Here is a 72,089-nt window from a genome sequence, read left to right on the forward strand (position 1 = left end):
ACTAATTTATTTCTATATTACATATGTGTAATTTCTGCCGTAAACAGAGGCAATCATTTTGAGAAATCAAATGTACTATAAACTAGACTTTTTGATGCTTTGTTGCATTCTGTGTCGCATGTTTCAGTCCTCTCCTTACAGAGAAATAGTGGAACATTACTGTTTGTTCACACTATGCTGTGATGCAAATTGTAATTCTGCCAGAAAGCATTGCCTTTTTTAGCAGAACAACTTTCGGCTAAAATAAAAATAAATATATAAAGACCTATAAAAAGTTTAACACTGTTTTTTTAAGATTTTTTTTTTTCCCCTTCTGGAAAAAATAGCCTCAGCAGCCACTGTCCCGACCACAAGGTCACTCATCTTTTGCAGCAGGATTAATCACTCGGAGACAAATAAACAAAGTTCAGTCTTAAAGCTATTGTGGTTTTATGGAGCAAATGTGGTTCCCCACGAGAACAAATCCATTTTTCGAGAGCAAGATCCAGTGGTGGTTTGTGTAATCTATGAGAGTTCCAAACATGATTCTAAGCCACAAGAGGGTAAATCGACCCCATTTACAATGATTGTGTATTCAGTAAAATATAAAGGCATAGGTTATCCTGCTCAGACTGTCCAGATTGCATCCAAACTACAACAAATAACATTGCATTTTATTATAGTTACAAAAGACGCCCCAAGCTGCTTTAAATGAGTGGTCCCGGCGCTGGAACTGGGGAGGTTAGTGTTCAATGGCTCAATTTCCACCCCTTCTCCGACCATACCCTAAGAAATAACCACCCCTCCTGAAGTACCCCTTTAAGTGCATTTGATTAGCAGCACCTGGCTACTACTTACCCTCTTAATTTCTAGAGGACACAGTGTAAGGCTTGGTTCACACTATGCGCAAAAATGGCTGTTAAGAAATACGGCCTTTGTTTTTACAAACAGCAAATTATTTATCAAATAACGGCCGTTGTTTTTACATAGTTTGAACCTAGCCTCATGTGGTGTTCTTTTGAGGTTGAAGACATAAAATTTTTTATGTCCTGATACTTGAAAACTACCCCCTCTGTGGAATTCTGTGGTTTTCTCTTGACTAATCCATGAGTAAAAAACAATATATATGTATTTATAATTTTTATATGGAAAATCAAATGTTTTATTTTGGATTAAAAAAAAGAGACAGATTTCTAAACAAGAAGATCTTTATTGACCGTTTTATAAACAATGTGCAAGATCTTTAGAAACATTCTAGCAGCAGTGTTTTAAACCATTGTTTAGAATCACCATTGTTTTTGATTTGAGATACAGAATGCTTTTACCAGTAGAAAACAATACAGATCTATCCATACGTAATACAATCTGAAATGACCATAAGAGGGTGCAGTATGGCCCAATAGACTTCTATTAGTTCAACTTGGAGGTTGCGAAAAGCCATAATACTCCCAAGGGCATGAAGCCTTATCCATACTGTAGGGTTGGGCTTCTCTATAAAAGTAAACATTTTTAGAAATGATAAAAAATTTATATATAGGCCATTCTGATTAGTTATTGTAATTCCTTCATACCTGTATATGAAAAGAATTTACATGGTTACATATGAATAATTTACATGGTTCAAATTCCAGAATACAGAATCAAAAATAGTAATGATCTAAAAACCTGAGTATAAAAGTGTCATACAGTTACAGATAATACTGGATATGAGGAAACAAGGATTATCTGCATATCCTGACCCCCACGCTGAAATGACAGAAATGATGACCCTGTCCTTGCTATATGAATAGTATAAGAGTTGATAAAATATAATATTCACACAACATCCTTTCTGTTTTTAGGGAAAGTTATTGGGGCAAAGAATAACCGATGATGAAGTATTTAGGAGGCAGTCTGTGAAACAGAACTCTGGAATGGTAAGTGTTGTATTTAAAGGGGTTATTCTATCATTAAAACCTTTCAGCGTATCAACCATCCTCTTGCACTAGACATAGAACATTACCCAGATGTACTATCTGATGTGGCTGAATTTTGGTGTACGAAAATTGAGACCCATTTATTATGCAAAAAAAACAAACAAAAATTGACAACAAGGCGTGGCTTTATTAAAAAGGAGGTGGCATTTAAGGGAAAGTAGGTGGCTTGTTTGGCAAGGGTTCATGGTCAAGAGGTTTTAAATTAGTTATTCAGTGTCTGAAATTTGGAGAGGAGGGGAACAGGTTAAAAAGTTATTTCAAATCAGGATCAGTATGAACATAAATGCTATGTAAAAATTCTTAAAGGGAAGCTTTATATCAAGCTGAGATCTGCAGACATTGGCAGATAGAAAGATAAAACAAATGATAACTCTCTTAGCTGTTGACTATGATTAAAAATTATACTAGCATGTTTTCCTTCTAAGCTCAGTAGTTGTAGAGCTGAGCTGCAGTATACATCCTTTCTCTCTCTCTCTCTCTCTATATATATATATCATGCAGGGCAATAAAAGGTGGGGAGGGAGGAGGAGCAGCTCAGCCAAACCTCCATGACTCTTAAGCTTAGAAGGGAAACATGATTTTATAAGCCATCATCTTAGAGACCGTTATCATTTGTTTTCATCTTGTTCTATCTTCTCATGTCTGCAACTCTAAGCAAGATGTAAAGCTGATGGATAACACAGCAGATATAATATTGTAAGGGACAAAATTCTACATGTGAACATGTACACCATCCTTCATTGTATAATGCAGGTCACTAGTCTCCAGCCCTAGAAGATTCTACATACTCATTTGGATACTGTCCAGTGATTTAAATACTTGCAGGAATTTCTATTCATCAGGACTTCCTTCACACTCCTTGCATACCTTTCTTTTCAGGTAGACTTGCTTGGCTGGGGTCAGGGATGGCATTTGAGTGCATAGGCATGGGCAAGAGGAGAGAAGGGACAAGTTGTGCCAGACACCTTTCAGCAAATGCCTGTCCTTTTCTATAAGGAGGATATCAAGAATAATGTTTGGCATGTAGCTGCTGATTTAAGACGTCTTTAGGAGTCCAGCTCTGGTACAGACCATACAATATTATGCTTTTTCTCTGCAGTTGGTTTGCTGTAGAGATTATTCCCTTTATTAAGTGTTCCTTCCCTTTTTGGACACTTCAGATGAATAGCGACTCTGTAAACTCCTCTCTCAGGATGACAACAATCTTAGAAGTAGCTTATGAGACTATAAACGGTTTGGTAATGGTGCGGACGGATTTGAAAGACAAAACCAACAAGCAAATCACTATTAGGTTTGGAATTAGGATTACAAAATCAGCTAAGTGTTTAGGAATAGGGTTACCTAACAGTGTGAAGGTCTCGGACAGCCTGACAGATGGGTGGACATGCTTCAGAACAAACTGTGCTAAGGCAAAGGAGACAAACATACATTGGCAGGCTACAGTGATGCTGAGCTGGAGGAATCCCTTCTGTTAGGGGAGTTTCACACATGTTGTTTTAGCAGCTAAAACTGGTAGTAAATTAAAAAAAAAAAAATTGACTGGAGAAGCAGGATTTTAATTTTCCTATAAAGCTTCCCTCCCTTTAAAGTGTAACCCGAAATAAAAGCAAAAACTCCATGGCAGTGCTCATCTGCACGCTTCACCCAGCTCTGTATAGCAATCTGTGGGGGTCTAAATACCCAGTTTGTATGACCTGTAAAAAGTTTTAAAATCATTGTAACAGGAGAACTAACAGCAGGTTAAAATAATCCAACCTGCTGTTATGTTCCCATAGGGAAGAAGATGTTGAGGGAGAACGTAGTTTTATTACCATTATCCTCAGTGCCACTTAAATGCAATCCTCCAATTTACTAATATGTTAATTTGGTGATTTGGTGCACTAAAGGCGGGGCTACAACCCTTGGTGAACCTATCCGCCCCACCTACCCCTACTTATAAATATTTATCTGTTGCTCATCACTTCAAAGTAATAGATAAATATTCATAAGGAGGGACGGGCAGGAAAGTGGATTAGTGCACCAAGGGCATCCCCATTGTGTAAGTGGGTACCCACTGTAAATGATACAGAGATTTATACCACTATATCTTATGAGGCTATGGTGGTGTGCCTGTGCAGAATAGCATTCCTTTATGTCTCCAAGTATTCTAACACACTCACATGTATCTGTAGTCTAATACAAACAACCACTACAATATCAGATTCACTATAATGATGATGGAGGGGGCCACTCTCCACCTCTTTTCCCTTTATAACTAGTGTGTAAACATATAATCAACATAAAAAAAAACCTTCAACTTATTTTTTCACTATACACATATATATATATGACTTTGCTTTACTATAGTGGTTTGCAATCTGCATCTGTTGAGCAACTACAACTCCCAGCGTGCCTTGGCAGGAGCTGGCAGAGCATGCTGGGAGTTACAGATCTGCAGTATCTGGAGTCACAGATTACAAAGTCCTTCTATAAAACCATCTATTTAAAATGGAGCCATATAATTTATGTCAGTAATGACAGAGATGAGCAGGTACTGTATAGTAGGCTTTTGTCATATAACAATATTCCCCACCTAAAACTCCGCCTTTAGCCCCCCCCTCCCCCGGTAATAATCAGAATTACCACTCCTTCATATTTTAGGCTATGACAAGTTCATTTTCCCAGAAGACCCATAGGGTGGATGAGTGTCGTGCTTTCAACATAAACTGTTTCTCAACCAATTTCCCCCTGAGGGTACAAACCCACACACCGTATACACAGCAGATACGCAACAAAAACGCAGCAGATTTGAAGCAGATTTGATGCTGTGTCCAGTTATTTAGATCTAATCTGCTGCGTATTTGTTGCGTGTTTGTTGCGTATTTGCTGCGTATCGCAGCAGTAAATAAGCTGCGTATACGGTGTGTGGGTTTGTACCCTGAAACTGGATATCCTTGGCTGTAAATCGTTGCACATTCTGTTCGTATGTAAACTCCGGCGTGATTCTCTCATTCATTGTAAGCCCAGTTCACGGTAATTAGTGTTAAACTGCAGGCACCAATACAAATCCCGAGAACAAGCAGCCCACAGGCCTGGGAACACCAGAGAAAACAAACACAAATTACTACTTGTGGAAGGAATCAATTTTCACTGTGTGAGAACAGCCGATCATTCAGATGATTTCCCCATTGTTGGTTTGGGAAAACAGGTTGATGACGGCTATTATTATAAGCAATTGTTCGTGACATTTTTTTTTTTTTTGCAGACTAACAATGTAAAAGCAGGTTTGTGCAGGTTGTTGTGAAAAAGTGTAAAAATTTTTACACAGGTGACCAAAACATGTGAAGTATTCACAGAAAAGCATGGGGAATGTCCAATAGGAGACCAGGTATTTGTTACATTCTGAACCTAAAACGGTACTGTCACTTTAAGGGGTATACCCATCTGGGACACTCATGGTATATCCACAGCATAAGTGTTTCCTAGAGGTGTGTTCTGCATCTACCTTTACATTGAGGGCTCTCTGGCCCCTTCTAGCCTATTTGCAGTTAAAGCAAAGCCAGTTATGCATTTTGCGCAACTCCTATTTAATGGGGGTGAAAATGGCATAGTACCCTGGGCTTTGCTGTGTGCGTAACTCAATAATCCATGGGCTTGGAAGTTAGGTGGGAGCCCTCATATGCCATAAGTGGCCCAGATGGGTAAACCTCTTTAAGAGAAAAACTGACATATCAAACAGACAATAACATTTATTTTATCTTTCAGGGTCTCAGTGCTCAAAACCCCACAAATCACTAGATATAGCTGGGAAAAGCACACAGCTATGTACTTCACCCCCTGGCTTGCTGCTCAATTTGACTTGTTGCAGGAGACTGGTTCCATTATGGAGCCAGTCTCCTGTAACAATTTGGATCAAGCAGAAAGCCAGGAGTTGAAGCACCTAGTTGGGTGCTTCTCCCAGCTATATCTAGGGATTGGTAAACCTCTTAACACCCAGACCCCTACTGATGAAAAAAAAAAAGAATTTTATATGTCAAGTTTTGAAATGACAGTAACGATTTAAAGGGCTTAGCCGGCTAATATGGATAGGCCAACAATTAATAAGGGTCCAACTTCTGGCTCACCAGAGCAGCTGCTGGAGGGGCCGTGGTGATTGTGTGAGTGCCACAGCCTCCTTAATGTTTACCGGTGCTCATACCTGGATCGTCTTACTTTATTATTTGATAATCCCCTTGTGTTGTGTAAAGGCCCTGTTACACAAAAGGATTATCGGCTATTACGGCTGATAATCGTCTTGTGTAATAGAAGGCAACTATCAGCCGACATGAACAATGTCGGCTGATCGTTGCTGCCTAATGACTAATACAGCAGCGATCTGCTGCTGCCGCTCTGTGGAATAGGAGCAGCGGCAGCAGAGCCGCCTGGACGATTAAGCGATCACCCGCGCAGCCCCCCCTGCAGCCCTCCCTGTACTCACCCGCTCGCTGCCCATGCGTGCAATAGCACCGGCAGCGAGCGGGGAAAGAGTCGGCCTTTGTAATAGGGGCTGAGGAACAACTCTGTCTGCAGAAAACCAGACTAATTTTTAATCTCTATTTAAAAAAATAATAATAATAATAATGGCGGCTATCTGTGCAGTACTGATACCAGTCATAGATCATGGTGTAATGTACACCACCTTAGCTGTGCACTCACTTATGAAGTGACACAATGGAGACACACATGACACTGCACACAAGTCCACCATGACACCCATCTCCCCAGTCATATCGCTATAAGACATATAGGGATGGGGGCCAGTAAATACCTCAAAACTCTCAGATAGAACTCATTTGCTGTAGGGTATAATTTAGGTTAAAGGCTTCTTAGCTAGGCAAAACAAAATTTCCCATCTACTAGGACCAATAAAGGGGTCTGCCGCAACGGCAAAGCTGAGAAAATTAGAGACCAGAAGCCTTCAGCCTATATTAGTGGAGAGAGTTCTCAGGGAGCTGGGGCGCCCTGCAGGATGCTACATAAACACGCAGCTTGGGAATATGGCCACAAGTCACAGCAATCTGGAATCGCGGTTATAAAGAGCACAAAAGTGCCTACAGGAAAAAAAAAATTCACATACCCCCAGTTTCTGGCAGGATAAGAAGTCTTCAAAGCTAAGCTTCAAGTAAAATATTCCAGGGAACACAAATAGCAGACATGTTGAGGTGGTAGATCCTACACAGGCAAGGAAAATAGGTTCTCATAGGAGTTTTTTCCAAAATGCAAGATTTCACATATCTGTATAATTCAGCTTATGAGTATCAGAAAAGCACCTCTCTGTCTAGGCTGTGTGTGCTCAGAGGCAACGATAAAGTCAAGTCAATGCATATACATCTATTGTGATGATCTACCTGCAGGTATCTGTGTCCACTAGCTAATACCCCGCTGGGCGGACTTACAATAGAAACTGCAGGGGGTGCAAAGTTGGAAAATGAATTTTGAGCCTTTTTAGAATAAGGGAAAAAATTTAAGTGACAATGTCACTCTGTTTTTGCATTATGACTTCACAGGTGTAAAAGGGAAAATTTAGCAGTTTTCATACCTTATTTTATTTAATAAATCATGGTGCTTGTTCCAGTAAAAAGTGATCTTTTATCATTCGCTTATTGTGCTGCCTGGGCGGGGCTTCACTTAGCCCTGCCCACAGCACCACCGGTGGCCCCGCCCCTGTGGCGTCATTGATGCATAGGCATTGGTATGGGCCGATCTAGACTTTTAGGCTGGCCTGTTCCAATGGGCATCGAGGAGGGGGGCCTATGCGCTAATGACGTCACTGGGGCGAGGCCAATGGTGGCGCTGTGGGCGGGGCTAAGTGGCGCTTCAGCTGTGAAGCCCCTCCCAGATAGCACAATCCGCAGATGATAAAAGATCACTTTTTACTGGAACAAGCACCATGACGTGATATAAAATAAGGTATGAAAACTGCTAAATTACCCATTACACCTGTGTAGAGAAGTCAGAATGCACAAAGGGGCTGACAGTGTCACTTTAAAGTGTTTCATTTGGATTCTGCAAAGATTTTAGTTAATAATTTAAACTTTTAATAAGTGTATCAGTCTTATCCTCTACTTAATGCCTTAAAGGGGAACTCCGGATAAGAAAAACTTGTTTTCTATTAAAAGTACATTAAAAGTTATATAGATGTGTCTATACAATGTATTACCGTATCTGTGCGGTTCTGTCACACTGGTAGCTGATAGAAATCCAGGACGTGAAAAGAAATGGCCTATGTGCCAATTCAAATTGTCTCTGCTGCTATCCCCCCTAGGAGACAAATCTTCCATGCCTCTGTCTCACATTGTGTGTGTTTGCTGATGATACAGACAGGTGGCAGGGCTTGATGTCACAGGAGGCTTGGCTGGATAACCCAATCCCCTGACTGATTCATCATCTCAGACCAGCCAGAAGCAGCTGCTGCACTAATTTTACTGATTGTAATGGGTGGAGGCTGTGATAATCACATGAGGGAAAGCATTGCATTCTGGGAAATGCCAAATCAGGAAAGACAGAAACACAATACAGAGCAAAAAAACCCCAAACAAATGGATTTTTGGTACTTTCAAAACTGGAATAGACAAGTAAGTAATGCGTTATGCTTCTGCAGAAGTTTCATTTTTTTAACCTCTACCTCGGGTTCCCCATTTAAACAAATAGAGAAAGAGAAGGACTTTTTTTCCATACACTTACCAACCACACCAAATACATTTCTTATGTCTGGAGCATATATAGCAAGAAGTACGATGATTAAATTAAGCCCCAATGTTACCACTATATGACGGAGGTAGGAGAATTGATGGTTGGAGAAGAACATCATCATGAAAGCTTTTCTTGCCTAAAAAGAAATAAAATGGAATATATAAACCTTCTACAATAGGTTCCCAATATAAATATTATATACTGTACTAGATACTTACAGGGAAATGAATGAGCGGCACTGTCAGGAGCACAGCGAGTAGGATGAAAAGCCTGACTGTTATAATCATGGTATCACCTGGCAGGAACCTGCTGTAACCTTGTAGTAGTTCAGACTCCACCTTGTCTGCAGTAAAGTAAGTGCATAATGTTATTGCTGCTGCCCATGTTCACCAGTACACGACTATTTCAATAGACAACTCATGTCTCGTGCATGGCAGCCATGGCATCAGTTGGTTTTGAGGTATATTGAAATTCAATCCAATAAATAGTCATGACAATAATAGTAGATCGAGACAGGAAATTACGTAGAGAAAACAGACCACCAACAAGAAAATTTTCACTTATATGTAGTTTGAATTCATGTTTAGATTTTTTATGTTTCCATTATCTTATATGAGGTTTATAGAGCTTCTTAAAGTGTCCCTCTCATTTATTAAAAGTTTTGACACATGAGACAGACATAGCGGAAGTTTAGATAGCTCAGGGTCTGAGAGTAAAGACCCCAACCAATCTCTAGATACTGTCAAAAGAAGCACAAAGCAATGTTCTTCAATCCCCGGCTGGCTCCGATCTCCATTCTGGATTTGATTATACAGTAGGTCTATGGAACCCATTCAATGCAACTGGACGGTGACCATGGCTTCTCCTGGTGATATGTAGAGATCAGTCAGAATCTGAACACTCACACCCCAGGCAATCAACACTTTTGACATTTGACCTTTAAATGCCATGCCTACAAAAGTACATACCGTAAAAGGTAAGGTAACCAAACAATGCAGAAATAAAATAGATGAGGAAGCTTAGTGATATCCCAAGGTTAGCGACATTCTGCATCCGGCTCTTGGACGCGCTGGTGGAAAAAAAAAAAAGACAAAACAAAAATTAACCTGAAATGGTAATTCCAATTTATGGATATCTAGAAACACGATGTGTTATACAGTGGTCAGGTCATATATAACATGTAGCCCTTGGCTGTCCCTGTTTCTTTCCCTACTTCACGTGTAAATTTCACAAAAATACATTAATAAAGAGGCAAGTCCCTGCTCAACTGTGGGTCTCATAACCCGAACCGACCACATCACAGATCACCATAATTCTTCTGGTTTGGGTCTCTGGAGTCACAGTGAGACTGTGACTAAAGCCTGTAAGACGGATTCAAAGACATGGCTGTATTAAACACAGCATATACTATTAGCGTCCATTTCCACAGTAAGATTATCTGACAGATTATCTGCCAAAGATTTGAAGCCAAAGCCAGGAATGGATTTGAAAAGAGGAGAAATCTCAGGCTTTCCTTTATGACCTGATCTCTGTTTATAGTCTGTTTCTGGCTTTGGCTTCAAATCTTTGGCAGATAATCTGTCAAAAAAATCTTTCTGTGGAAATGGACCCTTACATTATGCCATTCCTCTCTTATCCCTCCTGGAAATGTATAACTAAATTGACAACTGGGAGCTACCATTCACCAGCTGGGTGTCTCCTGACATTGCCAGCACTGTTTAGACAGTGTCGGTATGTAGGCTCATACCCCATTACTGAGGGAATGGTAAAAGCCAAATTTACAAAATAGCAACACAGTTTTCTCTCCTTTAAAATCCTCCCCGCTAACTATTCTCATGGTCTTTCTTTAAGATGCTACAGCAATCAAGTGTTGTCCTAACATGTCACTGTGGCAGTAGGTAACTGCCCGCAGCGGCGACAAGTCAGGTTACTGCTGTCACCGCCACGTCATTGCTGTAAACAATGCCAGCCGCGACCAATGAAGTGTTTGGCGTGGGAGCCCCAAGAGGGATTTAAAGGCAAGTAAACAATTTTCAGCTATTTTAACACACACACCGTATCCGATGTGTCGAGTGATGGCTTCTCCCACAGAAAGAACCATGATAAAATAGCAATGTATGGACAGCTCTCAAGGAGACCTGTCTCTGAGTAAACTAGCAGTAGTTCACTAACTCACCTTTTGAGCTCACAGTAAATGGGTAAGACGGATGTATGGCAGAGGAATGAGAAAGCCATGGTGGGCAGTGCAAATGAGCTCTAAAGGGGCAAAACAAATGACAAAAAGAAGAACAAAAATAGGTTCGTATGAAATGAGAAACATTGTGGTGAGATCGTCTTACAGGGTGAAGACAGTGTGTTGTTTTATGGGATGAGTGACATGTATTTAGGTCCCAAAGACTCACAGGATGACGGTATAGCTTATGGTAATGGTTATACACATGTAACATATATACATATGGAAATTGTATTGTAATGCTGAGCATTACATGGGTTGGATATAAATACAGGACAATGAGCAACACTGATGTACAGTGCTTGGCTTCCAGCACCGAGCCCTGTACATCAATTAGTCAAAGCAGGGAAGGAGGAGATGTTGCGGCTCAGCACCACCTTCTTGACACTTAGATTCTGCACATGATATATAGTTGACAGATTCCCTTTAGACAGGTCATACACATGCAATACGTTTTGGGCAACCAATCTTCTACCTAGGCTCAGACTCCTCCAGACTGTCAAGTTTTAAAGGGGGTTGTCCAGGCATAGATAAACAGCACCAGTCCGGTCTCCAATAAAACTGAGCTGCAAACCCCACCTTAATTGAAGTGAGTGGAGCTGAACTGTAATACTAAACACAACCTGAGGACAGGGTGGTGCTGTTTTTACAAGAAAATAGCTGGGTTTTTTTCCTAATCCTAAATCTAGTACTTTAGCAGCCTGCAGCAAATAGAGTTCTCTGAAAAGGAAGAATGTATCTTATGAGCCATTACCCTTGCTTCCTAGTAAATCAGGTTTTGACTAGAGAATAAAGACCTGTAGAGGTTTAATAGCGGCGACCAAGCCTCCGTTGTGTTGTAGTATATAACGTAAGGGTCACATGGTGCATTACGATTGTTACTTTGTTTTGACTGAGGCCAAACCAAATGAACCAACAATATATTTTAGGGCTTTGATACAAAAAATAACACAAGAAAAAGAGGTCAACTTGGCCTCAATAAATTGTCACTTGCCTTTCACACCATAAAAAGGGAAAATGGCATGTAAAATACCACTAGGAAAGAAAAACAAACTATTTCACACTTGGCCTATCTCCATGTGACACAATCTGTGCAGTCACCACGCACAGGTAGCTGTATCCCAGATAATAACCAAGGACAGGACACTTAACTCTGTTGTGTTTGTAACCCAATACTGCTATAAAAGCCAATGGTTAAATCAAGCCTGACAAGAACAAGCATCCTTGGATTACATCCTTAAAGGTCCCCAACATTTTAAATCCCCCCCATCGGTCATCCCCGGTGTAACCCAACTCCCCCGTGGGGCCTATTATCCCGTTGAATGGTGCCAGCTTTTGAAGTTCAGAAGATCAGAGGGTCTCTGATCCGTGTGACTCCATATCAGTCCATCATTATTGTTATGCCAAGAGCCTCTTAAAATGATCTATTAGAGAGAAATAGAGTGATTAAGCATCTACATTCACCAGGACTCTTACTAGATCTCCGTTATACATGAGTAACATAGGACATACAAAATTGACGCTTATTTTCTGGAATTAAAAAAACAAACAAAATTCAGATGTATAAAATAAAAAATTAAAAAAGGTTAAGTGGCGCAGTTTACCATTGGCATGGGTAAAGGTTGTCATACACCTTTAATAACCGTCATCGATAGTAAATAGAGATGAGCGAACTGGGTTCGGATCGACTCAAACCCGAACCCGATTCGGTATTTGATTAGCTGGGGCTGCTGAACTTGGATAAAGCTCTAAGGTTGTCTGAAAAACATGGATACAGCCAATGACTATATCCATGATTTCCACATAGCCTTAGGGCTTTATCCAACTTCAGCAGCCACCGCTAATCAAATGCCAAAAGTTCGGATCGACTCGAGCATGCTCGAGGTTCGCTCATCTCTAATAGTAATATCTCCCCTCCTCCCCATAAACAATATTCAGCATGGCCAAACATTTATGTGTTCCCTATGGGGAGGTGTATGCTGCAACCAGACAGCCCTGACACAAGCTTATTCCTCCCACAAACAATAGGGTGGGTGCTGAAAATCCATCATGGCTGACCCAATTCTCCACTGACATCAGCTGTTGTGGAGAGTTTGGAGTCCCCCATACACCTTATCCCATCTCCTCCTCACTGGACAAGACCATCATACTTTTTTTTTCCCTGCATTATACATAATAAAAGTACATCTATTGCCGTAGTAGATTTGAAGGAAGTTCTTACATGTAAATACCTTGAATACACAATATATAACTCACCTCTTTAGAAAATTCAAAAAGTTTTGGTTTACATTCAGAACCGTTTGAAATCTATAAAAAATAAAAAAAATATAAAAATAATTAAATTTAATTATAATAATAATCTATAGACAACAGCATGGATGGACAAATGGATGTATAGTTGGACAGAGGTCAGTGGCATAACTGTCTGTATGTCATCTCTCTCATCATACTACAATGTCTGACAGATGATCTGGAATTTCAGAACAAGTGACATGAGTGGGAGGACATATGGTGCAAGCTTGAGTCAAGCTTGGAGCAAGACAATTAAAATTTTTACTTGTTGCATTTATTTTTTTAACCCCTTGTTTATTTAAATCTCAGCTTGAAAAAAGCTCGGCTTATATCAATATTTTATTGTAGTTTATCAGATTGCAACTAGATGCACTGAAGTATTGTACAGTGAAGAACGTAGTAGGAATTGTCCCATCAGGGTTGTGAGGCTGCTACCTTATTGAGCAATAAAATAGCTTTAAAAGGGGTACTCTGGAGAAAAATGTTCTCTTACAAATCAACTGGTGTCATCTGCTGCATGTCCTACAGGAAGTCGGATACTTTGCTCTCTGCTGCCACCTCAGTCTGTGACAGGAACTGTACAAAGCAGTAGTTCTAAAAGGATTTGCTACTACTTTGGACTGTTCCTGTCATAGACAAACTTGGAAGCAGAGAGCACTGTGTAAAACTGGAAATAAAAATCCACTTCCTGTAGGACATACAGCAGCTGATGAGTACTGGAAGACTTGAGATTTTTAAGTAGAAGTAATTTTTTGATTGATTTTTTTTCACCCAGGGTAGCTACAGCTCAGGAACCACATCAAGGTCCTGTCACTCTCCCATCATGACTCTCCTATTACATGACAAAAACTGTGCAAAATGACAGTGAAGTCAAAGATTGCTGGTACACCATGAGACAGGGCCCTATGGACTCCACTCGCCTGACTGTGCAATAAGGGATTTTCTGCTAAGCTATTCTATACAAAGCTGCTGAATAGCTGTTTAGCTGTAGATTTCTATGTGCAGGTATAAGCTAATATAACATATTTTAGGGGACAGTGTCAGCCATGTTTACATGGATATCACTGCAGCAGTAAGCACTTTAAAGGGCATTATGCAAACTCTCTTACCTCCATGTACATCATGGTATAATTCATAGGAAGAGGGCATGGAATGTACCATTTTTTAATCACAACCTGAAAACAAAGAAATATTAGGATAGATTTAGAAAATGCGCTTAAGAAGAATATGTATATAAACATGGGGAGAATGTGCAAATACAAAGTAGATTCTGATCAGGTCTGAGATGATCCCAACACCGCTAACCTGCGAGCAACTGTGCAGGCCAATATGCAGTGCAGCTAGCTGTGGCCGGACACACACACACGTCTGATCAGATAATTTACATCCACTCCTGGGGTAGATCCTGTTATAAAGGGGTTGTCCAGGATTCAAAAACCATGGCTGCTTTCTTCCACAGATGGCACCACTCTTGACCTCTGTTTAAATGTGGTATTGTGGCTTCGTTCCATTTATGTAAATAGAGGCAAGCTGTAATACCACAATCAACCCGAGGGCAGAGGTGGTGCTGTTTTTGGAAGAAACCGTGTTTTTGACCTTGGGCAACCACTTTAATATAGCAGCAGATATTTTTAGTGTTAAAAGGAATATAATATGTGCTTGGAAAGTTGTTCATTGTTTTTCTGTATATGCTTAAAAGGGGTCTGTGGAGCCTTAGTTACGAGTCTAAAAACATGGGAATAGCCAGATATCTCTCCAGGGAAGGAAACACAACACTAAGGGGTGCCTCCTAGTGGGGGGGATTACAAACCACCCAGATATGTAGCCCCTTAAGTGAGTATTAGGACACAAATAGGGAAATACCAGGATGGCCCCTTTTGCGTCAGAGTGTAACTTAGTTGCAAGTATTGCAACATGACAAGGGTTTACCAAAGCCAGACATCCATCCACAAAAAGCTGTTTTGGAGTATTTGCCCCTTGTCAGTGTGGATCAGGATTCTGGCTAATGGGGGCAATGTCAAATCAACCAACAAAACACAACAATCACTGAGCTTAGAGAGATCAGCAAAAAAATTCAATCGAGTACTCAAATGAAGAGTCTCCATTGATACATTGCCCCGTAAAGAATTTAAATATGCTTAAAAAGGGTCCTTGGAGCCTCAGTCATGAGTCTCAAAACATGGGAATAGCCAGATATCCCTTCAGGGAGGGAAAACCTATTGCCAATGGAGACTCTTGAACATTGTGGTTTGCTTGGTACTCTGTATACGTCACAAAATCACCTTGAAATTGACTTCAGTCAGTGTATGTTTAGCAGGGTACCATATCCACGTCTCAGGGCTGCTGATTTCTATACACTGAGGATGGTCAGTAATTTACAGCTTATGGCTGGGTTCACACTATGTATATTTGAGGCTGTATTTGGTCCTCATGTCAGGTCCTCATAGCAACCAAAACCAGGAGTGGATTGAAAACACAGAAAGGATCTGTTCACACAATGTTGAAATTGAGTGGATGGCCGCCATATAACAGTAAATAACTGCCATTATTTCAATACCACAGCCGTTGTTTTAAAATAACAGCAAATATTTGCCATTAAATGACGGCCATCCACTCAATTACAACATTATGTGAACAGAGCCTTTCTGTGTTTTCAATCCACTCCTGGTTTTGGTTGCTATACAGCCTCACAAATACAGCCTCAAATATACATAGTGTGAAACCAGCCTAATATAGTAACAAAAAGGAAACCACTATATATACCTAATTACAAAAATCACTAGGGTTATAGAAAAAAAATCCATCCAGTTTATCAATTGGCCAAACATACAGTAGTAAAATAGCAGAACAATTAAGATGTTCAGATTTTTTTCCCCTGTAGTAGAAATGAATGTAATTTAATTTAAATTTAATCTGTGTCGCTGAGGGAAAAAATGACATATGAGAAGTGTTGATCTGACAGGATCTGGGTGTTCAGACCCCACCAATGGCTGGATAGAGCAAGAAGAAGTGCTCATCTGTGCTCTTCGCTTCCTTACTTGCTGTGATCTCTGTCTCAATGCAGAAGACATGCTCTATATTCTTATAATGAAGATGGTCTCCTGTGGTGAGATGGAAAAGTGCTACTCCCAGCTCTAACATTTGGTGAGGGTTTGAAAACTCAGACCCCCAAACCAAATATTTTGACATGCCTAGCAAATATCAAGCATGGGCTAATCCCAGAGGGATGTGACCGCCGGGGCCCCCTGCAATCTCAAAAATGTGGAGCCCAGAACCCAAGCAGAGTGGAGTTGCAGGTTTTGTGTGCACCGCAGCTCCAATCCACTCTTCAGCAGCTCCATAAAGAATGAGTGGAGCTGTGGCATGCTGCGCCACCTTTGCCTCATTTCTGCTGGGATTTTGGGGTACCCTTTCTTGAGAATATGGGGTGCCCCATCTATCCATCTATGTGTATACTTTTGTATGGTACTACACCTCTTCAATGGAACAGAGCTGCAATACCACACAGACTGAAGACAAGAATGGATCTGTTTGTGGAAAGAAAGTGGCCATGTTTTTCTCATTCTGGAGAACCCCTTTAAGGCTCTATGAAATAAAACATTTGATAGCGAGCCAACAGCAGACAGAAACTTGTACAACTCTAAGGCGCCTTATGAATAAATAGTAATCAAATGCAAATCATCACATAGCGCTACAAACCACCAAAATACACAAAGGACACAATTATTCCAATTTAAAAATCAGACGTCAATATTTAGAGCCAGTAAAGAAGTCTATCCCTATAGCAGAAACAGGAGGAACAGGCAAGATGAATGCAGCAACCATTATTGTACATCATGGTGGTCCGGCCCATTTCTCTGGGGTCATGGATATACCAGATTTTTGGCACATCCATAATAATGTTCGAGTGATCCACACAACAGTTCACTGATTGATTGCTCGGTAAATACTAAAAATCCAAAAAATTTGGCCTTTGTCATGTTCCCCGAGGTGTGGGCTGAACAACGCAAGCAAAAATTCATCCTGGCAATGTTAACATGGTTCCTTCAAGGTCTTGAACAACGTCCATCCACATACACAGTGTACAGATGTAAACACTTGCCTTCTAGCAGCACAAACACTGAGGCTTTGCTTATACTTGTGCTCATTACCACAGGAGAAGGAGCCCCCCTTGATGTAGAGGAGGGGGTCGGGTGGTTTTGTAAAACATCAAAATTCTACATTTGATTATTATTTTTTTTACTTTTCTCTTTGTATTCGGCTCTATAACATACGAGGATACTGAGATTGATGGGTATATTCACCCCAGGAGGTGATGAAGACAGAGAAAATATGCTTAAAACCGGGCTTTTCTCTGGAGGCTCATTCCATATGGCCATGGGCTACCAGTAAAGACTCCATTGACAAAAAGAAAGCCTGATCTGCACAACAGGCTGCCAAATGTCATGTCTGAACCCAAGCTATGTTACAGTTATTCAACCAGAGTGACATGTGAAGGTTCCCATAATATCTGCGCAGAGGCTAATATCTGCTTCACATGTCATTGAGTCAGCCATCTAATCTGGCTGGGAAGCAGACATGGCACTATGCCCTACTGTGTCCAGTTCTATTCTGGGGAACCACACAGCAGGGAAGGTGGCCCAGTTCTCCAGATGTGGAAGAGCACTTGTGTCTCATAGGACTTCCTATACTATAAAAAATATATATATATCGTCTACCTAACAAGTCAAAAGGATTGCACCAAAAATAACATAGTATGAGACACATCACATACCCTTCATGTGGTGACTGGTACGTTCACACAGGCAAAAACCACTCTGAAACTGATTTGTGGAATTTCCATGTAATATTTGAGGCCATGGTTAACCATCCAGTAACTGGACTAAACATAGAATGTTGGCCATTACAACTGATATAGACTAGGGTTGAAAGCCATATAGAGTGTCTGTTTTTTAGGCCACAGTCACACTACGTATATTTTCAATAAATAACGGCTGTTGTTGCAGACTGCTTAAGATTAGATTCTACAGACCACCAACCGTGGTGTATACACGCTGTATACACTAAGGGCGGTGTTCTACGCGGCCGCACAAAAAACTGACATCTATTTTAAGCGACTGCTATTTAGTGAACAGGGGTCGCACCAAGTAGGCCATACAATGTGTACTATGGCTAATTAGAGTGCGGGCACACCCAAATGTGTCCGCATTCCAATTAAAATAAAGTGATGTTCACACGGCCAAGTGAACATCACAGACAGCGGCCGTGTCAAACAGCCACTGTTTTGCCATGTGTGAACACAGGATACAATGGTAGACCATACTTCCATTGATTGACAGCAGTAAGGGGTGACAATGCCCCTCTGATGCCACCGATGTTTGTGCTAGAAACAAGCAGTGTCCCTCAAAGTACTGTATTTAAGAATATACAGTATACAGGGGTATTGGGGACAGGATCGGACTCTACTGCCCAGGTCTGCTGAACCCGAACACTCTGCATTTGATTACCGGTGACTAAGGGTCCATTTACAAAGAAAGATTATCTGACAGATTATCTGTTAAAGATTTGAAGCCAAAGCCAGAAACAGACTATAAACAGAGATCATGTCATAAAGGAAAGAATGGACTTCTCCTCTTTTCAAATCCATTCCTGGCTTTGGCTTCAAATCTTTAGCAGATAATCTGTCGGATAATCTTTCTCTGTAAAAGGACCCTAAAGAATTTGGCTGCTTGGAAAATTAAGACTCTCTAAGGCTGCATCCAACTACTTCAGCCACCAGTAATTAAATGCCGCAAGCTCTGTCCTGCTCATCTCTAGTCGCCATGACTAGCCTCTGATAACATGCTGGAAGCCTGTATGTTAAAACCAATGAACATTTCACTTCAACATTAGACTGTTTGCAGGTCCTCCTTGAAATAGTCTATTCTTGACAAAAAAAAAAAAAGTGTATAGACAAGACCAAAATACATATAATAATATTATATATATATATATATATATATATATATATATATATATATATATATATATATACACACACATATACACACACACACTGTATGTACATTTCTTGTATTTATTTATAGACATAACTTGAACAAACGTAACGTGAAATCACATCCGCATCGTCTCCCCATACAACTTCACACCTCGCATCATAGAATTCAGGCAAACAACTGGGTGCTACACACTCGCTTTAAAAGGTGACACAATTGGGCGCAACCCAAATTAGAACTTTCCCGTTCTCTTTATACAGGGAGTGAAATAATATTTGTCCTCTCCGGGTATATTAAAGTCTAAAGACTTCCTAAAACTCTATTATGAAAATTTATTTGTGCATTTTTATTTCTCTTCTCAAACCACCGAGCCCTAAAACTCCATCCGAGAGGTGTAGGCGATAAAAGTACATTAGGAGAAAAGGGGGGGAAAAAAAGAGGAAAAAAAAAAATCCATTCAACACGGACTCATTAAAGAAGTGAAAAGGGAGTAAGTCATTTCGGCCACTTAAGCCCCCCGAAAAGAGTTATTTTAAGGACTTACCACAATGGCAAAGTAGACCATAAAGAAAAATGACAAACTACTTGTGTAGCCAAGAAAGCCTGTAAAATAACAGTAAAATAAAAAGCAATTTATATGGAACCTGATCTTAATGCAGAGCTAAGGTTTTACATTTCTGCTATGTTTTATTTTACAGTGCGTGGTATCTGGAGCTTAAAGCTCCGAATAACAGCCTTTCCCAGTGCCTGTCACAGATCATTCATGTCATTTTGTAGGGCTGAATTAGGACGGGCTTTACCGCTAATGGAATGCCATAAGTAAAAGCTGCCCTTTAATGTTCTCCTGTAAAGATTTTATTTTTGTATAACAGACAACATACTACTGCAACCTAAGTAATGGCTTAACAAGCCAGGCCCCTTGGCTGAAACAAATTAAAATATCCCAAATAAAAAAAAAAGGTCTCTTTACCTTCTACCAGGGCCCCTTTGCCATCCCTTGCCAGCCCATTAATAGGGGATTTTATCCCCTCAAACATACATTTTTTTTTTCTTACCTATTTTGGGGAGCAGCGCCAATGGGAGCACAATGCACACTGCTGTAATTATTAGCAGCAATCTACCATCGAGATACCAGGCCCTGGAACACAGATTATTGTATTTTACTGCCGGATTCTGGATATTTTCAAAAGAATGCAGTCCATATATGCTTTACAATTAAGAAGTCAAACAGACAAGACTGAGAGCCGTAAGGCCGGCTTCACGCAGTTATTTTACTGGGCATATGTCCGTATTATAGCCACAAGGCCAGGCCCGACTTTGGGTCTGTGATTCGGATTGACAGCTGTCATTTTGGGTCATTAAAGCTGCCATCAGGCAAGACTTGCCGCTATAACATGGGCACAAAATGCAACTGTATTAGTGAAACAAGTGTAAATTTACATGGGAAGGAAAAAGTCATTTATTTTGTTATTAATGACCCTTAAAGACATTTTCTAGAAAATAACTTTGGCATGGTGCCAGCATCCTGCACCCCCACTAATCAGCCCCTCAGTGCCCACACTGCAGAGAGAATAGCTCTGGAAACAATAGGAGCAAAAGCTGACTTTTTATTATTTTACAACATTCTGAACTGTATCACTTCCATGCTGCATGAAACCACAAGCTCCCCACCCCATTAGCCAGCATCTCCCAAATAAAAGATATATACAGTGGTGCCTTGGATTAGAAGTATAATTCGTTCCGTGGCAGTGCTTGTAATCCAAAACCACTCTTAAACCAAAGCAAATTATTCAATAAGAAAACACTGATATGCAGACAATTGGTTCCACACCCCCAAAATAGCAAATTTTTATTCTGAACAACATGTAAAACAAATGAAACAAACATTTAGAAACTGCTGAATATGTCATATTATAAGATACTGTACAGTATAACAATCAGCATGTGGTGTATAATGTATAGTATAGTAAGGGCATAAACCTGATAACACAGCAGCAGTTTGTAGATACAGGATGCAGCTGTAGTAGCACAACAGGCTAGGATAGAAAAGCAGGGCTGCTGTCAGAGGTCTGTGTGGTCACATGACAGCAATGGGGAAAGGGGTGTGTTCAACATGTGCCAATCAGGAAGTGAGAATCACAGAGCTGTGCAGGAGGACAGTGACAGAAACCTTTCTATACAGCAGTGTAAATAGCTGAGTGTAAGTGCAGGCACATTATAGCAGCAGTGTGTATAGCGGAGTGTAAGTGCAGGCACATATAGCAAGAATGGAGAGGATGGAAAACACAAGGGCTGACAGAGACTGCAGGGAGCAGGAAGGAATAAGCAGGACAGATGTGGGCGCATACATGCAGCACTCTGTTTTTGGAGAGAGGGGTTACAGCTATGAGATTATATCCAAGGTCCTGTCCTGTGGATCTGCTATGACTTTAAAGGTGAGGGAGACTTCCTGGGTCAAAGCACAGTGCTGTAGACCACCCTATGCAGAATATGCCCCTCCCCCACGCGCCGGCTCAAGGCTGGTGGGGCAGGAAGAAGTCACCAGGGACTATCTTGATGACTTTTGGTTCGGACAGTATGAAAGTGATGACTACTTTCCTTTTGTTGGCCTGTAACACCATTACACAAACCAACCAGAAACACTCACCCACTGTGGTCACCGGCTAGGAACCCGGCAACAGCGGCTGGTAACTCCGATTTGATAACGAACATATAGGATGACATTGCTACAATAGATAAAAAAAAGTAGGTTAAAGTGTAGTCAACTAACACATGAATACACAGAGACACAAGCAGGGCTGTGGAGTCGATAAGCCGTAGTTCCGACTCCAACTCCTGAATTTTATCAGGAACGACTTCAACTCCGGCCCCCTTATAAATGGCCAGTCATATACCAGGGGAGTTATCACACTGGCTCAGCAGCTTCTCCCTAATGTCCTACATGATCCTGGGGCGACTTCTGAGTGAATAAAGTAATACTGTATATAAAGCAGATTCTCCTGTGCAGTGGATGCAGCCAGTCTCCAGCCTCCATGTCCTGAACTACTCAGAACTAGACTAGATTGAGCAGGTGGTCTTTTCCTGCTGACAGTCTTCTGTTTCTAACTAAATATTCACCATACTTAAAGAAACACTGCTAACAATGCCAGATACCTGTAATAAAGAGGTCAGCCATACAGGGGGCCACACATAGTGATATAGAGAGGGGTCACACATAGTGATAGAGAAGGGTCACACAGTAATATAGAAGGTCACTGTGGGGGCACGCAATAGGACACACACACACACACACACACACACACACACAGCCTGCTGCAGCCATAGCACACATACCCACACAGCTTGCTGCAGCCATACACTCACCACCACTATTCCTGGGTCATGTGATCAGCAGGGTCATGTGATCAGCAGTCAGAACACCCCAAAATTACATGGGCTTCTATGTCTCATAAGTGGTCTGTCCTAAGTCAGCTGACTTCCTGTGAACTACATAACTGTCTACCAGATGCCTCCTGGCAGCCCCCAGATCCCTCCACCCACCCAGATCTGTATGCTCTTGCAACCTCTACGAGACCAGGATATATACAGTGGTACCTTGGTTCTCAAAGTTTGCTTAGGATCTCCAACTCTAGCTCTGTTCTCAAACACTTTTCCCAGTCTTGAAGTACAGTAATACCGCGGTATTCAAACAATAATTTACCTGGAAGTAACGTTCAGAATTTAAACTATGCTCGGTATCTGAACTTTTTTGCGAGAATGGATGGTGGGTTGTATCTGGCGAGTTTAGCACCTGTGAGACTTCACATAAAGTACAGTACGGTATAAAGCCCCTATTACACAGGGCAACATAAAGCGCTGTCAACGCTCGTTGGCTCCTCGTTCCCCGCTCGCTGCCACCACTACTACATGTGGCAGCAGGTGAGTGTGGGGGGGCCATGGGGAGCTGTGGGGGGCCTGCACAGGTGATTGCTAGATTGTCCAGGCAGCCCATAGCAGCAGATCGTTGCTATGTTAGTTTTTTGTCTTTCAACATGTTGACAGACAAACAACTGCAACGATCAGCCGATATCGTTCATGTCGGCTGATTGTTGCGATGGGGGGACACTATACAGTAAAGGATGAGTGAGGAGTTAGTGACTGCTGTACTATAATCACTGGTTCTGTTGAATGTTTCTTGTTTAAAATGTCATGTACAGTATATAGTGCTGTTCTGTAATGTCCTGTATATAGTGCTGCTCTGTAATGCCTATACAGTATATAGTGCTGTTCTGTAATGTCCTGTACAGTATATAGTGCTGTTCTGTAATGTCCTGTACAGTATATAGTGCTGCTCTGTAATGTTCTGTATATAGTGCTGCTCTGTAATGTCCTGTACAGTATATAGTGCTGCTCTGTAATGTCCTGCATATAGTGCTGCTCTGTAATGTGCTGCTCTGTAATGTCCTGTATAAAGTGCTGCTCTGTAATGTCCTGTATAAAGTGCCGCTCTGTAATGTCCTGTATAAAGTGCCGCTCTGTAATGTCCTGTATATAGTGCTGCTCTGTAATGTCCTATACAGTATATAGTGCTGCTCTGTAATGTCCTGTACAGTATATAGTGCTGCTCTGTAATGTCCTGTATATAGTGCTGCTCTGTAATGTCCTGTACAGTATATAGTGCTGTTCTGTAATGTCCTGTACAGTATATAGTGCTGTTCTGTAATGTCCTGTACACAGGGGCGGAGCTGCTACGGGGCCCCTAACATCAGGGGGCCCGTGGCCTTCACCCCCTGAAGATGACCGCCTGCGGCACCCGGCGGCCTCCCGGGTGTTCAGTGTTTTGACTGACAGCGCGAGAAGCCATAGGCTTCCCGCCCTGTCAATCATTCTTGTGACCGCAAGCAAGCGTTCTGCTTGCGATCACAAGAGTGTCCCGCCCGATGAGCAGCTCTTTGGTGAAGTCCTGGCAGCGTCATCGCTGAGCACTCAGTGTGCGCCGCCGCGGCTGGGACTTCCGGTTTGTGTTCTTAGTACCGGAAGTCCCAGCCGCCACCGCGCACACTGAGTGCTCAGCGATGACGCTGCCAGGACTTCACCAAAGAGCTGCTCATCGGGAGGAGGCAGAGAGAAGAGGAGACTGGAGACCGACGGGGGAGCATGTGGTTAGGTGAGTTATGTGTTTGTTTGTTTGTTTTTTTTAATCAAAGGGGCAACACAATACTGGGGGCTATGTGGGGACTAGGGGTGCACAATACTGGGGGCTATGTGGGGACTGGGGATGCACAATACTGGGGGCTATGTGGGGACTAGGGGTGCACAATACTGGGGGCTATGTGGGGAAGGGGATGCACAATACTGGGGGCTATATGGGGGCTAAGGATGGACAACACGGGGGGGGCAATATGGGGGCTAAGGATGCACAATACTGGGGACTATATGGGGGATGCACAATACTGGGGGCTATATGGGGGGATGGGGATGCACAACACTGGGGGCTACCCATAGGGGAGATGCACAACACTGGGGGCTACCTATATGGGGGATGGACAACACTGGGGGCTACCTATATGGGGGATGGACAACACTGGGGGCTACCTATATGGGGGGCGGACAACACTGGGGGCTACCTATATGCGGGGGCGGACAACATTGGGGGCTACCTATATGCGGGGCGGGGATGGACAACACTGGGGGCTACCTATATGCGGGGCGGGGATGGACAACACTGGGGGCTACCTATATGCGGGGCGGGGATGGACAACACTGGGGGCTACCTATATGCAGGACGGGGATGAACAACACTGGGGGCTACCTTTATGGGGAATGTGGGCCATCTAAAAGGGGAACTACACAGAGGGGCCATCTATGAAGGGACTAGGGGGAATCTATAAGGGAAACTACACTGGGGGTGGACTACACAGAGGGGTCATCTAAGAGGACTACACAGAGGGGACCATATACTGTAGGGCAGGGATAGGGAACCTTGGCTCTCCAGCTATTGCAAAACTACAGCTTTATTTTTGACTGTCCACACATGATGGGAGTTGTAGTTTTGCAGAAGCTGGAGAGCCGAGATTCCGTACCCCTGATATAGGTGATGCACAGAGGGTGTCATCTATTTTAAATGGATTACAGAGGGGGATCTCTACTATAATAGATGCACATGGGGCCATCTATATGGAGGACTGAACAAGGGGCAATCTATAAGCTGTCTAAAGAGAGCCTAATTTGTCTGTCTGGCAGATTCTGTGGATTCGTGGCTTGGAGAAGTTCTTATAATGGCCCAGGGCATAAGGAGAAGAAAATGAAAAGGAAACAACTCTGAGAGAAGACGTCCCCTGTAAGTCACTTAATAGAATTGCAGTGTAATTTATATGGTGTACAGAACCTGTGTAGAGCTGTACAGTATATAGCGCTGCTCTGTAATGTATTGTACAGTATATAGCGCTGCTCTGTAATGTCCTGTACAGTATATAGTGCTACTCTGTAATGTCCTGTACAGTATATAGTGCTGCTCTGTAATGTATTGTACAGTATATAGTGCTGTTCTGTAATGTACTGTACAGTATATAGTGCTGCTCTGTAATGTCCTGTACAGTATATAGTGCTGCTCTGTAATGTCCTGTACAGTATAGTGCTGTACTGTATTCTGTACAGTATATAGTGCTGCTCTAATGTACTGTACAGTGTACACTCACCGACCACTTTATTAGGTACACCATGCTAGTTACGGGTTGGACTCCCTTTTGCCTTCAGAACTACCTCAATTCTTCGTGGCATAGATACAACAAGGTGCTGGAAGCATTCCTCAGAGATTTTGGTCCATATTGACATGATGGCATCACACAGTTGCCGCAGATTTGTCGGCTGCACATCCATGATGCGAATCTCCCGTTCCACCACATCCCAAAGATGCTCTATTGGATTGAGATCTGGTGACTGTGGAGGCCATTTAAGTACAGCGAACTCATTGTCATGTTCAAGAAACCAGTCTGAGATGATTCTAGCTGTATGACATGGCGCATTATCCTGCTGAAAGTAGCCATCAGATGTTGGGTACATTGTGGTCATAAAGGGATGGACATGGTCAGCAACAATACTCAGGTAGGCTGTGGCGTTGCAACGATGCTCAATTGGTACCAAGGGGCCCAAAGAGTGCCAAGAAAATATTCCACACACCATGACACCACCACCAGCCTGAACCGTTGATACAAGGCAGGATGGATCCATGCTTTCATGTTGTTGACGCCAAATTCTGACCCTACCATCCGAATGTCGCAGCAGAAATCGAGACTCATCAGACCAGGCAACGTTTTTCCAATCTTCTACTGTCCAATTTCGATGAGCTTGTGCAAATTGTAGCCTCAGTTTCCTGTTCTTAGCTGAAAGGAGTGGCACCCGGTGTGGTCTTCTGCTGCTGTAGCCCATCTGCCTCAAAGTTCGACGTACTGTGCGTTCAGAGATGCTCTTCTGCCTACCTTGGTTGTAACGGTTGGCTATTTGAGTCACTGTTGCCTTTCTATCAGCTCGAACCAGTCTGCCCATTCTCCTCTGACCTCTGGCATCAACAAGGCATTTCCGCCCACAGAACTGCCGCTCACTGGATGTTTTTTCTTTTTCGGACCATTCTCTGTAAACCCTAGAGATGGTTGTGCGTGAAAATCCCAGTAGATCAGCAGTTTCTGAAATACTCAGACCAGCCCTTCTGGCACCAACAACCATGCCACGTACAAAGGCACTCGGATCACCTTTCTTCCCCATACTGATGCTCGGTTTGAACTGCAGGAGATTGTCTTGACCATGTCTACATGCCTAAATGCACTGAGTTGCCGCCATGTGATTGGCTGATTAGAAATTAAGTGGTAACGTGCAGTTGGACAGGTGTACCTAATAAAGTGGCCGGTGAGTGTATAATGTACTGTAGTGATTAAACTGGACATTTTTCAATGTAATAAATGAGTATTGTAGGTAATTATTGGTTGGCGCTGAAACCAATTAAACACATTTACATTATTCCCTATGGGAAGACACTGCAAACTGCCTTTCAGAACCAATTAATTTCGAGAACCGAGGTACTACCCCAACCCGCAGTTTTTGTGTAATTTTCCCAAAAACTCAGCAGAAATAGTTATTATTTACTAAATAATAGTAATCAATATGAGTAATAACCAAAGACTGGATCAGCTAAAACATGGAAACAGATCCTCTAATAATAACTTATGCTGCTCTGTATAATAATAAAAAAATAAAATAAATTCTCAGAGTGCGTCCAGTTGGTAATTCTTCTGCCATCCGCTCTCAGGGCAGCACAATAAGATCCATTATGTCCTACCCTAATGTAAGAGCATTTTCATTAAGTTTTCATCAAAGCAATATTCTCTAGAAGTAAAAAGGGAAGGAGAAACCCGAGAATGTTATTTTATGTAAAATGTGACTTATTCGAATGTCAAGTGCCTGATACCTACTGGAAGGTCAAGTAAAAGCAGTTGCTGGGTCAATGGAAAAAATGAGATATTCCTGAAATATGGAGAATCTCTCACACTGCCATATGTGGCCTCGGGAATACAGCTGCCGCCTGCCGCCACTGCCAGCGTCCTCACCTCTCTTGTTCGAGGAACAGAACAGCAGGTCAGCTAACTACATAATATCGGGTTACGTGCGATTATGAGCAGGATTAACCCATTCAGTACCAGGATACCCCCCGCCCCCCTTTCTGGGGCCTTACACTAAACCTTTACCTAGCTGGAAGTAGAGCTCACTAAATGAAAGTCTCATAAGTAATATAGATATGTTTGTAACGCCATGTGTTGCCTTTAAGACTTGAAACATTGCCCTACTTTACTTAACCCATCCTCTATCTTCAATCTCCTGTCTGTTCTGGCATTGACATAGAAAGACACTACTGCATGCAGGGATAGCAACCATCCCGAGTATCCGACTCGCAACGGCCAATGTCAGTTGGGACAAGATAAATGGAGGGACATTTGAATCTCCTGTCTGTATGCTTTATAGGTGTCATAGTGAGGGGGCATCCTTATATTACATGGGAAATGCATACCTCCTGTAGCTAATGGCAACATTCTCAGCAGAATCAGCTGTTTGGTGTCTTGGGTGCCTGAAAGTGCTCATGACAAGCAAAGAACCCCCCTTAAAGGAGTTGTCCAGGAATACTCATGTTTGATCTAACACTGGTCATAGATAGATGCTAGTGCATTCTGGATGGGAGAGTTGCCAAGGCAAGTACCATGAATTGGCCCTATTAATGAGAACAGAACCCATGCACGATACTTGTCGGTCATTGGACATTTCCTTGCTAGCGGAGATGAGTGAACTTACAGTACGAATCCCTGAATATGCATTCCAAGCAGTGATGGAGGAATTTGTTTTTTGTCTAGAAAAGTTCTACTTTGCACAAAGATCTGGTGACTTAAATCCAGTACTATAAATTTGCTTATCTCTCCTGGCCATTGTTCCATGGCATTTTAAAGCCCAGTGTCAGATCAGGTAGGATACATCCTAGGTAGTTGTTGACTAAACACTCATTAGGCTATTCCCTCCACCCCTCCCCCATACACACATTCGCTCAGTCTAGGAGGAGAGCTGAATACCTCTATTCCCAGATTTCACTGACAACACTGATGTGGAAGCCCCCCTCCTACGGCAGCATCTCTAATATGACGCTGGGAGCGGAGAAACTGTATGAATATGTGGCGTGCTGTAATGACACAGCCAAGTGAGGGGATTCCATGTCCGCCAAGCACAGAACGAATAAGGTCTTAGCTGTGTCTTTTACTCAAGAAGAATAAAAGTATCAGATAGTAAAATTCAACATGTCCAATCCTTCTTTCCCCCAACATCACTTGTCAGGGGAGATATAACGGGCCACCATACACATAATATAGTTGGACAGTCCCAGGGGGGTGGAGCAGACTCTTCTCTGTTTCTGGAGACAGGACCTGATCCAGGGATTTATTCTGCTGGCCATAGTTGGAGATGGAAAGGAATTTCCCCCTGGTGTGAAGCCATTGGCATTTCCCTCTTAAGAGGTTCTTTGCCTTCCTCTGGATCACCACAGTAGGTTATAGGGCAGACTTGATGGCCGCTTGCCTTTTTCCAGCCTTATCAACTATGTTACTTCCCTTGAATCACAATCCCTAATCTGCTTTTCATCCTCAACCCTCAGCAGGGAGAAATCTGTGTTTATTAGCAGAGTATATTTCCTATTTAACCTGCAGAAGAGAGAATGTGTAGTGTTTACTCTGAATTAAGGAGACAATCGGACTTTCAGCACTCGGGGGAGGCTGTCAGCTACTTAGAGGATTAATGGGCCATCACTAAACAAACAGATGCACTATGGGAGGAAGCGCTTGTTTATCCTGCAGCTCTGCAATTCTTTCATTTATATAATAAACATTTGTAGGGTCGGTCTGGTGCGGACAGAATGTGTCAAATTCTTCCCTTCTCCGCAGAGTAATGGACTTCCTATAACCAATATATTATATGTGCGAGGGAGCCTTGCAGTGAAAGATGTGAAGCAAGAGGTTATGCACAACTTACTTTTAAAGTGTGCCTGTCACTTTAACCGAGGAGTCTGCAATATGAACTAACTCACTATCCATGGCAGAGACTCATGCCTGTGGCCTTAGCACAGATCCATTATACACTACCTATAGAAACCTAAGGGCTTATAAGTCACCTCCAGGTGTCTTCCCTTAGAGGCTACATTACAGCAGTATTCTCCCCCAGAAGCACATCTTTATCTGGATCATATGGTGCAGTTATCAGCTTCATCCTCTTCTATCTGGATGTCAGGGAGCACTGCATTCCAATCGGGGGCATTCCAATCTTAAAGGAATTATCCCAAGATAAGTTATAATCCTATACTCTCAGTATAGGGGACAACTAGCTGATTGGTGGCGGTATACCCCCCCCCCCCCCATATCATGAGAATGGAGGTGCCTTGTTACCTCGAGTGACATGAGTGGCAGCATGCACTTACCAGACATGGGTACCATATGCTGGTGCGGTATTCCCTGACCTGTGATAAAACTACAACTCCAATCATTATAGTAGTTGTGGTTTTGCAAGGGCTGGATAACACTGCACAAGTGACATGTTGCCTGTGGTGAGAAAATCCCTTCAAGTGATCCCACTACTAGAAGTACACAATATTTTAAAGCAATACTGTAATGGCGGCCAATATTACAATTGCATTATACACTCTCCCTTTTTATTACTGCTACAATATACATTTAATAATTTTCTGCTCTTTGTTCAGAAACAAACAGATAATGCTCCTTTGTTTAGAAATGGTACAATCAATACTGGGCTGCAGGGCAGTGCTGTACACATCTCTGGTCACCAGATGGCAGTGTGGCACCACATGTACTGGACTGGCGTAGACCTGATGAGTTCACTGTGTATCAGTCTTCACTGCTCTTTCATCACACAATCAAGTGCATTTCCAAAGTAAAGCATCAGGTTTCCTGGGCCTGATTCTAGCTATCCAAAGCTGTGACAGTAGGGGTGATTTACTATCCAAGGTTCAGAAGTGCGCAAAAGCAGTAACTCAGCAACCAGTCCCCTGGCATTATATGTCCTACAGTATGGAGCATAAAACACTAGTGAATGGAAACATTGCTGTTTATATCAAAAGGCGGTAAACCTGCATGTACTATAAATTTAATACGTATACAGTCTAGACAGCGCTCTGTGAGCTGAATGTACTCATGGCTGATACATCAGAGAGGATGATATATTGATCATACATGTACCTAATTTTGTGCTACCAAAATAGCTTTGACCCATGGAGAGGTCTTGACCCCACAAGTACAATGTTTAGGTAGGTGGTACCTGTCCCTGTAGCATCCACATGATGTCAGGACTCGAGGCCCCCCAGCAGAACACTGCCAGGAGTATATCACACTGCCTCCACCAGATTGTCTTCCTCCCATAACGCATCCTGGTGCCATCTCTTCTCCTATGTAAGTAATGCAAACAAGCCCAGCCATCCACATGATGTAGAAGCAAAGTGGAATTATCAGACCAGGCCACCTTCTCTCCTTGCTTCATGGTCCAACTCTGATGTTTCCGGACCTAAAATAATCAGCTGCCAGGCGTGCATTGGTACTTTTAATAGCGATGGGCAGCCGGCGGCTGATGAAGGTAGTTAGACATGAACATATCGAGGCATTTTATTTTGATCTGTGCTCCGCTCATCAAGCCGCCGGCCTTTCAGCGCTGCTCCGCTCCCTGCCGCTCCTCCCAAGATGCCGGGAAAGCTGAATCCAATCCTGGGAAACCTTCCCATTTCCCAGGATTGGATCTAGCTTTCCCCCCCCGTCACCCAGGGTGGAGTGGCAGGGAGCAGAGCTCAAAGGCCGGAAAATTGATGAGCGGAGCACAGATCAAAACAAAGCGCTTTGCTCCTCTCTACTTATAGAAGAATAAAGTATTTACTTACATTACCACACCACGTTCCATGGTGTCCTCGGCCTTCCCTGGTCTCTGCAGCTCTGTCTTCTGCTGTTCCCCTCTTGGCCAGTCTCTGCACTGATAGGCTGCCCAGCCAATCACTAGCTGAGAAAGGACTTCGGTCAGTGATGGGCTGAGCAGCCTGGCAGTGCAGAGACCGGGGAAGGCACAAGGACATCAGGAAGCATGGTAAGGTAAGTAAATACTTTATTATTTTACACTAGGCAAGGGCTGCACGGACATCGCCAATTATATATTTAGCCCTTGCTGTCCGATAGTCGGCCTGTGTAATTGCTCAGTAAACAAGCAATGATCTAGCAGATCGGCACCCGTTTACACTTTATAATCAGCCCATGTAAAAGGACTCTCTGGGTTTATTTACACAGAGATTATCTGCCAAATATCTGAAGCTAGTCACTGAGACTAGCTATAGTTATTGAGCAGTGTCAATCAATCTTTACTGTTTGCAACATATCAACTCCAAGAGCTGACTGACAGATACTTCTATTATCAATCTCTTCTAACATCTTTATACCTGTGCCATTTGGGCAGGTATGGAGGAGAAGAATATGCTGTCTCCCAACACATGAACATTCTAACTGATCACTTTCTGCCTAATATCTCTCACCCCTTGACAGGCACCGTAATCAGACCACATTTTATTCACTCCTCCTGTCAGTGATTTTAGTGCAATACCTCATCTGTCTATGTGCATTTAGCTCACAGAGGATTGTATTATATTATTTTTACTTCACGAACGTAATTGCAATTATTATTATTACATTCGAACAAATAGTAGTTTTATAGGGGCCGAATCCTGCACAATACAGCTCTGACCAAACGATGTTAAAATAACAACATCCACCCAAAGCTACAATACAGATCTTGTGGTCAGTGCAGCGAGACAGTGGGAGCTGAGAGTATCGGGTTTCCTATAGAGAGGTTGTGGGGGTAAGGGAAGGTCTGCCGCATTTTTAACTAATTTAGCGAGTAAGGTGTTAATGAGGTGTCAGGGATTTTGCAGGGAGAGATCCTTAACCCTGTCCTTGACGCTGCTTAGGAATACATAAAATAGATTTTACAGAATTTCGAGGGTGAAGCACAGGATTTGTGTCCGGTAATGAATAATACAAGCTTTGCCTCAATAGGGTTAACAGCACAGTGGCCATAAAGTAACGTCAAATCAAAGGCAGACAAATTGCGCTAACCCAGCAGTTTACACTTATGCGTGACACCGCGGGGTAGAGCTGCGGTCTGAAGTGAAGGCTATTTTAAAGCTTGGCGTCACTGGTGCTAGCAGCGTGCAGGCCGTATATCAGTCATTAAGAAAGGGCAATCAAAACAAACGGAGCAGGAACATGTAATCCTCGCCTGCTGAAATCCTTATTTTCCATGCACTTCATATGTCGTAAGTGGTGGAGAGGTAACTCGGCAGACTTGTGGAGGTTTAGAAAATCCAACTCAAGGAAACATAAATATAAAATGTCTACCATAGGACAAGCTCTAGTTTAAAGGGACTCTAAAGGCAGTTTTTTATGTTTTTTTTTAAATGCTGCAGTTAGAATAAATCATGATTCCCGTGGTCCCTTAAAGGGAAACTGTTACCATGAAAATAGTGTCCAATCTGACAGAATCATGTCAGCTGAGCAGAAAGATATAAGGTTTAGTGGGAACAGATTCAATAGAACATCCTTAGGCCATGTTCACATGGCGTAAGACACCGGCCGTTCCGTGACCCCGCAGGGTCACAAAATGGCCGGTGTCGAAGAAGATCATCGCGGCCGGTACTGCAGATTATCTTCACTGCTGTTGAATTCAGATGTGGGGGCATCCGGGCACACCCGCATCCGAATCCGCCGTTGCACACAATGGAGTGTGCGGACGTTTTTATGTCTTTTTGCGCCGCTGCTAGGGATCCCGGCCGGAGTGTATACTATGTGTATACACTCTGGCCGGGATTCCCTTAGCCTGCAGCACTACGTAAGTTCCGTAGTAATCACGGACGTTGTTGCAAATCATTACTACGGAACTTATGTAGTGTGAACATAGCCTTCGGCTGCATCAATGGTTTCCAGGACTCCCTTGGGCTTCATCCAACTTCTTCAGCCACTGGTAATCAAATGCTGCAAGCTCATCTCTAATAATAATGTAATATTCTGCACTGTATTGTATTATTAGAAAGTCCTGATATCTGATTACAGTGCAAAGTCAATACAAATGACTACAGAATCCACTGCACAGAGCCTGAACAAGCAGGAGATGATTAGAGATGCAAGTTCAATAACTAGTGACATGGCAGCTACACATGAAAAAAGAGGTCTCACCAGACCGGATGGTTTCCTATGGTTATGGCCCATATACCCATTTGATGCCTGTGCCATTCTTTGGACATCTAAATGATAGCACCGCAGACATATTGCTGGGGGTAGGGAAAGTAAAATCCACTGGTTATCAGCCATTATTGCCGAAGGAGCGACCACACAGTAAGGATCTTACCTATATGGTGTTCAAATGTACTACTAAGACACATGGAAGGGAGTTCTATCATAAAGTACATATAGTAACCAATTCGTTTGGTAAACTAATGCCACCAATATGTGCCTCCATATCTGCTGGGGGATCTATCCCCAGTAGGCCTCCACCTTCAGGGTGACCAGGATAAGCATCTCCTGGACACACATGATTCCATTTGTGGCAGCTTAAACGTGGAGAATATTGGGTGGATAGAACCAAAGCATGACTGAAAGGGGGTTTCCTGAGGATAGTGCTGAGAAAGTGCCGTAAACAATGAGTTTCAGAACATGTGTTTATACAGTGGAACTAATGGAAGCGTGCATGGTCTGGAAGATTTGCCTTTTCCGTCTCCCTTGAAAGGAGCCAGGAACTAAATGCCAGCTGTAAAGGTGTTCGGCTTCCTTCTTGTTACAAATGTTCATAAATGGTATTACATGGTCTACTGCATTTGCACTTAAAGTCGCAAATTCATCTAAATGGAGAAGTAAATGGGGTTAGGTAATATATACAGTTCTCAATTTTATAATTTAAAAATTAAAAAAAACCTGTAAATTCCAGTAACCCTTCACTGGTCCTTTTTGTGTTTATTTCTCCCCCAGCTGTTTTCTATATGGTTAACATCCCAGCACTGCCGCCAGAAGTGCTGGCTTCAGATATATTGGTCACATGATGTCTATAAAGGTAGAGAACACTATGGCCAGGGACTGTAGAGTAATGTGAACATTGTGCAAGATTTTAAAGGTGATGTAGCACTAATAAATGTAATATCTATTGTACAGACCAGTGGTCCCCAATCTGTGGCCCATTACCCCTTTGTAAGGGCAGGATGGAAGTTGTAGGTTTCAATTGGCCACAGGCTGGAGAACATTAACATAATCGTAAAAAAATGTGTTTGCCGTTTACATGTCAAAAATAGAGATAAGCGAACTTGCTGAAAGTATGGCTGTATCTATGTTTTCCAGGGAGTCCGTGGGCTGTATCCACCTTCTCCAGGTAGTAGGATTCAAACGCCGATGGTCTAAATTCATGCAAACCCAAACTTTCTGCAAGTTTTTATTTAATTAGTTAATTTATGCAGCATGGCTTCATCTGGTGTTCAATGTCTATATAAGTGCACATGTCCACCTAGTGAGCTGGGTAATGTGGGACGCACATGCTCAGTCACTCTCCCTACAGCCAGATAGGTCTCTGCACAGTGATGTCCTGTGTCTTATCGGCTGCTCTGCAGTGAACGGATAATTATGCAGTGATCTAACAATGCAAGGAGTAACTGATGTGTGCATTTAGCCCAGTATGTCGACAGCACATTACTATATACTTTGAACATCAGGTGGCACCATACTATATAAGCAAATGTCATAACTTCAGTTTTTACAGCATGTAAGGGGCAAAGATTGTTCATCTTCTATGACCTACACAAAGTATATTAGATTTAATGGTATGACACAACCCCTTAAACTCATCAAGTCTTTCACATTTGTATTCTATGCAGCAGACTGTATGAAGGAGCTTGCTGTGTTATAGACGTTTTGAAAAACTGGATTTTTTTTGTTATTTAACAGTTTTGCTTGCCCTTTCCATAAAAAAAGTGACCAAGTTTACACTAAATATCAATATGCAGCTTTTACAGAGTTTTCCGATGGTGAAACCTATTTTAAGCAGTCTAATAAATGAACACTTTGTTCATCCATGTACATCCTGGAACAGGCTTCCAGTTCCTGCTATAGACCTCAGCCAACACCATGTCCCTCACACTATGTGGGAGGTTCCTGTCGGTGTAGTGGGAAGGGTTACAGAGGGAGGGGCACAGAGGGAGGGTGATAGAGTTGTCTGAATTCCCAGCTAGAGTGTACTGCATGTATAAGAAAATAATTGCAGGATGTACGCTAGACAGAATGTGGGTCAACGGAAGGAAGAGAGCAGAAGCAAAACATGAAAGATCCCAGAAAGGGAAAAAAACACCTTTAGGCTATGTTCACACTACGTATATGTCCGGCCGTAGTTCGTACGCGGCCGGACATGTGCGGCTGAAACTACGGCCGTGGGCAAAATAGACATGCGGCCGGATTGCGAACATGTGGGCGAACCGCGAACATACGCCCGTAGTACAGTTATGCTTCCTAGCTTGTTTCGAAGCGGTCTGAAACAGGTCATTTACTTGGAAATCTTCGCCCAGCCCAATAAACCACACAGAACATTTTTAATCTAAAAATCAAGTTTAATTTGGCTGAAATAAGAACTCCGTACGGGACCGCATTGAAATCCACGGCCGTGAGTTGGAACAGTTACGGCCGCAAACAATGGTCTTGTTCATTTTTCACGGCGCCGTATACGATCCGGCCGTAGGCTCATACGTAGTGTGCATTGTGCGGCCGGAAATCGTATACTTCCAAGCGTACGCATCAACGTCAAAACTACGGGCGTATATTTGCAGTTCGCACTACGGCCAGAAATATACGTAGTGTGAACATAGCCTTAATTAAAGGAGAGGCTTAGTTAACAGCAAGTTTAGATACTCCTTATAAAAAGAAACTCAATTTAAAATGCTAACAACAGTACTGGAGGCCATACTGTTATTCCCCCACTTATGAAATGCAGAACTAGAATTTTTACTAACTTAATTAAATTTAGAAATATTGAATTTTATGTTATGTTTTTTCTTAAAGTGCTATATTAAAGGGGTTATCCAGCGCTACAAAAACATGGCCACTTTCCCCCTACTGTTGTCTCCAGTTTGGGTGGGGTTTTGAAACTCAGTTCCATTGAAGTAAATGGAGCTTAATTGCAAACTGCACCTGAACTGGAGACAACAGTAGGGGGAAAAGTGGCCATGTTTTTGTAGCGCTGGATAACCCCTTTAATGGTTAAACCATTTAAAATGCATACCTAAGCAAAACCATACATCATTAGTTCTCTGAGACATACCTCCCCATTGGGAAAGTAGGCTATAAAATACCAGGTCCATCCCTTCTATCTCCGTAGGGTTCCTGCCTGTGACAGTTACACATGGCTGCCTGTGACCACATGGTTGAGAAATAGGACATATTGTGTCTGCTGAGCAAAGTGACCAAATGACCTAGGATCCATTATACAGCATCTGCTATAAGGAATGAGTCCAGACTGGTGACGTCTGACTTCATAGTTCTCCTAAAGAATTAAGGAAATAGATCCCGGGGGAGCAGACAAACTGCTATTAGGATGACACCGCAGGCAATGTGTACCAGACCTCTTTTAGGCAGAAATCACAAACGTAATTTTAAGGGAAAAGTAGAAAAGGAAGAATTTACACTTCTCCTCCCATTTATAAAAAAAAACTGCATCAAAATATTTCAATGATTTCAGCCTGTGCACAGTGCTGGTGACAACTACTCTAGTTACTGGACTTCTGACAGTACCTTGTTTTCACAGGGATACTACATCTCTACCTGTGCTACAAAAATAAATGGAGGCTCGATTCTGATTGGTTGCTGTGACACCCAGTTTCCCTATGACAACACTGATCTGTAATTCCAACCTGGTATAACTGACACAGCAGCTTACAACACACCCAACAACAAACATCTGATAGGTCATAGTGACATGGGGTCGGCCACTGGCACCAGTGCAAACTGCTTTAATGTAGGGGCATAAGAACTGATGAGTGATGTAGCCCTTCAAAATTCTCAGAAAAGCCAATCAAGCAGTATATGGATTAAATGGAAATCCCAGACCTTCAGTTCCAAGGCGAGCAGAGCCTCATCAACACTTTTGACATGAATCTGCGCCACATCAGAAGTATGAGTTTCCCTTAATCTAAGACCCCTCCAGCGACTACCCAAGTTAGTACCCCAATTAAGACTGTTAAAATGACCATACAAAGCAATAAATTATTATAATAGTGTCATGCATTCGAGGTCAAAAAGACACTGTCACTGTAGCCAGAAATGTCTAAACTTAAAAAAAAAAAACACTGTAAATCCCCACCAAATCTCATGATTGTTGAGGAAAAAGTGTTATGGCTCCTGAATGGGGAAGATACAAAAAAAAATGTCTTGCATCTTTTATTAAAAAGAGAAAACCCTAAGCCATGTATTATACTATGAAGGGTTGTGGATTTTCTCTGCACAGTCTACAACCTGTGAATCTGGCGTTACGGTTTAAATAGCAATTTTAACAAGATCAAGAAGATGATAGCCTAGAACATGTATTTGTGTCCCGTTAAATTAATCCTTATTGAAGAGACCATGGTACAGAATTGATTTTTCATTTGCGTTATAACCAGTTTATAGATTATTTTAGGATTCCCCTTCCCAGTTGACTCTTACCTCCAATATTCTGTATGAGGATTGTGCTCGCCACCAGGATCTAAGCAGAAAAGAACAAATAATATGCAATAAGAGGAATAAGTAATTACGCCTGCGGAGAGTGAAGGACTGATGGCCGTAACTGCAAATAAAATCCTGTGGTTATTTCCCTCCACTGTAACCCAAATGATCCTGCATTCTCAGCGCACAAATTACATCAGGTTATTGTGGTCCTTACTGGAAAAAACATTATCATTCATTCTGTGCTCTAATTATATTGAGAAGGCTAAAAATCTGCGGCGGGGACAAATGCAGAATTGGTTTCCTAATGCAAAATATATATATATTTTTTTTTTAAATCACTATTTGGAAATGTCTAATCTAGAATTTATGGTTGTTTTTGTCCACAAGAATCAAACTGCAGGAGTCTCTGATTTAGGGCCCTATTCCACTGGACGATTATCGTTCAGATTATCGTTAAATCGTTCGAATCTAAACGATAATCGTTCGGTTGAAATGCAGTTAACGATTAACGACCGAACGAGAAATCGTTGATCGCTTTATAAGACCTGGACCTATTTTTATCGTTGCTCGTTCGCAAATCGTTCGCGTTGAATAAGACATCGTTCGGTCGTTCGCAATAGATACGAATGCAATAGCGAATAAATAGCGAAGAAAAAACGATCGCAATTACGATCATAAGTAACGATTATCGTTCAATGGAAATGAGTGAACGTTTTCAGGTCTTTCGCAATAGTGGTCGTTTGCGATCGTTAATCGTTAATGATATGCAAACGATAATCGTCCAGTGGAATAGGGCCCTTAGTCTTTGATGATCATCATTTTCTCGCCATTTAAATTTTTTTCTTTTTACAATCAATCATACCTTTCCAGGAGAGCCAAACGCAAGAAGGCCGAGGTCCTCATACGATGTGACGGCTGCAAATAGAAAAGTAAAATATGAGTTCATCATTAGGCTATTTGTACATGAACTCCCATGTCTTTCAAGAGAACCAATCAAGACAAAAACTGCAAAGTGTGAACACAGTTTTAGGGTCTTTTTAAAGGTGCTGATTACTAGTAATGTATGTTCCTCACGGTGCCTTTATACAGACAGATTAATCTGACAGATTTTTGAAGCCAAAGCCAGGAATGGATTTGAGAAGAGGAGAAATCTCAGTCTTTCCTTTATGATCTGTTCCTGACTTTGGCTTCAATGATCTGTCAGATAAATCTCTGTGTAAAGGCACCCTCAGAACACTCATTTACCCAATAAAGAGCCAACAATCAGCCAATGAACAAGCTTGTTCATCGGCTGATTGAATCTTCTAAATTATCTACCGTCTGCACATCTCGCTGTCTAAATAGGGAATGTGCGCCTGATACTAATGCATTTAAATGGCTGCACAATTGAGTGCTGATCTCTTATTGGCCCTAGTTTCCTGCCTGACATCAGATGGTGTAAAAGTGCTCTTAGTTCTCAATTCCAGTCCTCATGGCCACCAACAGGTCATGTTTTGAGGATATCCCATACAAAGAACACCTGTGATAATACCTGATGCACTGAGTATAATTATATCACCTGTGATAAACTAAGGAAATCCTCAAAGCATGACCTGACATGAGGGCTGGAATTGAGAAGCACTGCGTTAATGGTCATGCTGAGGATTAAGAATGTAGATGGGATTTTATAAAAGGTGTATTTTATAAATGCCAGGGTTCCATTCCCCAGTAGGTTCTACTGCAACTCCTAAGCTGGGGACTTCTCATCCCAAGGTACTCATCTCTTCAGCCTGCTTCTGAGACGAGACATAGTGCCAGGAAGATCCCATTCAGCCAATCACTGGCCACACTGCTGTCCTGTCTCAACCAATGATCTCAGAAGCAGGCAAAAGAAATGAGCATTGGTTAACCAAATAGAGCCACAGAAGGACCTGCAAGGAAATGGGGCAGGTAAGTATTACTTTTTTTCTCTCTCTCACCAGCCCTAGCGTTATTTTTAAAAAATGTGGCACACTGGAATAACCCTGAAAAGGAGAATTGTGACGAAAATATTTAAGTATTGTATTGCCCCCAAAAGTTATACAAATCACCAATATACACTGATTATGGGAAATGCTTATAAAGGGCTTTTTCCCCTGCACTTACTACTGCATCAAGGCTTCACTTCCTGGATAAAATAGTGATGTCACGACCCGACTCCCAGAGCTGTGCGGGCTGTGGCTGCTGGAGAGGATGATGGCAGGGGGACACTGAGGGACACAGGGCACTGGAGGGACACTGAGCATCCCTCTGCCATCATCCTCTCCAGCAGCCACAGCCCGCACAGCTCTGGGAGTCGGGTTGTGACATCACTATTTTATCCAGGAAGTGAAGCCTTGATGCAGTAGTAAGTGCAGGGGAAAAAGCACTTTATAAGCATTTCCCATAATAAGTGTATATTGGTGATATGTATAACTTTTGGGGGGCAATTCAATACTTTAAATAAAAATTTTCGTCTGACTTCTCCTTAAAAGTCCTGTCCACTTTGCCGATACTGCAGATTCATAGAAATGCTCATGTCCAATAAATAGCTTGGTGCAAGGCTCTGTTCACACATCCCATTACCATTGCAGTGAAATTTTCTATACTGTAAAAATAACTGCAATGAAAATGCAAGGTGTTTAAACAAAGCCTAAAAAGGGCAGCAGTCTGCTAACCTTTTGTGCAGCCAGTGAAATCATTGTTATAGGTTGCACATCACCCTGTGTAAGGGTCTATTTACACAGAAAGATTATCTACCAAAGATTTGAAGCCAAAGCCAGGAACAAACTATAAACAGAGAACAGGTCCATAAAGAAAAGCCTGAGATTTCTCCTCTTTTCAAATCCATTCCTGGCTTTGGCTTCAAATCTTTGGCAGATAATCTGTCAGAAAATCTTTCTGTGTAAATGGACCCCAAATGGACGACATGGAGCCGACAGTGATGAAACTAAAGGGCTGCATAAGTAATCCAGGTAGTTTGTTTATCCTGGTCTGCTCTTGTTCAGTACTTGTTTGTCATTGTGCAGCTGTCGTACAGACAATGTGGTCAGCTTCTGCACAGCCTACAATGGCCAAAGTGAACAAAACGGTACATTTTTCTTCTAATCTGGGCTCGCACTGGGTTGTTTGAGGTCAGTTTTCTGTAGCATATTTCCATTTGTACATTGCATTAATAAATATTTTAGAGGTTTTTAGCAGGTTTAGCAAAGCAGACGAAATTTGTCATAGTGTTGTGTGAGCATGTGAGAGGCTATGTAAAGCAGACTAAATTAGATGGCCTTTGCACAGACTCTTTGACACAGCATTTTTAGAGATTACACGATGGGCTATCTGCACTGGATATCCACGCACAAGGTTCATGTTTTTAAAAGCATTAAAAGTTTAGTGTTTTGCAAATATAAAGGATGTGAAGAGTTACTAGACATATAACAGGAGTATCAGGGACTAACTATTTTTCTTTTAAAACAGGTTATCCCAAGATGTATCATCTATCCACAGGATAGGCCATAAGTATAGGATTACTAGGGTCTAACTGCTGGGATGATTAGAAGCATGTGTGATATTGTGATACTATTTCATTCAGTCAAGGGACAAATTACCTTTATTCTTGTGATCGGCCGGTGGTTGGACTCCTAAGGACCAGATAGCTATCACCAATCCTGTGGACTAGTGTTAATCTTGGGATAACCTATCTACATACTTAATGATCACTTGTGAGCCATGCTAGTAGCCAAATAAGTGCACACTATACAAATATATATCTTCATTTAATAATAGGACAACCACACAAACTATAAATAATTAATTTAAAAGCAAAAACTGTACTGGGGGACATAATATAAAATGGACTAGGCCCATTTCCTAAGTCTATATGGAAATGGTGGTCTTCTGTGTAGCTGCTGTATATAGGTCAGTATATTCCAGGATGAAGTGGCACATTTCAGCAGCTCAGCCCAGCCTTCTAGACTCTTCAGCCCACAATAAAAACCTTACTTTATGAATTCTGCAAAGGCCCTAAGACCGCAGGTGTCAAAAACGCAGCACTCCAACAGATGCAAAACTACAACTCCCATCATAAGCTAAAGCTTATAGCGAGCAGATTCCCTTTTACAGACATTGATCATTTACTTGTTTTCAATCTCTTTAGTAAAACTCCTTCAAAATCATGCACATAACTGTCTGAGAAACAGAACCTAGATACATGATGCCCTAGGACAGTGATGGTGAAACTTCTGTACTCCAGCTGTTGCAAAACTACAATTCCCATCATAGCTGGGCAGTGAAAGCCATATCTTTGGTTGTCCAGGCATGATGGGAATTGTAGTTTTGCAACATCAGGAGGGCTGAAGGTTCGCTGTACCAGGACATACGTGTCAAATCTCAGACTCTCCAGCTGTGGCTTTTACTGTTCAGGCATAATAGGAATTGCAGTTTTGCAACAGCTGTAGGTTAGACACCTCTGCCCTGATCTACATATCACACAGACATAACAATGCCAAAGCATGGCCTGGCAGCACAACCAGCATGACCAGTCACTAACTTACCTGTATAAATGCACAAACAAAGCAACAGATGAATGGAGTAGGTAGCCAAGAGAGCGACTATGAGCAGCAGTATACTAAGGGGCAAAAAAGAAAGACCTGTTTTTTGGTTGTTTTTTTTGCATTATATTCAAATATACAGCACATATATTTGGGAATTCAGTAGAACACAACAGATTCTAATAATTGTTATTTCAGCTTTATTGTATGTGACACACTTTGACCTGGTTGTGAATTATTAGTCACATAATGTCTGAGTGTATTCATTCAGATGTATGGAACCAGTGGATGGAAATCAGGACTCATGAGAGATCAGCACGAGACGTTCTTCCACTAGTCAGCAAAGAGACCGCTGACCGCTGACCGCTGACCGCTTCCTCTTTCATTACCATGTACAGAACAGACACTTTTTGCTCAATCACTTTAGATGCACAAAGTTTCAATGGTTTAATGCCAAGGAACCACAGCAATCGTGAGTTGTAGTTGGGCATGCATTTTACTCCCCAGTGGCCGCGCTTTATAGACTGCTATAATATCAGACAGAGAGCCGGGAGTGAAGCGAATACCCAGCTATAACCTGTATTTGTGGTGCTATCTTAACTTTTGACATATCAAAAGTTAATAGACATGACAGAACTGGTTTGCAGTGAATATAAAATATGGTAACTTTAATGCTTTCTATACCAAAAGTCATCAAGGTGCTCCCTGGTGGCTTCTGCCTGTTGGTCTCCATTGATAGATCGCTTCCTGCGTGGGTACAGCAACAGATCTATCAGGTAAGGCTCATGGGGTAGGGGGAAGCCACATGGGCCCACCTTTATGACTTGTGGTTCAGGCAGCATGATAGTAATGACAAGGTCCCCTTATGGCTTATTTACCCCTCTGATTTTATAATAAAAACATTGCCATGTCCAAAGTGACTGATCAGCCTCTGGACTGGATGGGAGAGTGCATTGACATTGCACTGGAACTGGCTTTACACAAAGTCAGAGCTCCATATGTAAAAATATACACTGAAATCTGTAATGTTCTACAGAAACTAAGTGACCAAAAAGTGAGCTATTTGTTACTATATATCTTTAATCACTGAGTTGAGAAGAAAACCCTTTTAAAATTTCACTTTTATTTCATAAGTTAAAATAAAAAACCTTAGACACACGTGACTCACCACCTACTCTGTATCGGCCACCATCCTATTTCTATGTGTTCTGACCTTTATACATAATTATCGCAACATGTAAACAGTATTTGTAAATATTGCACCAGTCCTTATACTTTATTGCACTTCTAATTGCACTATTCCACTGGTTCCTTTAGCTTAGTCCTATAGTGCAAGTATGCTTTTGTAAACAGGAGACTTCTTAGTGCAATATAACAGATATGATAATATAGTTTTTACTTTCCTTTTGGTAGATATAGTCTTTCTCTTGAGGACCCAACGCCGTTTCCATCGCCACTTTTCATCAGGGGTCTTTGTTTAGCATAATTTTTAAGGCACTTGCTGTACATGTGCGTACGGCTCTGATGGCGGCCGCCATCAGAGCCGTACGCACATGTACAGCAAGTGCCTTAAAAATTATGCTAAACAAAGACCCCTGATGAAAAGTGGCGATGGAAACGGCGTTGGGTCCTCAAGAGAAAGACTATATCTACCAAAAGGAAAGTAAAAACTATATTATCATATCTGTTATATTGCACTAAGAAGTCTCCTGTTTACAAAAGCATACTTGCACTATAGGACTAAGCTAAAGGAACCAGTGGAATAGTGCAATTAGAAGTGCAATAAAGTATAAGGACTGGTGCAATATTTACAAATACTGTTTACATGTTGCGATAATTATGTATAAAGGTCAGAACACATAGAAATAGGATGGTGGCCGATACAGAGTAGGTGGTGAGTCACGTGTGTCTAAGGTTTTTTATTTTAACTTATGAAATAAAAGTGAAATTTTAAAAGGGTTTTCTTCTCAACTCAGTGATTAAGTACATTACAAAAACCCATAAATAATTATACATTTCAGTGTGTTACTATATATCTTACTGGGATGCTTGCATGTAGAAGCTGGAGCAATGCAATAATAGAGCAGGAGATTAGCAGATCTATATGCCTCTGCCGTGCAAATCACCAGAATAAAACCTGCTGTTTACGGTTACCTGTATACTGCTTATGGCACACCAGACACTAGTAACGTCCATAACTAGCAAAACAGGCCCAATCCCACCCAGTTATACAGTGATCAAAGTATAAGTGGCTTTCAGGTGTTATGTTTGTATCACTGCCTTGTAAATCCAGTCTAACTGCAATACTAAAGAAGATACCGACCTAAATCCAATTATTCCGGTGTTGGCCATGGCATATGACAAGCCGAGGATCCCACTTCCCATGATGGCGTTCATTAGATTAAACACGGACAATCCAAAAGATGTTCCGGGGGATGACCTTCTCTGTGGTCTCTGCAAGACAAGAATAACAAACTCATCTTTACATCCTTTTTTTTATATTATTTTCTTAGAGAAACACCATGGAGAGAAGAGACTAAATCATACTGTAGTCTGTAGGACACCAGCGAGTGTAAATAAACGTTTCCGTGGTGGTAAGGCGTCATCCACCTACAACAACTCTCAGCCAAACTATACCTCCCAGTACAGATGAATGTTAAGCATGGCGCTGTCAAATATTGGAATATATCAAGCAGCTAATGATCCGTCAGTTCTTGAAGAGGATACGTCGGAAGCAGGAAATATGGATGACTGTAAGGGTCTGACCAACTGTGACAAGACCCAAAATTAAGTCAGAACAACTCCATAACAGCAGGTCTTGGTGTTTCTGGTATAAAGTGGTTAGCACATGGGGAGTAAAGGCTAGCCCATCTGCATAGATCCAATTGAAGAGCTGCTGTAGGGCAGAATATACAGGGCAATAAAACTTGCTGTGTATGGAACATGTGTAGCCCCCGATAGTCAGGGTGCACATAATGACCACTGTCCACCACCAATAAAGTCTGCAAGCGATGAGCATCAGGACTGGACCATAGAGCAATGGAAGATGGCGGCCTGATCTGAAGAATTGCATTAAGACAACCAGGTGTTTACTGTTGGGTGCGTTACTGACTTGGGAAAAGAGATGGCACCAGGATGAACTATGGGAAGAAGACAAGCTTGTGGAGGCAGGGTGATGATCTAGACAATGTTATGCTGGGAACCTTGGATCTTGGCCTCATGTAGATGTTACTTTGACACATACTAAACTGTCATGTTCTAAGAACCACTCCTGTGACAAAGAGGTCAAGGTATTGACTTGGCCTCTAAATTCCCCACATCTCAATTCTTCTGTAAAATGTGCTAGAAAAGCAGGTCTGATCCATGGAGGACGCACTTCACAACTTTCCAGGTCTGCTAGTAACGTTATGGTGCCACATACCACAGGACACCTTCAGCACCCAAGCCTCAAGAATTCAGAGCTTCTCTGGCATCATAAGGGAAACCAACACAGTATCCTAATGCTATGGCTGATTGTCGCAGTATTTACCAGTAACCATACAACTTCTCTGATACGATATAATAATATAGTGGTTCAGTGGAGTCACCCAGTCGGGTTCCTTTTCTTTCTCTCTGCGCCTCCAGTTTATAGAGCTGTAGTCAGTCCAGGAGGGCTGGGAGTGTAGACATGTAAAGAAGAAGCTGTACAGGCAGCTATTCAGCATTGTTGTCCCACGATAAGATACAGTAAGTGCTTAGATATGCAGAGTATGTAAAATATATGTTATCTAGACTCTCCAGACAAAGCCATGAATAACAATAGATGGTGGGAGGTCGGGGATCACTGTCTACAGCACTGAGCTGCAACCTGTGAAACTACATCCCTCTGGATGTTAGAGCCTGCTGGGAGTTGTAGTTTCACAATAGATATAACATGAATGTTGTAAGCTATTAAAATACAGACTGAGAAAATACTCACATTGTTACTAGTTGGCACTTTAAAGAGTCGGGTTAAGTGTAATGTTAAGAGGGTTATCCCAAGATAAAAATATATGACCTATCCACCAGAATAGATTATGAGTGGCTGATATGTGGAGGTCTAGCTGCTGGGACCCCCACTGATCACAGGTTCTCCATCCCTGTCCTAAACCCATGGCATTGGCCCCCAATAATGCACATTGTCCTAAGAGGACACTGACAGTCATCATCCACAAAGTAACAACCCACCAGAAGTGACCACAAAGTCCTATTCAAGGTATAAGGGTCCATTTACACAGAAAGATTATCTGCCAAAGATTTGAAGCCAAAGCCAGGAATGGATTTGAAAAGAGGAGAAATCCAGTCTTTCCTTCGTGACCTGATCTCTGTTTATAGTCTGTTTCTGGCTTTGGCTTCAAATCTTTGGCAGATAATCTTTCTGTGTCAATGAACCTTACACACAGGCTGTCATTATGGACATTAAAAAGGATGTATAAAACGTGTTTATATCAATGATCTGCAACCTCATTAGGTCAATGATAAACCTTGGGATATAGCACAACTCACATTGCCCAGCAGTGGAGCGGTCTCATCCTGAGCAGATACATGGTGCCCATAACTTGCATTGATGGTGTGTTCAGCCCGGAGCATTGTTATCCTGCGCCGGGTCCTGAGAGGAGGCGGAGGTCCTAATCTAGAGGCAATGAGCTCAGAGATCACACGGTGCTGCTGACATCCCGGCAGCCCGGCCTCTGCAGCTGATCGCCTCCTGCTGCTTCCTGTTTACTGCAACCAGTCATGTGACTCCGGGGGCCGCACGCCGATGAGTCACGTGGCTGCCGGCTTTGCCCTCAGTCGCGGAGTGATGACGTAACCGCCAGCATGGAGAGCCCGCAGCATGAGGTGAGCGAGGCGGTGATGTGCGACACTACAAGTCCCAGCGGGACACGTTGCTAGCCTCAGCATTGTATGGGTTACAGCTGTGCTTGGACTTATGGTTCCTTACTAGCCACAGCCATAAATTGTCTCACAGGCTCATTGAGGGCTTGGAGTAATGACCTATAGGTTACAGCTTTGTAACTGTATTGGCTGTATGATACTAGTCCTTGTATTATAGTTAACAGCTGTATTTACAGCTAAGCTGGTTGCTATTGGAAACAGCCAACAAGGTGGTTGTCAGACTCACCCTGTTAACTGCCCCACTGTGTCTGACAACCAACTGGTAGGGCAAAGCTGGTTTTAGTAGCCATGTTATATTATCTGGGGGTAGTTTACTCACCAGTATTCTAATGTATATGAGTAGCTTATTTTAGTCACAGTTGCAGAAAACATTTGCCACATTTTTCAATTTTGCATTATTTGTGTCACTTTACAAAAGTGCCGATGAAGGTGAAAGGGGTGCGGCCTTGTAAAGAATACATTTCCTATAGTGTGTGCCAGAAATTGGTGGAAGTCTTGGTGTACAGGTATGCCTGCTTATGGCAAGTGTAGATTTGCATAGAGACAATCAAAACAGGAAGCATTTTCCTCCAGTGCACTTTGTATTAAAGGGGTTGTCCACCATAATATAGCTATATTGCGTTAGATGGGAGGGCGTCCAGCACCACACAGTTATTTAAAGAGCTGTGTGAGAACCCCTCTAATAAGTTTTGTGCCTCCTTGACCATCTATGTCAGGGGTGTCAAACTCAAAAACACAGTGGGCCAAAATTAAAAAATTGGACAAAGTCGCGGGCCAACCTTGGTAATTATTGAAGCGTGAATGGTGTGGTCCCGGCACTGTCAGAGCAGTGTGCGTTGTTCCTGGCACTGGTGTGAGTCTCCCAGCGCTGTGCACTATGATAAATGACATATTAAAGTGACTGTACCACCAGGCCCAGGCTGAAGCACTGGAGGCGGGCCGACCCACCCCCAGTGGGAAGAAACTCCAGCCCCTCCATGACGTGACTCCATTAGAATCAATGGAACCCTATCATAGAGGGACTAGGGTTTCTTCCCACTAAGGGTGGGCCGGCCCGCCTCCAGTGCTTCAGCCTGGGCCTGGTGGTACAGTCCCTTTAAATTGCTATGATATGATTAAACCCCAACCCATGTAATAGCCAAAACCCCCAATATTGCCCCATGTAGTAGCCAACCCAACCAAAATTGCCAGACATAGTAGCCAGCCCTCCCAGTAGTGCCCAAATAGTAGCCAGCCCCCCCAAGTGTCCTATATAGTAGCCAGCCCTCCAAAATAGTCTCCTATAGTAACCAGCCCTCCTTAATAGTCCCATATGGTAGCCAGTCCTCCCCAATGGTCTCATATAGTAGCCAGCCCTCCCCCATAGTCTCATATAGTAGCCAGCCCTCCCCCATAGTCTCATATAGTAGCCAGCCCTCCCCCATAGTCTCTTTTATAGTAGCTGGCCCTCCCCCCATAGTCTCTTATATAGTAGCCAGCCGTCCCCTGTAATCTCATATAGTAGCCAGCCCTCCCCTGTAGTCTCATAGTCTCACATAGTAGCCAGCCCTCCCCTGTAGTCTCTTATATAATAGCCAGCCCTCCCCATAGTCTCATATAGAAGCCAGCCCTCCCTATAGTCTCTTATATAAAAGCCAGCCCCCCCCCCCCATAGTCTCTTATATAGCAGCCAGCCCTCCCCTGTAATCTCATATAGTAGCCACCCCCCCCCATAGTCTCTTGTATAGTATTCAGCCCTCCCCTTTAGTCTCTTGTATAGTAGCCAGCCCTCCCCTGTAGTCTCATATAGTAGCCAGCCCTCCCTTGTAGTCTCATATAGTAGCCACCCCCCCATAGTCTCTTATATAGTAGCCAGCCCTCCCCTTTAGTCTCTTGTATAGTAGCCAGCCCTCCCCAGTAGTCTCATATAGTAGCCAGTCCTCCCCAATGGTCTCATATAGTAGCCAGCCCTCCCCCATAGTCTCATATAGTAGCCAGCCCTCCCCAATAGTCTCATATAGTAGCCAGCCCTCCAATGTAGTCTCACATAGTAGCCCGCTTTCCCCTCTGTAGTCTCTTATATAATAACCAGCCCTCTCCCATAGTCTCATATAGTAGCCAGCCCTCCCCTGTAATCTCATATAGTAGCCACCCCCCATAGTCTCTTGTATAGTAGCCAGCCCTCCCCTTTAGTCTCTTGTATAGTAGCCAACCCTCCCCTGTAGTCACATATAGTAGCCAGCCCTCCCCTTTAGTCTCTTGTATAGTAGCCAGCCCTCCCCTGTAGTCACATATAGTAGCCAGCCCTCCCTTGTAGTCTCATATAGTAGCCACCCCCCATAGTCTATTATATAGTAGCCAGCCCTCCCCCATAGTCTCTTGTATAGTAGCCAGCCCTCCCCCATAGTCTCTTGTGTAGTAGCCAGCCCTCCCCCATAGTCTCTTGTATAGTAGCCAGCCCTCCCCCATAGTCTCTTATATAGTAGCCAGCCCTCCCCACAGTCTTGTTTATAGTAGCTAGCCCTCCTCAGTAGTCTCATATAGTAGCCAGCCCTCCCCTTAAGTCTCTTGTATAGTAGCCAGCCCTCCCCCATAGTGTTTTATATAGTAGCCAGCCCTCCCCATAGTCTTGTTTATAGTAGCCATGGCGGGCCAGATGTAATTCAAACTCTGAATTGAATGGCGGGCCAAAAATAATGGCACCGCGGGCCAGAGTTTGACATGAATGATCTATTTAATGGGTCTTCAAAATGCGGTCCTCCAGCTGTTGCAAAACAACAATTCCCACTATTATGCCTGGACAGCTAAAGCTTTGGATTTGGCTGGCCAGGAATGATGGGAAATGTAGTATTTCAACGGCTGGAGGGCCGCAGTTTGGAGACCCATGATCTATGTGCCACTTTATGGTGTTTTTTTGCCATGATTTATAACCAAATCCTTAAAACGAAGCCTTACACTTACACTGATTCACAAACCTTTTATTCAGCAGTTTTATGTAAAACTGACAAAATTACAAAATTTTTAACCAAAACCGTTTGACCACAATGTGTAAAATAGTTCACAAGGCCCGAGATATGTCTGTATATTGTGACTGAAACATGTGATGTGAGACTGGCCTTAGGTTTCTTTCCTATGTGCCATAATGTACAGTAGATTTTTTTAAGTGGATTTTCTTGTGTAAATTCTGCAGTTACAGCTGGGCAGACTCCACAGCATTAAATGGGGTTATGTGAAGACTTAAAAAAAACTTTATATATTGCTGCTGGTGGGCTAGAAAAAAAACCCCAAAACACATAGTCGCCTATCTTGGTCCCCTGGGGCTCCTGTTGTGAGTGCAGCTCTGGATTATAATAGATGAGTATAGGCAAGAAAATAATGCAATGTGTTTAAGAAGCTACTTAAAGTGACTCTGTAGTTGACCACTTTTCAGTTTTAAGGAGCTTAATCTTCTGAGCTGAAATCCAGTTGGTGTCTGTGGTATCTCTGTGAATCACTCTTCATCCTGCCATCAGCTGTTACACGGACTTCTGTACAATGATCCTGTACTGGTATAAGCAGTGTAGTCAGTGTAACTCAGCCTCATGTGGTGTCTATTGAATAATCATGCTAACCCACTAGCTGCACGTTATGGTGGTTTTACACGGTGCGATAATTTGCCCAATCGCACGATTAGCGATTTTGAATGAACAATTTTTTTTTTTCTAACGATCGGCGTTTACACGGAACGATACATCGTACGAAATATTCGTTTTGCGATCGCTTAAGCCTTTCTCACACATAGGGGAAATCTTTGAAAGAATGTTTACACTGAACAATCTGCAAATTTTTTGCGAACGAGCAACAACGATTTGAGAACTTGTTGAAAGATCAAAATGAACGATTTTTCGCTCGTCGCTTGATCGTTCGCTGCGTTTACACATACGATTATCGTTCCAATTCGACCGTTATCGGGCAAATTCGAACGATACATCGTTCCGTGTAAAACCACCATTAGACTAGGTCAGCACTTTGGTTATACAGCATGAAAATTGCAGTGTCACTTTGTAACAACGCATCTTAATTGCAACTCACAAGTAACATTGTGTCATCAAGAAGCCATATAATCTGATTAAAGCATAATATTTAATATGCACTAAAAATATAGATGCACTTGATACATTGTGTCGACCTTTACTATCACAGGCCTAATGCTAACACAGCTACATATGGTAAAAGATGGCCAAGGGCACACAGCCACCAACTCATAGAACAATCCAAGTATAATGTGATAACAAAAGGAATCTTACCACCTTCAGATGTGGGTGGTGGAAAAATGTCTGTCCTAACAGTATGACCATCACACTCCTGAGAAAGCCATAGGGTCCTCTTTAGAGATGAGCGAACCTGGAGCATGCTCGAGTCCATCCGAACCCGAACTTTCGGCATTTGATTAGGTTGTCTGGAAAACGTAGATACAGCCAATGACTATATCCATGATTTCCACGTAGCCTTAGGGCTTTATCCAACTTCAGCAGCCACCGCTAATCAAATGTTGATCGTTCGGGTTCGGATCGACTCAAACCCGAACCCGGTTCGCTCATCTCTAGTGCTCTTTCCCCCATGGACCCTTACTTTTCCCCACACATGGTGATATATGTACTACAAATTTTTGATTATGTATGTTATCATCAGCTATTTGTAAGGGATCCGTGGTGTGTGTTTACTGTGGCTAGCTATATGTTTGGGGGTACCCTTGCTTGGGTGCAGGCAGGGTACATGACTTTGTATTTTAAGGGATTTTAATTGTTTAGTGGTGGGTTTCTAGGAGGCTTGTCTCCCTTCTAGTATTCTGTGTAGGATGATTTTCAGTACAGTTTATATATGCTTGTGCTGTTTTTGTTTAGTGATGTCCTTCAGATGGGTCATACAATGTAGAGGTAGATGGCGTTGGACAATGTAGATGGAGCATTAATCCTTATAGGGGGTGCACCAATCTACCCCAATCGCTCGGTGAACCAGCCATATGGTATCTGCTGCCGGGTGATTGTGTCAGCGATATGTCTCAGCCACTGCTGGGCCATCTTCAGGCCACTTTTGTACCAGACTACCTGGTGTTTTATTATACCCTGATATTTCTGTATCTTCCCTGATGAGTCCTACTGGATGAAACCTGTAGGGAGCTATTGGAGTGTAAGTGTAGGGTCTTGGTATTGGGGTACTACAGAGCTGGGGCCACCCCTATTGGGGCATTAACCCTGCTGGTTCCCTGAGTGAGTAGGGATAGATCAGTGCTCCATCTACGTCATCTGATGCTATCTGCCACTACACCGTATGACACATCTGAAGGAAAGACCTCGTTCTGCCACAAACATACACACTATTCTAGGATTGTTCTATGAGTTGGTGGCTGTGTGCCCTTGGCCATCTTTTTCTACCGGGAGCTGTACTAAGCCTGTGATGTGGGAGGTGGACATAAAAGATGTTAGTACTATTACATCTATATTTTTTATTGTATATTTATTAAAAATGTTTTACTATTAATAACTATTCTGTAACTACTTGGTGTATTGAGGAATCTGTATGTTATCTGACCGACTGACTATTCCTGTGCTCATCAGGGAGCCATAGTCTAATACAGTCTTGAAGGATATTATTGCTCTAGATTATAATGGTAAGTGACCACATGTGTACATCCACTGCAAATGGGGGAGAAAGGGGAAAGTGTGCTCCATGGTTGATCACTGCTATAATAGAGGTCATAAAATATGAATAGAACATTTAAAGTTGTCACTTTATTGATTTCTTTTCCAGGCTTATTAGACACTGTTACCAGTCCGCTGCTCTGCTCTACTCTTGTGGCACAGTAACTTTCAGGAAAGTAGTCCTAGACCAATCCAAGCAGCGGTTTTGTGACAGATACCCATCCTGTACATTCCAGAAATTTGGACGTTTTTCAGCCATGACAGACATAGAGGAGAGTTCTAAGGACACTGGATTGTTTGCTCCTAATCCTGGCATTCGCGGGATGGTGAATCTGGACCGCAACGCCTTCACTAAAACTATACAAGTTCCTGTTCTTAAAATAAGAAAAGAAATTATTCATAAAGTCATGAAATCTCTCAAACACAAACTCATCCACCGGCCGCACCTCAAGAGAATAATAGATGACCCTAAAGATGAAAACAATAAGAATGTTATCCTAGACCCGTTCCTTGTCACATGTGAGAACTCGTTTGATGACCGCGATCGGGAGGTTTTCAGGCAGCTGGACATCAGCCCGCAGGTTATACAGGTTGATCTGACGCTCACATATGAGAACTTTAAGACTGATGAGATCTTAGAAGCTGTTTTACCTAAAGGACAAGATGTCACCTCCAGTTTCAGCCGGGTTGGACATATTGCTCATATGAATCTCCGAGACCACCAGCTTCCTTACAAGAACCTTATCGGTATGTATAACTCATGATGCCATTTTGCTAAAACAATACAAGTAGAGATGAGTGAACCTCGAGCATGCTCGAGTCTATCCGAACCCGAGCATTCGGCATAGCGGTGGCTGCTTAACTTGGATAAAGCCCTAAGGCTATGTGGAAAACATATCTATGTATTAATGTTTTCCAGACAGCTTAAGACCTTTATCCAACTTCAGCAGCCCCCGCTATGCCGAATGCTCGGGTTCAGATAGACTCGAGCATGCTCGAGGTTCGCTCATCTCTAAATACAAACCTTGGTTGACCACTGTATTTACACCAGGGCTGAACAAAACATTGTTGCCATTGTACACAAATCTGCCGTGGCACTGTTGTTTGAGAGAACACCCAATATATATTTAGATACAAAACGAGACAATAATCATTTACATGAAGTGACCTAGATGTGTTTTTCCCCATTCTGTCAGGTCAGGTGATATTGGATAAGAATCCTGGTCTTATGTCTGTTGTCAATAAAACCAACATAATTGACTCCACGTATAGAAACTTCCAGATGGAAGTGTTGGCTGGGGAGGAGAATATGATGACAAAAGTAAGTAACCTTCTATTCTCAATTCCCCAAACCTCCTCATGTCTGACTTGTGTTTTACATTTGTCAAAGTTTAAAGGCTATGGACTTCCATATGTTAGTGCAACTTTTTTTTTTTTAATCCAGGGTGCAGTCTTTGTTCTTTTACTCCTTTACATACCCCCAATATTCATTTTGTGACCTCTTTCTAGGTTTAGAATATGTGAGCCGCCTCCTTGGTAGCTTGGATGCAGTCGCCAAAAATCCAGAATGGGTTTATTATCATTGATTTGGCCATTTGCAGGTCCAAACACAAATGTAGCACTATACTGAAGTGTGATGTTGAGCTTTTGATACAGAATCTGATGCTGCAGGTAGATCACAGACTTTCCCTCTTGACTTCAATGAGGAAATCAACATCTACAACAACTCCACAATGGCCTTATATTGTTGGGCAGTAGGCACACTGCAGTTTTTTAACAATTTCTTTTAATGTGCAGCTATAAACCTGCAAGAAATCCACATGAACCCCTATAGTCCTGAGGGACTTTACATTTTTGCTCATTGCTGAGACTTTATTAAGTTTCTTGAATTCCCTGTATGTATTGGACACTTTACTAAACAGCAGGTGAACTTTGGATGCTGTGTTTTTTTATGACTTTCATTGCTCTAAGATTACCTTTGTTGCTAATTCACCATGACATATTGGGCGGGCATTTATCAAACATGGTGTAAAGTGAAACTGTCTCAGTTGCCCCTAGCAACCAATCAGATTCCACCTTTCATTCCTCACAACTCTTTGGAAAATTAAAGGTGGAATCTGATTGGTTGCTAGGGGCAACTGAGACAGTTTCACTTTACACCATGTTTGATAAATCTCCCCCAATATCTTCATACAGTTGATACACTGTAGGCTAGGGCTACCCTGCAACTTAGTATGGGTTATGCAGCCAAAGATTTACACTGCATAACAAATAATAGGGTTGCGTTGCAACTAAAGATGAGCGAACTTACTGCCTGGCCAACATGGATACAGCCATGGATCTCCTATGGTTTTATCTATGTTTTCCAGGCAACTCTAGGGCTGTATCCATCTTCTCCAGGATTCAGGACTCAAATGCCGAATGATCAGGTTTGTGTACACCCAAACTGTAAGTTCACTTATTGTAAATGTGACTGGTAAGTATTCACAATCTGACAGGTTCCCAAGAGCCATGCAGGAGGTCATTTAATTCTGCACAATTGGTGCCCTGTACATCATACATATCATAGCAGTCATTGAGTCTTATGTGCACTTACTGGGAAAGTCTTAATATTTCAGGTAAAGGAAAATGGCTTCACTTATGAATTTGATTTTTCCAAAGTCTACTGGAATTCACGACTTGGTACAGAGCACGATCGCATCACTGGTTTCCTGAAGAGCGGGGATGTGGTGTTTGATGTGTTTGCTGGAGTGGGGCCATTCGCTATTCCTGCCGCTAAGAAAAACTGCATTGTTTTTGCCAACGATTTAAACCCAGAGTCCTACAAATGGCTCATACACAACTGCAAACTAAATAAAGTGGACAAGAGAGTCCAGGCCTTCAACACTGATGGGCGGGAGTTCATCAGGACTGTGGTAAAAGAGGAGCTGCCAAAATACATGAAGTCTTTCTCTATCGATAGGAAAAACCAACTTCACATTGTCATGAACTTGCCGGCGTTGGCTCTGGAATTCCTGGACGCCTTCAGACATCTTCTCCCAGAGCAGCCTGACAAGGAGATCATTCTGCCTAGTGTGCACTGCTATGGCTTCTCCAAGGATGACAATCCAGAGAAGGAAGTAAAAGACCGGGCAGAGGAGAGGCTGGGAACCACCCTGGAGACTTGTTCAATCCATCTTGTAAGGCAGGTCGCTCCTAACAAGAAGATGATGTGCATCACCTTTCAGTTGCCTGCCGAGGTTCTTTATGGAGGCCAAACAGATAATGGAGGTGAGTGGCATCTATAGTAAGGATTCGGCATTCAGAGCAGATTTTGATATACCATGAAGACATCATGCTCATATAATGCAGCACTGCTATACTATACCCCTGTATGCTTTCAATATTGGGACACAAGGCACAGTTATTTTTCTGTGGCATCGTTTATGTCTCTGTACCCAACCTGTGGCTTTCCATCTGTTGCAAAACTACAACTGGCATTGTGCTCTGACAGCATTCTACTCTTAGGGCATGATGGGCACTGTATTCTTGCAATAGGTGGTAAATCTGCCCCAATATTTGCAACTATCAGAATGATTTTCCACAAGGAATATAACTGTACTGCTATATAGACTGGATTTTACCTTAAAGGTGTTCCTCTCGCTGCTTCTCTCCCCACATGACTGGGAGTGTCCCATAGACATACATTGCGTGGACATCTCGATCACATTTAACCACTTAATACAAGCTTCTCCTGGCTTGTTCTAGTGATCAGTCAGTGTCTGTACACCCAGGCCCTGACTGTTTAAAAACTTTTGACATTCAAGAAACATGTCCATAGTTTTGAAGTGCCCAGGAAATACCTAGGTTGCAGAAAAGAGATTTTCCAGACGTTTAAGGGGTTGGCCACTTTTAGGTAAAATTGTTCCATATACAGTACTAGCAAGTCTACTCATAGCCCCTACTTACAGCAGCAACCTGTGTACCTCATAGAGCTAATATCAGACTCCTCCAGACTTCTCCAGGTTGTGCTGCCCTGCTCAGTGGTGAGTCTGTCCATAAGATGGCCGACATGGAGGAGCATGCCCCACCCCCAAGTGTCCAACACTGAGCCTGTATATGCCTATGGTGGACACTGGGGGGCGGGGGGCATGGTCACATGCTCCTCCATGTCGGCCATCTTATGGACACACTCACCACAGAGCAGGGCAGGACAGCCTGGAGGAGGGAAGTCTGATTTTACCTCTATGAGGCACACAGGGAGCTGCTGTCCGTAAGTACAGTGAGTTCAATTACCAATACTGTACAATTTTACTATGAAGTGGTCAACCCCTTTAAGCATAATACATTGCTGAATAAGGGAAAACAGACAAATGTAATGTAAATGATGCTTGAACAAGACAGTGCCAGTAAATTTTCTTCTTAAGGGTGCCTTCACACCTACCGGATCCACAGCGGATCTCACTTCTGCGGATTCGAAGCGAGAACCGTTGCGGATCCGGTATTAATTCACCCCTATGATAGCACATATTCGCAGCTGGATTAACATCCCCCTGTGAATATGTGCTTTAACTCCCTGGTGCCCGCAGCCCCGCCATCGCATCCCCCATCCCCGGCACATCCCCCCCATCAGCCCATCTCCGGCCAGCCACCGCCGCAAGCATACATTACCTGCTCGGCGGCGTGGCTGCAGTGGGGCTCCCGGCTCCGGGCCCGCTCAGCTGATCTGGGCTGATGGGGGGATGTGGGGGATGCGACGGCAGGGCTGCGGGCACCAGGGAGTTAAAGCACATATTTACAGCGGGATGTAAATCCCGCTGCGAATATGTGCTATCATAGGGGTGAATTGATACCGGATCCGCAGCGGTTCTCGTTTCGAATCCGCAGAAGTGAGAGCCGGTAGGTGTGAAGGCACCCAAAAGGAGTTAAATATGTAAAAAAAAATTGCATTCCCTCAAAGACTGCGGTAGGTTGTGTTTGTTACTACAGGTAAACTAAGCGAGTCTAAACTACGCTTCTTTCATAGCTTGTGTTTGGTATTAGTCGTGTTTTAAGACTTACTAAGCTATCAGTTTCAAAGCAGTTTTCTTTAGCCATAGGAAAGGCTTGTTTTTTTTTTTTTGTGCATTTAATTGCACCCCTATTTTATCAAATAATTTACAGAAAAACAAAAAGTTACTTGTGGCTTTTACTCTACTGTTATCTTTATTCTGTGGTCAATACTAGTGTTGTGCAAGTATGCTTGATGCTGGGAGCTCTGAAACTGTTTGAGGGTACCTTCACAGTAAAAAAATAAATAAAAATAAAGCAGACTTACCTGTCGGTTCTCTTCCTGATGCCCGTCGGCCTTGGTTTCCCAGCTCCCTCAGGTAATTACAGGCTGTGGCAGGACAGCACATTGATTGGCTGAACAGGCTGTCACTGAGGAGGGGACCAGGGGGCATCAGAAGGAGCACTGAAAAGTAAGGCTTCTTTATTTTTTCTTTACTATAGCAGCTGCAGAGCATCTCGGGTTTTACAGAATGCTATAAAAGACACATTAGAACTCCGGCAGTATGCAATCAACTGCCAGCATACTGCCGGAGGTTTAATGCGTCTTCCAGAAACTTATTACATTTTTACAATTTTAATCTCTTAAATAATATTTAATAAGTTTACCAGACACCTTCCAGGGGGCACCAGGTTAAATGTTCAAATCTCCTATTGACTTCAATGGGGTTTACTTGTGTCGAGTACCAGAGCATTGAAAAAAATGTTTGAGTAACAAGCACTCGAGCATTTAAGTGCTCGCTCAACACTAGTCAGTACAGTAAGACCAAATTTAGTTATTTTGTAGAAGATGATCAAAACAAAAACTTGTTTAATGGGTCAGATTAGGGTGATAAGCAGAGAATCTTTTTTGTCTGTGGTGCTGTGTGAGGGCTCTTCTTGGGGTGAGCCATAGTTTTTTAATCACACCATTTTGGGGTGCATACAATTTTTTGAAAACGTTAATTTTTTTTAGGAAAGCATTGTGACAAATACAGTGTTTTTGAATTTGACATAATTGTGTGTGAATTGTTCCAGGTGAACCTCTTTCAAAACGTCCACGTGTTGATGAAGATTGCAGCGAACACTGAAGCTCAAGTATTGCTTCTTGACTTAACTTTTTTTTTTTCTTTCAAAAAGATTCCCAGATAAGTAAGTTGGGCCCATGGGTCTGTGCTTCGTTTTTTTTACCTTTTAATAAAATATTGAATAAGCCAAAGAGACAATGTAGCTGTTCATGTTAATAAGGTTATAGGCATGCTAGATGTCGGAGCAGGCGTGCAGTACAGATAGTTTGTGTATTGCCATACATTTAAAAGTTGCAGTCACAGAGTTTTGTGGGCCATTTTTTAAACGTAAAGTGGCCCAAAAACAGATTTATACGTCTCAAAGCCATTTTTTTATTTTTTTTTTGCTGAATAGAATAGTGCAGGGGTAGGAAAACCTTGCTTTGGCTGTCCAGGCATGATGGAAGTTGTAGTTTTGCAAAAGCTGGGGGCCAAGGTTCCCTACCCCTGGACTAGTGTTTAGCATATGTAGGTGGAACTTTGGAGTGACCTTATATCAGTCATTCTGTCCCCACAGGGATTCCAGAAAAATATGACTGTGTAACAAAGACTCATTATGCAAATGACCCATGATATAAACAGATCCTATGACAGGTATATTGACTACGAGGTTTTCACAGAATACAAAGCAAGTTAGATTTCTGCTAGGATGAGTTGGACCACCAGAAATTTTCTGGAAATCCAGATGTATAACATGAAAATATTGTTACAGATTTTCGGTAGTTCATCAACAGTATAGTTCTTTTTTTGTGCCATTGCTGAAAAACAAGTGTATTCCAGGTCTGTTTTCCAAGTGAAAAATGTGAGAGGCAGCTTAATCTTTTCCAGCAATCCACACAAGCTCTGAACAAGACTGCACTAAAAACCTACAAGTGACTGAGGCGTGATATCTGCACAAATCTACACAGTTTCCATTTTAACAGAAGTCATGATGGTGGTGTGAACAGAGCCTAACAAATATTGTTGAGCAAATTTACCAGCCATGGATTGCTTTAGTCTGAATAAATTATTGCCATTTGCTCTGTTTGATTGGAAAAGCCTAGAATGGCAGTCTTAGGTTTCCTAGGACTGTATCCATCTTTTCCAGGCATCTGGAACTCTTAGGGGTTAGAAAAACATGGCCACTTTCTTCTAGAGACATCACCTCTCCTGTCTCCAGGTCAGGTGTGGTTTGCAGTTAAGCTCTATTCATTTCAATGGAGCCGAGTTGCAAAACCTGCACCAAGACTAGGGGGGTTGTCTCTGGAAGAAAGTGGCCAAGTTTTTCTAATCCTGGATAACCCCTTTAAAAAATACTGTGTGGGAACATAGCCCAACCAAAACTAGGAGTGGACTTGAAACACAGAAAGGCTATGTTCCCACACTGATGAAATTTAGTGGATGGCCGCCATTTAATGGCAAATAATTGCTGTTATTTGCCATTAAATGGCGGCCATCCACTAAATTTCAACAGTGTGGGAACATAGCCTTTCTGTGTTTCCAATCCACTTCTGGTTTTGGTTGCAAAATACTGTGTGGAAACATAGCCTTAAAGGGGTTGTCCAGCGTGGGGGCTATTTTTTTTCATATGACCGGGGAGGAGGTGCCCCGCCGCTTCCGGGTGTCTGACGCAGGCCGTCTCAGGTCTGCTCAGCCACGTCTCGGGCCCGCGTCAGACACTCAGAAGCGGCCGGGAATCGGGCACCGGAGCGACGCGATAGCCGCCGCTAGAACCGGGTCTTTTCTTTCAGCCACCTCCTCCCCGGTCATATGAAAAAATAGCCCCCACGCTGGACAACCCCTTTAAAGTATTACTGTCAGTAGAACCAGAGAGGAGTACATTTTCTGTATAAACAAAGCAAAGCACTCAGTTAGCTTGGCAGTTGACCTATCAGCCTGCTGCCTTTTGAAGTCTGTGCCTCTCCACCCCTAGGGCCTGGAAAAGCTGTATCCAGTCCTAGGGAACTTCTCCCAGTTTCCCAGGAATGGTTTCAGCTTTTTCCCAGCACCCGGGAGGAGCAATAGTTTTTATATTTGCATGGACTGCCACCTCAGATGGTGAGGCTCTAGCATCCTCTTTGTCAGTCTAGTTAGGTGTAGGCAAAGTGTAGGTAAATTCACTCATCTCTAGTTAAAAATTTCAAAATCTAAATTAACAGATGTGATTTAAAAAAATGTTTGTAATTTACATTCATTTTTTTAGTTTTCATGCTTTTATATCAAACCAGTTTCCAGAAGGCAGTTTTTTGTTTTTTTTTTGTCTAGTGCTGGCTGAAGAAAAAAAAAAAAAAACCTGAACGCAGGAAGTCCCAGTCACCTGCATGTTCACGGAGAAGGCAGTCATGTGATTGATGGACACACTGAGCCGTGCCACTCTGTACAGTCTTTTTTTTTCCAAACAGCACAAGACTAAAAACCTTCAGGAGACTGGACCTGGATTTCAGATAATAGCTTTGTTATAAAGCATGATAACAACAAAAAATTAATGATGAATGTAAATTGCAAACTTGTTTTATATCAAATCTACTGTTGTTATAAAAAGTTATAACGACAGTGACACTTAAAGGCTATGTTCACACAATGTGAAAATAAGTGCAAATGACAACTGTTTGCACTTATTTTTTACATTGTATGAACATAGCCTAAATTACTACTAGCAGGGCCATCTCCAGGTTTTTGTGGGCCCTTGGCCGACAGAGACTTAGCAAGCCCCTAATCCATCATCCACACATTATGCACAATCACTTGAGACGCCACTAACATACACAAATACTGACTGACATACCCATTACTGGCATTGACAAACATGCACTACGGTAGATACATACACTGATATACATATACTCACAAATGGAGGACATACACACAGCACTTACAGCTCAGTCTTCTCCCTCTTCTTGTCGTGGTGATCTGTGGGTCAAGTGATCAGGTCCTTCACCCCTCTCTCTCTCTGTGCAGGACACTCACAGGTCCTGCTTCTTCTGATATTGAGCCCACTTACTCTGCACTACGGCACCTGATCGGGTAAGTTGAGTGCTGACGCCAGCCCTGAGCAGAGCTGTAGGGTTTTGTTAAATAAGAGTTAACATATAACTATCACTTGCCTCTTACTAGTATGCTGGGATCTGTCGTTTTAAAACAACTGGAAAGCTACAGGTAGAAAACAGTTATTACTTCTGAAAGAAAGCAGCTATGCTTATATAACACCTGTGTTGGTTGGTGTTGCATCTTAGCTCTTTCTGAAAGAAGGCGGACATGTTAATCTAATCCTTGTTGTTGGGCTGTTGTGCACATCTGACCATCTGTACAATTTTGGCATCCAAAAAAACTTTTTTACATGCACCATTTCATGTTTATGCACAGCTACACATTTGGTGACTAATTCCCTCCCAATATTTACTTAAAGAAAAAAAGTTCTTCAAAACGGAAAACCACAAAACTAATAAAACTTGGCTTTATTTAAAAATAAACAGAAAATTTACAACTTCTTAAGAGAAATCCCCCTGATATAAATGGAATTATTCACTGCTTCCATCAGACGTGACTTGTTGTTTCAGTTGCTTTGGGCTGTACCATAAGAGCAAAAAATAAAAAAAAATCCGGACACCTTCCCCCGAAACACAGCTGTCTTTATTAAAGTGCAGAGTCTATGTACGGTGCAGATGGCAGTAATTTTACCAGATTCGTTTGTGTTAGATGCTGGGCCAGGGCCAGCGGTCCGTTCCGTCCAGACGGTGGCATGTGAGCTATTGTGGCAGCCAGAACAACCCGCTAAAGGCGTCCTGCAGTGCCCTATGGCATGCGAGAGAGGAAGTATAGCCTCCGGCGAGATCCTGTGGGGAAGCAGCCCGTACATGGTTTAGATACCTAGAACAAAGGAGAACATTGTTTTAGCTACTAAATATATAAATGAAATGCTAATTCATGTTACCAGGGCTGTCCAGATGTATGTGATTCACAGGCTGCTGTGTGGATACGGCAATATGGTTTACATTTCTATCACAATCAGCTTCTGGGGAAGCATCTGATACATGCAGCTGATTATAAGCCCATTAGACTACTGGTAGGCTTTGATTCCTAACATCTTGGCACAGCAAAGCTGGGGTGGGGGACTGAGTCATTAACATTGCTTCATAGAACAAACAGCCTTACAATGTGCACGATTCTTTCTGGGGTAGCACCAAGAAACTTAAAACAGATGCATTTCTGGCAGGAGATGGGAGGGGGGAAAGAAAACACAGGACCACCAGTAAAACACCTCAGATGGTTTAATACTGTGTTGATGCCATCATGCTTGGAAAGGGGCATCCCAAACAGGAATTGAAATTATGATGTGTTAATACTCCTGTGGTTATATTGCTTCACCTGCATTTCATTTGGCCACCTCCAAGATCCTGAGAGGGAATTTCTGCTGACTATAACCTGTGTACGGCAGGCGCTGCTTACACTGATGTGGATGACAGGTATGGAAACACAAGGGTTTACGTGCTGTGGGATGATTAATAGATACAGCACAAGGAAAGCTGCACGGCTGCAGATAATTCCCAACCTTTATCTACAGACACTTGACTGCAAAGAGTTTGTTCACATGCAGAAAATCCACAAAATATTTGAGTAGATGCAGTATTGTTTTCCCCCATAGTTCCTTTTCATTCAATCTGCAGCAAGTCCTATAATATACAGCTTTTTATGCACCGTCAGGTTGCATGACTCCATCACAAGTGAGCAGGGTCATGTTGCAACTCACAGGCGGCCACAACCCTGCAGTCACAAAAAGTCCATCCTGCTGGGTCACAGCAACCCCATTCATGTGTATGAGCTATGGAGTCTCGCCATGGCCTTAATCCTAAGGGTGGGTTAACACTGAGGAATCCGGGCAGATCACCCGCCGCGCTCATCTCTGCCTGTGCCATAGACTCCATTCTATGCACAGGCAGATTCCGTCTATGGCACAGGCAGAGATGCGCAGGGGCGAGCTGCGGCAGGTGATCCGCCCGGATTCCTCAATGTGAACGCACCCTCAAGGCTGAAAAAACCTACCTAACATTCTTTGTATACTGCTGTCTTTGTGTTTTTTTCATTGGTCGACCATAGATAGAGGATTGCTCTGTGTCCAAGACTCAACAACATCCCCACAATATTTTTAGGCCTTATTCACAATTGCATATTTTGCTTTAGTAATTGTGAGCCCAAATTAGGGTATAAAAGAATGAAGTGCATTTCTTCCATATTTAGGATCCACTCCTGTTATACAAAATAAACCAGTGTGAATAAGGACCTTGGAAAACACCTTTTAATCCATTATGTAACATTCCTTACCTCTCCCTTCTTGTGTTAAAGCAGAGATGGGGACCATTTAGTTGTTGCAAAACTACAATTCAGGCATGATGGGAGCTTTTGTAACAGCTGAAGGGCCCATCCTTGTGTATGAAAAGACATAGGGGGAGATTTATCAAAATGGTGTAAAGTAAAACTGGCTCAGTTGCCCCTAGCAACCAGATTCCACCTTTCATTCCTCACAGATTCATTGAAAAATTAAAAGTGGAATCTGATTGGTTGCTAGGGGCAATTGGGCCAATTCTATTTTACACCAGTTTGATAAATCTCCCCCATTGTCCTGACAGTGTGGTTTATTGGTTATGATTGTAAGAGGGTGGGGAGGGTCACACTGCTGTGATCTCGAGAATGTGGGGCCCCAAATCTCCCACTGAAATGCAATAGTGTGTGTGTGTGTGTGTGTGTGTGTGTGTGTGTGTGTGTGTGTGTGTGTGTGTGTGTGTAATACTCGATTCAATGCTCATAGGGCTACAGAAGATGTGCACTATACTCTATTATTTTTGTCAGACCTGTAGGAAGGGCGACCGTGTTGCATTACTACTTGTACAGGCTTTGTCACTTATTGTTGAGGACTACTGCACATATTTATTTGTACTGCGTGTAAATTGTATATTAAAGACTGCAATGGAGTAACTGCAGTATAACATTCATATACTGTAAGTGATTACCTTGATGATGAGAATCTAAGCACTGGTTGGTGGGGTGACGTCACCAGCAGTCACAGACCAGTCATCAACAAGTAGACTACAACTTTGACACTCATGCTCAGAATTTTTCATTGCACGAGGATGCAGGATCTGAAGCCTCAGCTAATATGTAATGGGACATATGCTATTATCCTGCGCTAGCATAGCAGAAACTCCATCTGCTGTCATCAATCATAAGATGCTGAATACCCAGCACATACAGCTTTGCATGCAGGATTATTCTGTCTATAGGTGCATAACATGGATTTCCTAAAGACTAGGCCACCAGTGCAATCTCTGCCAAAAAGCCACCTGATCAGGACAGGCATTAGCTTTGCAGAAAGTATTAGGCTTGGTGTCCGTAGACATGAGCAAATTTACAGTAATAACGAAGTGAAGAGCTTCATTATCTCAGCAATCTGCTTATCAGCTGGGTGCTGGGAAAAGCTGGATCCTGTCCTGGGAAACTTCTCCCAGTTTCCCAGGACTGGATTCAGATTTTCCCAGCACCTGTGGAGGAGCGTTACAGAGTTAAAAGGCTGCCAGTTCTGTTCTTTTATTTTTTTTTCTGCATAAATAGTACAGATGATTTTAAGAAACTCTGTAATTGGGTTTATTAGGCAAATATGCCATTATCTGCCAAAAGACTTTCCCCAGCCCCCCCAATTCACTGCTCATTATCAGGAAATCTCGACTCTTTTACATCAGTCGAGTCCTGTGTAACCTATGGAGAGGGGAGGGGGGAGATTAGTCAGCAGCAGAGAGCACAGAACAAAGGATGACACAGCAGGAGCTGCATGAAAGCCGGTATTCAGGTCAGAGGAGATAGCCAGTGATGTAGCTGTAAATTAACTCTTTGTTGTCCTGTTTTGGTGCCTCATCTCCCTCCATCTTCCCCTCTCCATAGAAAATCATGACGGGGGAGAGCCTCAAACTGCTTTTTCATGATGAAATGCATTTTTCAGCTAATAAACCCAATTATAAAGTGTCTTAAATTCACCTGTACTATTGATTTCAGCAAAAAAAAAAAAAATATTAAACGACAGTGACACTTTAAGGCCCCATTCACACAGCAAAAATGATGGCATATTCACATGGAAAAAATAAGCAATCAGAGATGAGCAAACCTAATGCTACATTTACACGGAGTGATAATTCGCACGATTAACGATTTCGAACAATTTTTTTTTTATAACGATCAGCGTTTAGATGGAACGATATATCATCCGGAAAATTCATTTTGCGATCACTTAAGCCCATCTTGCACATAGGTAAAATCGGCAAACGACTGTTTACACGGAACGATCTGCGAATTCTTTGCGAATGACGATTTAAGAACATGTTCAAAAATCAAAATGAACGATTTCTCGCTCGTCGTTTGATCGTTCGCTGCGTTTACACGTACGATTATTGTTGGAATTCGATCGTTATTGTGGAAATTCAAACAATAATCATTCCGTGTAAACGCAGCATAAGCATGTGGCATTTCATTACCGCTGAAAAAGTTGGATGCTGCCCTAAGGTTGCCTGGAAAACATGGGATACAGCCCTAGGCCATAGGCTGTATCTATGTTTTCCCATACTCCATTTAGTATGGTACCTCTAATTTCAGTATCTTAACTTTCTATTGAAAACAAGCTCAGACTTTTCTTTGGTCTGATGGTATATTCTACTGCTTGCTGTATTGGTACTGTTAATATTGTTTATATTCTTTATATATATAAAGCTAACGGGCACCACTAATAATCCAGTGCTAAACCAATGCATATAAGTAGTACATCATTCTCTCAAAAGAAAAAAAACATATGCACAAAAAAATGGTAGCACATCACAAAAATCTTTATTATAACACTGACATAGATACAAAGTACCACATAAATAAGTGAATGTACAGGAGTAGTAAAATGAGGGAGACAACACCCCAAATACTGCTCTACATTAAAAACACTAAAATGTCACCATAAGTCCTGCTGGTGTACCAGCCGGGACTAATCTACCACTCTGACTCTGGACCGTATGTACAATAACAAAAATCCAACATCTCTACCTACACAGAGACCCAGTAAAACAAAATATAACCACAAATAATGGAGCAAAGGAAAATTGGAAAAGATCACCATATACAGTCCAATAGAACGAGAGTCAGATGAGATAAGAAATCACCCCACACGTTCCGCCGTCTAGTGGCTTCCTCAGGGATGGTTATATTTTGTTTTACTGGGTCTCTGTCTAGGTAGAGATGTTGGATTTTTGTTATTGTACATACGGTCCAGAGTCAGAGTGGTAGATTAGTCCCGGCTGGAACACCAGCAGGACTTATGGGGACATTTTTGTGTTTTTAATGTAGAGCAGTATTTGGGGTGTTGTCTCCCTCATTTTACTACTCCTGTACATTCATATATCTATGTGGTATTTTTGTATCTATGTCATTGTTTATATTCTGTCATCCTTAATGAAAGTAGTGAAGTAGTGACCTGGCTACATGGTGTTCAATGAGAACCTCTTTTAAATACCCTGATAAATCTCTCACTTATTTACCTCAGATAACTTTTCCTTTCCCCCTATAGTTTACACTGACAAATCACTACTACAGAGTAAAAATCTTACAAGGATCTGCCCAAAACCCCCAAAATATCTGCCTACAGCATCTCACCAAGTCCTGAATGCAATGAGAGGAATTTCCCGTATGGAAAAGGCTGAAACCATTCTTTACTAGCGCAGACCACACGCAATTTATGTATTTTATTGTTTTAAACCTCAGCTTAATAACAATTGTTTCTGTACAATATATCTTTATAGAAACTCATTTTGAGGCCACATAGATGGTGTCCTGAAGTGAACCTGTCCTTCAGCTGTATGATCTGAGATTTCTGCATTGGGTGTAGGTGCTGCAGATGTCTACTATATTAAAGGGGTTACTTAGTGTTGAGGGGACCTGTCAAAATGTTTGGGTTCGGCAACATTACCCAAACCAAAATGCTTGGCTTTTGATTCCCTGTGGCTGCAAAAGTTGGATGCAGCCCTAGGGCTTCCTATGGATGTATCAATGTTTCTCTAGGGTGGCATCCAACTTCTCCAGCTGCAGGGAATCAAATACTGAGTGTTTGGGTTCTGTGTTTATTCACTGGAAAGAGTTGGGCTAATGCTGCGTTAACACAGGAAGATTTATCTGACAGATTTTTTAAGCTAAAGCCAGGAACAGACCATAAACAGGGAACGGGTCATAAAGGAAAGGCTGAGATTTCTGCTCTTTTCAAATCCATTCCTGGCTTTGGCTTCCAAAATCTGTCAGATAAATCTTCCTGTGTAAACACACCATTAGTTACTATTGTAAATGCACCTAAATTATGTGTAAAAAAAAAAAAAAAAAAGTCCATTATAGCACATTATGGGGGAGATTAATAAAACTGGTGTTAAGTCAGACTAGGAACCAATCAGATTCCACTTTTCTTTCCTCACAGACTCTTAAAAAAATGAAAGGTGGAATCTGATTGGTTGCTAGGGGCAACTAAGCCAGTCTGAGTTTACACCAGTTTTATAAATCTCCCCCTATGTGTTTTAGACACACTTGAGACATTTTTGCTTAACGAAAAGGGATATGGCCTTAGTGGGAGATGTGTGGCGCACCTTAAAGGGATGATCTAGAGTTAGGGGAAAAAAGCAATGTTTTTGCAAAAACAGCACCACCCATCCCCAGGTTGTGTGTGATACTACATATCAGTCATTCTTTTTACTAAAAATCAGCTGCAACACCCAAAACCAAATTGAAAACAGGGAGAAGTGCTATTTGTGGAAGTGGCAAAGGGATAACCCCTTTAAGCCAACCAATAAGTGGTGTAAAGTGTCTAAAAAAAAACCAACAAATTGACTAATCAGCATGGGCCACTGTGATAAATGTAGTAATTTCTTAGACTGTCTAGTCTAACAGTACTAATAGACCTCTTCAGTAAATCTTCCCAACATGATAAACTCCAATATAGTCCCAGGTCAATCTCTTATATCCTGAAGTCACAGGTTCAGGTGTTGGGAAAATCAATAACACAATGGAAAATAAAGAGCTTGTCTTTGTGTTCCTATGATTTATCCTTTTGAGATCAGCAGAGAAGCCTGGGCATGACACATCTACATGGAGCACTAGAAGCCGCTCTGTGTTTATGACTATTTAAATGGATGATGAGAACCATGTGTGTCTTCAGGAAGCTTCCTTCCTTGTTACTCCTGCAATCTCACTGGGATAAATTAGGATCAGATTGGGATCATATGCGCTATTAAGTGTCTATACAAGGGTCCGACTGCTGCTTACATTCCTTTCCTGCCATCATATTAAAAAAACATGCATTTGCAGAAAAACAGACTTCAGCAATGAGGGGAGAGTTCAGTGTAAGCCCTACTAAGCGAGGGTCCATACAAGTACGTAATGAGCTCTACTATGTAAAACAAATGTTACATTCCACACCCATCCTGGAACGTCCTATAGAGACATGATGTATCATCCCCACTGGTCAGCAATAGACTTGTCTTGGTTTATAGGACTCTACAGCCTCTGTCTTTTACAAGCCTCCTGTAATTAACCCATAATTAGCTGATTAAAGGAGAGAAGATGGTTTGTTCAACATCTCATCTGGGTGGTTTTTAAAGTGTTAGTAAAGTCAAATGCCTTACATTCATAAAGCACCTGCAAACACAAGATCCTCCTTATAAAACAAACCATATAAGACATGTTACACGGAAACCTAGTACAACTAGGCAAAAACTAAGGGCCCTTTTACACGGGGCGATTATTGTGCAAAAAATGGTTCCGTTGCTTGTGTTATGGTGAACAATTTCAGGCCGTTCCCAAAATCGCAGGTGCAGAGTCTCAGCAGCTTCATTCTAACTAAACCATAGTCACTTTATACCTGAGATGTGCTGAAGACAGAAACATATTATGGAAATGTCCTCAGAAGCACTGCCCTGTAATATGCCACATAAAATAATACAGAGGTCTATTAGGTCTCTATACATCTCCACAGGTTATAATGAAGGGGTGCATTCAGGCCTCATCCATTAAAAAAAAAAAAAATACAAAAAAAAAAAACTGTCATTACTAAATGAGTTCAGTAGTTTTATTCCAATTAACACAATTTATGTTAAGCCAGTCATATAAAGTACATGTCTCTACATAAGATTGCATAAGACTGCAAGTAACCAGTGACTGCTCAAGTGAATGGATTAAAACATCTGTCATTTTTGACATGTCACACATCACAAAAACAGATCAAAAGTTTAAGGGTTGAGGTCTTGTGCTGTGACCCTGACCGATCTCTAAATATTATAATTATATATAGATATAGATATATATATATAGATATATATATATATATATATATATATATATATATATATATATCTCCCCACCTCACTGCTTGATTCAACTTGTTGCAGGAGATTGGCTCCATAGGCTTAGGCTGCATTCACACGTTCCATGTTCTGTCCCCCACAGTGCTACAGCAATTCAAGCGGTTTTCCCGCTTATGCTGCAAACAAGCACAGTTCAGCATGATTGGCACTTGTTTGCGGTGCCTTTACATGGCACGAGAAATCGGATGACCGGGCTACATACATACATACATACACACACACACACACACACACACACACACACACACACACACACACACACATATATACACACTCACCGGCCACTTTATTAGGTACACCTGTCCAACTGCACGTTACCACTTAATTTCTGATCAGCCAATCACATGGCGGCAACTCAGTGCATTTAGGCATGTAGACATGGTCAAGACAATCTCCTGCAGTTCAAACCGAGCATCAGTATGGGGAAGAAAGGTGATTTGAGTGCCTTTGAACGTGGCATGGTTGTTGGTGCCAGAAGGTCTGGTCTGAGTATTTCAGAAACTGCTGATCTACAACCATCTCTAGGGTTTACAGAGAATGGTCCGAAAAAGAAAAAACATCCAGTGAGCGGCAGTTCTGTGGGCGGAAATGCCTTGTTGATGCCAGAGGTCAGAGGAGAATGGGCAGACTGGTTCGAGCTGATAGAAAGGCAACAGTGACTCAAATAGCCAACCGTTACAACCAAGGTAGGCAGAAGAGCATCTCTGAACGCACAGTACGTCGAACTTTGAGGCAGATGGGCTACAGCAGCAGAAGACCACACCGGGTGCCACTCCTTTCAGCTAAGAACAGGAAACTGAGGCTACAATTTGCACAAGCTCATCAAAACATCGGACAGTAGAAGATTGGAAAAACGTTGCCTGTCTGATGAGTCTCAATTTCTGCTGCGACATTCGGATGGTAGGGTCAGAATTCAACAACATGAAAGCATGGATCCATCCTGCCTTGTATCAACGGTTCAGGCTGGTGGTGGTGGTGTCATGGTGTGTGGAATATTTTCTTGGCACTCTTTGGGCCCCTTGGTACCAATTGAG

The 72,089-nt window shown here is 42.3% G+C and overlaps 3 protein-coding genes across 10 annotated transcripts in view; 1 reads left to right on the forward strand and 2 right to left on the reverse strand.

Moving 5' to 3' along the window:
- Positions 1 to 4,270: 4,270 nt before the first annotated feature.
- Positions 4,271 to 47,764, reverse strand: SLC38A6 (solute carrier family 38 member 6). 3 transcript variants are annotated; one of them, XM_069951242.1, is made up of 17 exons: positions 47,527 to 47,763; positions 45,326 to 45,456; positions 43,006 to 43,079; positions 39,324 to 39,376; positions 38,459 to 38,498; positions 21,835 to 21,913; positions 20,243 to 20,325; positions 19,732 to 19,790; positions 14,301 to 14,366; positions 13,156 to 13,206; positions 10,843 to 10,922; positions 9,635 to 9,735; positions 8,885 to 9,009; positions 8,658 to 8,802; positions 7,051 to 7,145; positions 4,871 to 5,026; positions 4,271 to 4,680 (listed from the first exon to the last, which is right to left on the reverse strand). In XM_069951242.1, exons 1-16 carry the CDS (start codon positions 47,608 to 47,610, stop codon positions 4,943 to 4,945), a joined length of 1,350 nt encoding a protein of 449 aa, XP_069807343.1. In that variant the 5' UTR covers positions 47,611 to 47,763; the 3' UTR covers positions 4,271 to 4,680; positions 4,871 to 4,942. The 3 variants fall into 3 exon arrangements, with proteins under 3 accessions (XP_069807343.1, XP_069807344.1, XP_069807345.1); XM_069951243.1 differs by lacking the exon at positions 4,271 to 4,680 and having other exon boundaries at positions 4,947 to 5,026; positions 8,737 to 8,802; XM_069951244.1 differs by lacking the exons at positions 4,271 to 4,680; positions 4,871 to 5,026; positions 7,051 to 7,145; positions 8,658 to 8,802 and having other exon boundaries at positions 8,880 to 9,531; positions 47,527 to 47,764.
- Positions 47,765 to 47,802: 38 nt separating this feature from the next.
- On the forward strand, positions 47,803 to 59,875 carry TRMT5 (tRNA methyltransferase 5). Of its 2 annotated transcripts, XM_069951239.1 has the most exons (6): positions 47,889 to 47,926; positions 48,338 to 48,425; positions 53,689 to 54,326; positions 54,776 to 54,900; positions 56,198 to 56,849; positions 59,625 to 59,875. In XM_069951239.1, exons 2-6 carry the CDS (start codon positions 48,343 to 48,345, stop codon positions 59,675 to 59,677), a joined length of 1,551 nt encoding a protein of 516 aa, XP_069807340.1. In that variant the 5' UTR covers positions 47,889 to 47,926; positions 48,338 to 48,342; the 3' UTR covers positions 59,678 to 59,875. The 2 variants fall into 2 exon arrangements, with proteins under 2 accessions (XP_069807341.1, XP_069807340.1); XM_069951240.1 differs by lacking the exons at positions 47,889 to 47,926; positions 48,338 to 48,425 and adding an exon at positions 47,803 to 47,862 and having other exon boundaries at positions 59,625 to 59,873.
- A 3,197-nt stretch (positions 59,876 to 63,072) lies between these two features.
- Positions 63,073 to 72,089, reverse strand: part of MNAT1 (MNAT1 component of CDK activating kinase) — a 454,734-nt gene continuing 445,717 nt past the window's right edge. For all 5 annotated transcript variants that reach the window (XM_069950810.1, XM_069950812.1, XM_069950808.1 and 2 more), the window contains one exon: positions 63,073 to 63,499. In XM_069950810.1, coding sequence (XP_069806911.1) covers positions 63,379 to 63,499 — 121 coding nt within the window. In that variant the 3' untranslated portion in view covers positions 63,073 to 63,378. The remainder of the gene's footprint in view (positions 63,500 to 72,089) is intronic.

This window comes from Dendropsophus ebraccatus, chromosome 13 (genome assembly GCF_027789765.1).
Source record: "Dendropsophus ebraccatus isolate aDenEbr1 chromosome 13, aDenEbr1.pat, whole genome shotgun sequence".
NCBI lineage: Eukaryota > Metazoa > Chordata > Amphibia > Anura > Hylidae > Dendropsophus > Dendropsophus ebraccatus.

Excerpts from the sequence above, each read along its gene's own strand:
- TRMT5 (XM_069951239.1), top strand. The coding sequence starts at position 48,343 with ATGAAGGTGAAAGGGGTGCGGCCTTGTAAAGAATACATTTCCTATAGT. Across the intron at positions 48,426-53,688 it reads GTGGAAGTCTTGGTGTACAG|GCTTATTAGACACTGTTACC; the intron begins GTATGCCTGCTT and ends TTTCTTTTCCAG. Across the intron at positions 56,850-59,624 it reads AGGCCAAACAGATAATGGAG|GTGAACCTCTTTCAAAACGT; the intron begins GTGAGTGGCATC and ends GAATTGTTCCAG.
- SLC38A6 (XM_069951242.1), bottom strand. The coding sequence starts at position 47,610 with ATGCTCCGGGCTGAACACACCATCAATGCAAGTTATGGGCACCATGTA. Across the intron at positions 9,736-10,842 it reads ATTTACTGTGAGCTCAAAAG|CGCGTCCAAGAGCCGGATGC; the intron begins GTGAGTTAGTGA and ends TTTTTCCACCAG. Across the intron at positions 9,010-9,634 it reads TGGTTACCTTACCTTTTACG|ACAAGGTGGAGTCTGAACTA; the intron begins GTATGTACTTTT and ends ACTTTACTGCAG.